The sequence below is a fragment of the Muscardinus avellanarius genome (genome assembly GCF_963383645.1).
Source record: "Muscardinus avellanarius genome assembly, chromosome: 15".
NCBI lineage: Eukaryota > Metazoa > Chordata > Mammalia > Rodentia > Gliridae > Muscardinus > Muscardinus avellanarius.
The window spans coordinates 88,821,225-88,888,002 of NC_137801.1; the positions used below are offsets into that span (position 1 = coordinate 88,821,225).

The 66,778-nt window shown below is 55.5% G+C and overlaps 2 protein-coding genes across 3 annotated transcripts; both read left to right on the forward strand.

Moving 5' to 3' along the window:
• Nucleotides 1-2,623: 2,623 nt before the first annotated feature.
• ITPRIPL1 (ITPRIP like 1) lies at nt 2,624-4,628 on the forward strand (the record flags this gene model as incomplete). Of its 2 annotated transcripts, none has more annotated exons than XM_080711520.1 (2): nt 2,624-2,690; nt 2,971-4,628. In XM_080711520.1, the coding sequence occupies one exon, from the start codon at nt 2,985-2,987 to the stop codon at nt 4,626-4,628; it is 1,644 nt and encodes a 547-aa protein (XP_080567646.1). The 2 variants fall into 2 exon arrangements, with proteins under 2 accessions (XP_080567646.1, XP_080567647.1); XM_080711521.1 differs by lacking the exon at nt 2,624-2,690 and having other exon boundaries at nt 2,985-3,199; nt 3,456-3,720.
• Nucleotides 4,629-19,412: 14,784 nt separating this feature from the next.
• On the forward strand, nt 19,413-41,887 carry NCAPH (non-SMC condensin I complex subunit H; the record flags this gene model as incomplete). Its single annotated transcript, XM_080711818.1, has 17 exons — nt 19,413-19,651; nt 19,994-20,084; nt 20,635-20,727; nt 21,006-21,144; nt 22,082-22,206; nt 24,558-24,747; nt 26,055-26,146; nt 26,776-26,981; nt 31,194-31,342; nt 31,733-31,839; nt 33,161-33,283; nt 36,434-36,544; nt 37,432-37,611; nt 38,741-38,857; nt 40,439-40,527; nt 40,823-40,898; nt 41,828-41,887. The coding sequence occupies exons 1-17, from the start codon at nt 19,416-19,418 to the stop codon at nt 41,885-41,887; spliced, it is 2,184 nt and encodes a 727-aa protein (XP_080567944.1). The 5' UTR covers nt 19,413-19,415.
• Nucleotides 41,888-66,778: the final 24,891 nt, after the last annotated feature.

The following is a 66,778-nucleotide window of genomic DNA, read 5'->3' on the forward strand; positions in this document are numbered from 1 at the left end:
GTGTAGCTCAGAGGTAGAATGTCCCTAAGTTCCATCCCCAGTACTGCAAAAAAAAAAAAAAAAAAAAAAAAAAAAAAGATAGGGTCCCACTAAGTAGCCTAGGCTGGCCTTAAACCTGCCATCCTCCTGCCTCAGTTTCCCAATAACTGGGATTTCAGGCATGTGTCATGCAGAGAGAAGTTACAGTCTTGCAGAAGTCAAACAAATAGCTGCAATTTATTTTTATTTATTTATTTTTATTTATTTATTGTGTGGTACTGGGGATTGAACCCAGGAGCATCTACCTCCGAGCTCTCTCTTCAATTACTTTGAAAAAGGACCTCACTACATTGCAGAGGGCCCCACTAGTGGCCGAGGCTGGTCAGGAACCTGCAATCCCCAAGCACTGGGATGACAAGCGTGTCTTTGAAACAGGATATTAAGTTGCTGAGTCTTGCTAAGTGGCTGAAGCTGGCCTTGATCCTGCAATCCTCCCGGCTCTGCTTCCCAAGTACTGGGATTCCAGGTCTCTGCAAGTTAAAAGGAGGTTGTGGCGAGGTGTGGCGCAGCGGCAGAGATTTTGCTTAGCACGCACAAGGTCCTGGGGTAGAGCCCCAGGTATGTGCATGAGTGTTACACACACGCACACAGCAGGATGAGGTCAGTACCACAGGGCAGTCAGAGGGGGAGGGAACCCAGGGGCACACTACCTTCCGCTACACCCCCAGCCCTGTTTTTTATTCTTTATTTTGAAACAGGGTCTCACTATGTTGTGGAGGGCCTCACTAAGTAGCTGAGGCTGGCCTTGAACCTGGGATCCTCCTGTCTCAGCCTCCCAAATACTGAGACTACAGGCATACACAGCCACACCTGGCTCTATTTTGTGTGTGTGTGTGTGGGAGGGTGTACTGAGAATGGAACCCAGGGGCATTCTACCTCTGTGCTACACTCCCAACCTTATTTTTTATTCTTTTATTTATTTATTTTTTTGGTGGTACTGGGGTGGAACCCAGAGGCTTTCTACCTCCGGGCTATACTCCCAGTCCTATTTTCTATTTTATTTGGAAACAGGGTCTCACTAAGTTGCCGAGAGCCTCACTAAGTAGCTGAGGCTGGCTTCGAACCTGCGCGATCCTCCTGTCTCAGCCTCCCAAGCGCGGGGATGCCAAGCGTGCCCACCACGCCCGGCTGCAGCTGGCTCCCGCTGGGCTGAAGAAAAACCAGCAGAGAACGGAGGAGACCCGTTTGCTGCTGAAGGGCTTTTTGTTGATTCGTCCTCTGGCCTGGCGTCTGTTTCGCGGTGGAGCAACCGACTTCATTTCCAACAGACCGGAATTAGCCAGCGTCCCAACCCGCTTTTAGAACAAAGCCTTGCACTGGGTGTGGTGCGCGTGCTCGCGGTTCCAGGCCTGGGAGGCCGAGGCAGGAGGACGTCCGCCAAACCCGCCCGCGAGTCGGGTCTGCAGAGCCCGAGCCTGCGCGGGCGGTCCCGGGCCGCGGGGGCGGGGCCTCCGCCGGGGGCGGGGCCTCCTCCGGGGGCGGGGCCTCCTCCGGGGGCGGGGCCTCCTCCGGGGGCGGGGCCTCCTCCGGGGGCGGGGCCTCCTCCGGGGGCGGGGCCGCGGTGGGCGGGGCCTCCACCGGGGGCGGGGCCGCGGTGGGCGGGGCCTCCGTCGGGGCCGGGCCGCTGCGGTGGGCGGGGCCTCCGCCGGGGGCGGGGCCGGGCCGGGCCGGGGAGCTGCTGGCGTCCGAGCCGCGGGGCGGTGGTGCAGCTGGGTCCCGCCGCACCGGCCTTCTGTGCCCCGACGAGGGCCTCCGGTGGTCCGGGACCTGAGCCGGGAGACGCCATCCCGCCTGCAGGAGGGCGGGGCCAGCGGGGCTGCACTGTCTCTTTAAGATCGCGTTCCTGCTGACACAGACGTGAGTAACCTGGCCCAGGTGCTGGGGGAACCCCAGGATGGGGCGATGCGGTCCCTCGTTCAGTGCGGACAGGCGTCGGGCCACAGATCCCCGGGCGTGGGATTTGGGGAAGTTATAGGTGGTGGAGGGACCCCTGCTTTGAGTCCAAGGCCCCCAAGTAGCCTAACAATGGCGTGCGGGTGGTGGTGGGGTGACTGGGAATTGAACCCAGCCATGCTCTACCGCTGAGCTACACCCCCAGCCCTTTTTATCTTGAGACAAGGTCTTGATAAATTGCTAAGGCTGGCCATCCTCCTGTCTCAGCCGCCCAAGTACTGGGATTGGAGGGCGGTGAGAGAGCAAGACCCAGTTCCTAGGGAGGAGAGGGCCTCACCTGGCTTCAGTCTCCACCGGGCACCGTCCTTCATGAATCTTGGTAAGCCGGGCAGCCAGGGGGCCACAGGCTTTGGTGGTGGGCAGAGGCTGGCTCTCAGAGAGCCGTGGGGGGCCTGGCTCTGGGCTACGTGGAGCTGGCAGCCCCCTGCCCCGTGGGACTTAGGGCCCACGGTAACAAGGGCCGGCAGCACCGACCTCCCTGGTGCCCAGTGGCAGAGGGGTCAGGCCGATGGTTCTGACACTGGCTGGCGGGACTGTGAGGTCACAGAGGAAGTGGGGTGCTGCGGCTGGGCCAGCTGGAGCTGGCTGCCTGGGAGAGGGAGGTGTTGCCCATGCAGACTCCGAGCTTTCTGCTTGTGGAAGGGAGCCTCTGGGACCAGCAGGGCATATTTGGTGCCCGAGGTGCGCTGATGCGACGGGTGAGGCCGCCCCATCGCAAGGGCCCCCTTTCCCATCCTACACCGGGATGAAGCGGGCCCATGTCCGCCCTCGGGAAGCCTGAGCGCCACTCACGGCATGTGGGAAGAAAGCGGCACATCCCGCCGTCCTCTCTCCTCCCAGACCTCCTCCCAGGCCGACCGGCCTTGCTCTGTCCAGGCCCGGCTCTATGAGCTCTCTGTCCCTCCTGCGTCGCTGACTTGAAGGGTTTGGGGTGCCAGCTCTGGGGACCATGTGACTTCCGTCCTCCTCCCTCTCCAGATGCAGAGGCCCCCATGGCTGTGATAAGCCTGCTGTTCTTGGCAGTGATGTACGTCGTGCACCACCCCTTGATGGTCAGTGACCGGATGGACCTGGACACGCTCGCGCGGAGCCGGCAGCTGGAGAAGCGGATGAGCGAGGAGATGCGACAGCTGGAGCTGGAGTTCGAAGACAGCCGGCGTGCGGCGGAGCAGAGGCAGAAGGTGGAGGACTTCTGGAGAGGAGGCGCGTCCAGCCATGACTCAGTGCTGGGGAAGAGAGGCAGGGGCTGGCCCCTCCGGGCCAGTGGCCGGGAGGGTCCGCTGGGCTGGGTGCTGGGGAACCTGTGGAATGCCGGGCTCTTTTGCCTCTTCCTCGTCTTTGAGCTCCTGAGGCAGAGCATGCAGCACGAGCCCGCCTTTGAGTCCAGCAGCGACGAGGAGGAGGAGGAAGTCCGCGCTGTGCCGGTCACTTCTTCCAACTGGCTGGCCGACTTCCCCTCCCAGGATGTCCTGGAATCCTTTCACAAACACTACGTCCAGGACGCCATCCGTGACCTGCCCTGCACCTGTGAGTTCGTGGAGAGCTTTGTGGATGATCTCCTGGAGGCCTGTCGGGTGCTCAGCCGCCGGGAGACCCATCCACAGCTGGAGGACTGCCTGGGCATCGGGGCTGCCTTTGAGAAGTGGGGAACCCTTCACGAGACTCAGAAATTTGAGATCCTGGTGCCCATCGTCCCCCCGCAGGGCACTGTGTTTGTCTTGGAGATGAGGGACCCGACCCTGGGCCACCGCTGTGGCTGTGTGTTGGTGGAGTCCGAGTGCGTCTGCAAGCGTGAGAAGCTGCTGGGGGACGTGCTGTGCCTGGTGCATCACCACGGGGACAACTTGGTGGTCCTGGGCAAGTGCAGCAGCTCCCTGAAGGCGGCTCTGTGCACCGGCTGCCACCTGGACGTGTGCAAGACTGTGCAGTGGTTCCGGAACATGGTGGGCAGCGCCTGGACCCTGGTGGCCCACAAGTATGACTTTAAACTCAGCCTCCCACCGTCTAGCACCTCCTGCAAGCTCAGGCTGGACTACCGCTCAGGCCGCTTTCTGTCCATCAGCTTGGTCCTGGGCGTGCAGCGGGAAGACACACTGGTCTACCTGGTGAGTCAGGCCCCCGAGCACCATCAGCTCAGCAGCGTGGATTGGCCTGAGTCCTTTGCGGCCTGTGAGCACCTGTTCCTGAAGCTGGTAGGGCGCTTTGCCCCCGAGAACACCTGTCACCTCAAGTGCCTGCAGATCCTTTTGAGTCTCCAGGACCACCAGAGCTTACCCCCGGGGGCATCCCGCCCCATCCTTACCTCCTACCACTTCAAAACAGCTCTGATGCACCTGCTACTCCAGCTGTCCCCAACAGACTGGCAGCCCAGCATGCTTTCGCAGCGGCTCCAAGACCTGCTCTGGTTCTTGGGCCGCGGTCTCCAGCAGAGGTCCCTCCATCATTTTCTCATTGGTAACTCCTTCCTGCCCCTGACCATCCCGATTCCTAAGACGTTTCGGAATGCCGAACCCGTCAATCTCTTCCAACACCTGGTGCTAAACCCTACGGCACACACGCAGGCTCTGGAGGAGTTCCACAACCTTCTGGATCAGGTGAAAACTCTACCCTGTGCCCCATTGGCGGGGGCACCTTAATATAAAGGCCATTAAAAAACCAAACAAACCCTGGGGAAGCTATTTCCAATTCCTCCGGCTGCAGAAGAGGTTTTTTTTTTTTTTTCCCCACATGTACCAGTGGTGTCCATGTGACCCTCACCTTGTTGGTGGGGGCTCTGGCAGAGGACACCGGAAGTGCATGCTTGTCCACCAGGATGCCTGCAGCCTGCGGGGCTCGCTCTAGGGTGGGGCTGAGGTTTTCTTCTCCTGACTTACCTTTCATCATGACCCAAAGAAGGTCCAGGGAAACGGCTGCTGTGAAAGGAGCTTGCTGCTAAGGAGATGAGACCCTGCGAAGGTGCGTTTCTGGATCGACAATGGAAGGGAAAGAGAAGCAGAGAATACCTCCCAGCTTACTCCGTTTTTGTGAACGGTCCCCAGCGTGTTCCTTGGGAACTGGTTTCCTGATTAAACGGTTAGCTTAATTCCCATCCAAGTGGATGGCGCTGCTCCGCCTTGTCCCAAATACTGTGACAGCAGTTTCTTATACTTCAGGACCAAATTGTTTAGACCTTTACTACTTTGAAAATAGAGCCGAGATGTTTATTTGCTGTTTTCTTAATTGGCCCTCTTTTTATGTGACATTCTAGCTGTTCTGTATGCGGTGCAGAAAACTCCAGTACTACGTAAACGATTTAACATTGATTCACATTGCCCATAGCTGAGGCAATGTGTTTCCTATACTTCATGATGTAGCCATCATCTGAGGACTTTTCCAGCTCCTGGAAGCACCCTCAGAAAGTCCTTATTGCAAGCAATCTCTCTGGGGTCGGGCTCTGGGATGAGCGGTCACTTTGTTTCCGAGGGGAGCCCCCAGTTTAAGTGGAAAGAAAGTTTCCCTACTATGTGTAGCTGTTAGTTTTCTGGCCAGGCCTTTATGTTCTCCCCAGAGAGAACAAAAAGGAATGCTTGAAGACCCATTTGTGGTTTCGAAAAGGGTTCATCACAATCTAGGCCCTCGGCCAGGGCTGGACAGGACGGGATTATGAAGTAGTTCAGTTTCAATAAAGTCCTAATTCTTTCCTTTCCTCCTCCTCCTTCTTCTTCTTTTTTTTTTCTTTTTTGTACTTGGGATTGGGGGGATTGAACACAGGGCGTTCTACCTCTGAACTGTATCCCAGCCTTTTTTATTTTGAAACAAGTTCTCACTAGGTTGCTGAGTCTCCCTACATTGCTGAGGCTGGCCTTGAACCTGTGACCCTCCTGTCTTAGCCTCCCAAGTACTAGAATTACAGGCGGGGCCATGCCGCTTCAGAGTCCTAACTAAGAGACATGATTGGTGTATTGTTCCCTTCTTTCAAACCTCCCCATCCCGAGAAGGAGTGCCAAGAGATAGTTGTGGGTGTGCTTGTTTTGAACATATGAATGCTGTGCCTATTGCCAGAAGGACCTGTTGGAAAGAAGAGCCAGTACCCACATTCGATGTACCCACATTTAGTGCACCCACATTTGACTGGACCTCAGGGGGATCAGATGCAGGCTTTTAGGGCTTTTGGGGGGAATCTACACCCCCTCATGCCCAGCAAAAATAAAAATGTCCCAGCAGCTAATGCCAGACGGTACTGGGGACTCCTGCTACACAGTAGCTACTATGCGGCCGTGTCACCTGCTGGTACCTGCCAGGTACTGTTTTCAAGGTAAAATACAGTGATGGTTGGTTCTATGCTAGTGGAATTTCAGTGTTTTAAAAACATCTGAAGCCGGGGCTGGTGGCGCACGCTTGTAATCCCCGCGCTTGGGAGGCAGAGACAGGAGGATCGCGCAGGTTCGAAGCCAGCCGCGCTTTCTGGCTTAGGAGACCCTGTTTCCAAATAAAAATGTAAAAATAGGTCTGGGAGTGTAGCCTGGAGGTAGAAGGGCTACCAGGAACCCCAGTACCACCAAAAAATAAAAAAATAAAAATAAATTAAAATAAATAAATAAAAACATCTGAAGCCGGGCCTGGTGGCGCACACTTGTAATCCCAGCATTTGGGAGGCTGAGACCAGAGGATCGCGGTTTGCGGACAGCCTCAGCTACTTAGGCCCTCCGCAACTCAGTGAGACCCGGTTTCAAAATAAAGAAAAAAAATAGGGCAGGAGATGTAGTTTGGAGGTCAAATGCCCCTGGGTTCCATCCCCAGACCCACACACACACAAAAAAAGAATAAAAAATAGGGCTGTAATTAGGAAGTAGAATGCTCCTGGGTTCTAGCCCCAGTACCACAAAATAAATAACATCTGAGCCAGAGGTGGTGGCACATGGTTGTAATCCCAGTACTTGAGAGGCTGAGACAGGAGGATCACAGGTTCGCAGCCAGCCTCAGCTACTTAGTGAGGCCCTTTGGAAGTTAATGAGACCCTGTTTCCAAATAAATAATAAAAATAGGGCTGGGGGTGTAACTCGGAGGTAGAATGCCCCTGGTTCCACCCCAGTACTGCAAAATAAATAAAAAATAAAACCATCTGAGCCAGGTATGGTAGCACACGCTTATAATCCCAGTACTTGGGAGGCTGAAACAGAAGGATTGCAGGCTGATGGCAAGCTTCAGAAATTGGCGAGGCCCTCTGCAACTTAGTGAGAGCTCGTTTCAAAAAAGCCATAAAATAGAGCTGGGGGTGCAGTTTAGAGGCAGAATGCCTTTTAGTTCAATCTTCAATACCAAAACAAATTTTTTTCTTTTTGTTGTTGTTGTTTAGGAAGTCATTTGCTGGTGTTGTAATTCCCAAACAGTAAAGGACGTTATTTTCTGTACATACTGGGTTCTACAGTAACACACTCAGGAGCTCAGTATTCTCACTTGACTGTTCCCAAGAAGCTCATGTTACCTGCCAGCTCTGTTGTACATCCTGGTATTTCTCAACGTATCTTAAACCAGTCTGCCCTGCGGTTTCCCAGTGGTATGGCCGGTAGCCAGGAAGGAATAATTCAGAATGTTGAGGAACATCTAAATAAAAAATAATGGTTGAAACCAATATATCAGCCAAATTAAAAGATTTTAGCGAGCCAGGTGTGGTGGCACACACCTGTAATCTCAGTACCTGAGAGGCCGAGATGGGAAGGCCACAGGTTCAAAACCAGACTCAGAAACTTAGTCCTCAGCAACTTAGTGAGATCTGTTTCAAAATAAAAAATAAAATAGAAAGCTAGACTTGGAGGCACACATTTGTAATCCCAGTACTTGGGAGGCTGAGACAGGAGGATCGGAGGTTTGAGGACAGCCTCAGCAAGCAGACTCTGATCAACCTAGCAAGGCCCTGTTTCAAAATAAAAATAAACCGGGCGTGGTGGTGCAAGTTTGTAATCCCAGCATTCGGGAGGCAGAGACCAGAGGATCCAGTTTGCAGGACAGCCTCAGCTACTTAGCAAGGCCCTTCACAACTGGGGAAATTTTAAAAAAAGACAAAAAAATAGGGCTGGAGGTGTAGCTCGGAAATACGTTGCCCCTGTGTTCCATCCCCAGTAATGAAAAAAAAAAAAAAAATGACAGCGCTGGAGTCACTTGGAGGCAGAATGTCTTTGGGTTCAATTCCTACCACCTAAAGAAAGTCTTAGTGGCTACAAACATAAGCTCTAGCACTGCTCAGGTAAAAAGGTGGCTTGATTTCTAGGTTGACAAAGTTGTTTCTAGTTTAATTGGACACAAGAAAGAAAACAGTAGGTTATGTGTTGGGAAGATTACAAAAGGAAGAGTCAGCAAAGCTTGGGTGGGGCAGAAGGTACAAGAAAGAGTACAGAAAAAAACACAAACAATCACCAGCAAGTGGTAATGGAAAAAACAGCCCCACCGTGCTGTGGGAACACGCTCACAATTAAAGGGGAAGCCTCTTCAGATAGTTAGGAAGCTAAGCTTTGTTCTGAAACAAAACCTGGCAAGCCCCCAAGCAGTCCCAGTGATGGGAAGGGTTGCATCCCCTGAGCCTGCAGGTGCAGGTGCTGCTCTGAGTGCCAGATCCCCGGTCATTCGCTTAATCCTCACGCTACAATTCCGTTAAGCAAGCCCCTTAATCCCCTTGTTCGCGTGTTTGTTTGTTTGGGTTTTTTTGTGGGTCTGGAGGTGGAACCCAGGGCATTCTACCTCTGAGCTACACCCCCAGCCCTATTTTTTATTCTTTACTTAGAAACAGGGTCTCACTGAGTTGCAGAGGGCCTCACTAAGTAGCTGGGGCTGTCAGCGAACCAAGATCCTCCGTCTCAGCCTCCCGAATGCTGGGATTACAAGCGTGCGCCACCACACCTGGCTCTTGTGTGTGTGTGTGTGTGTGTGTGTGTGCACGTGCACACGCGCATGCCAGGCATGATACCTCCGAGATACCAACACTTTTATTTTTATTTTTATTTTTTGCAGTACCAGGGGTGGAGCCCAGGGGTATTGTACCTCCAGCCCTATATTTTAGTCTTTTTTTTAAAACAGGTCTCACCTGAGTTGCAGAGGGCTCACCAAGTAGCTGAGGCTGTCCGCGAACTAGATCCTCCACTGGGATTACAAGCACGAGCCGCCACGCCTGGCTTTATCTTGATTTTGAAACAAGGTCTAGATAGGTTGTTGAGAGTCTTCCTACTTGTTACAGCGTGCACCTGTGATCCTAGGAAGCGCTTGTCTACTATTAGTAAGGAAATAGGGCTGGCAGTGTAGCTTGGGTCTAGACTGCTCCTGGGTTCAAATCCCAGCACCACACACACACGCGCGCATAGAGGCTGGTCTCTAACCTGCAGTCCTCTTGCCTCAGTCTCCCTGCGGCACCACTGCACCAGCTGGTCAGGGCAAATTCAAAGCCCAAAGGTAGTTTGTTCAGGTAGCAAATGGATAATTGCGTTGCTCCTCACCCGAGAATGGGGGAGGGAGGGAGTCTGTCTCCCCGGGAGTAGGGAGGGCCTCAGTAAACCTTTGCACAAATAGAGGAGTGGAGCTTTGCGTACCACTGATAATAAATCTTTCAATCTTTTGGCATCCTCCTTAGCCCTGGCTCCAAAACAAAGACAGCATTCAGAAGCAGAGGTGGAAGACCGGCTTGCAGGTGGGGCCTGCCCCGCCAAGAGCTGCGGAGGCACTGGCTCTGCCCCCCTGCACGCAAAGCCTCAAGCAGGGCAGGCTCGGGGGCTCCATTACTGCCGAGAACAGCCTCAAACCTCCCTCAGTGGCCACTTCTGCCAGGGTTTCCAACTCAGTTCTTCAGGGGCGCCCAAGTCGGCGCCTCCGCCTCCTCCCCACCCTTGGTGCTCCTAAAGCACACCTGGGTGTGATTTCGGCTTGTGGGTGGCTGGCGGTGCCGCTCACTGAGGTGCAGAACACTGGAAACGCCCTTCTGTCTCACGCAGCCTTACACTGAAGATTTCAAAGTGCCCACTGGGAGCGCAAAGGCATGCCAAAGCAAACAGGCCAGGCCACGGTGGCCACGCTCGTCATCCCAGCACTGGGAGGCTGGGACCGGAGGATCGCGGTTCGCGGACAGCCTCAGCTACTTAGTGAGGCCTCTGCAACTCAGTGAGACCCTGTTTCAAAATAAAGAATAAAAATAATAGGACTAGGGTATAACTTGGAGGTAGAATGCCCCTGGAGTCCATCCTCAGTACCACACACAACACACACACACACACACACACACACACACACACACACACACAGGGCTGGGGGTGTAACCTAGAGGTAGAACGCCCCTGGGTTCAATCTTCAGTACTGGGGGGAACAAAAAAGCAAATAGATTAAGAAGTGGCTTCTGGTTGCCAAAATTACCGTGGGGCACCGGTAGCGTTTAGTGTGGGCAGGGGGTGTCAGGACGCTCAACAGCCATACCAAGAGGGCCGGGGCCTCCCACGGCAGGGACGGTTGCGTTTTGAAGCTGAGCACGGTACTGCGCACCTGTCATCCCCATACTTGGGAGGCTGGGACAGGACCACAGGTTCCAGGACAGCTGCAGTGATGCAGTGAGACTCAGTGACCTAGAGAGACTGTGCTTCAAAATAAAGCAGGGCTGGGGGTGTAGCTCAGAGGTAGAATGCGTCTGGGTTCCATCCTCAGTCACACACACACACACACACACGCGCGGATGGACTCAGTGGTGAAGCAGGGTCCAGGTTGGTGTGTGTAAAGGAAGGCCATCCTTTAAGTATGTATGTATGTATGTATGTGTGCGTGTTATGTACTTGCAGTACCGGGGATTGAACCCAGGGGTATTCTACCTCCCAGCTACATCCCTAGCTCCATTATTATTTTTTGCAATACTGGGGATGGAGCCAGGGGCATGCTATACTTTCTTTTCTTTCTTTTTTGCGGTACTGGGGATGGAACTCAGGGGCACTGTACCTCCGAGCCATACCCTCAGCCCTATTTTTTTTTTTTTTTTTATTCCTTATTCTGAAACTGGGTAGCCACACAGGGTCTGGCTGAGCTGCAGAGGGCCTCGGTAGCTGAGGCTGCCCGCGACCCCCATGCCCCTGCGTCAGCCTGCGGAACGCTGGCACGACAGGCGCGCCCCGCCCGCGAACACGCTCGACTTCCCCTACGCACCCCGGGCACCTTTCCTCGCTCTCCCCGGGCGGCGCGCTCCGGCACGGGTCTCCCGGGGAAGCGAGCCTGCTCTCAGCCCTGCGGCTCCGACTCGCGGCTAAGGTCCTCGGAGGCCGCCCCGCCCCGCCCCGCCCGCCCCGGCCCCGCCCACAGCCCCGCCCACAGCCCCGGCCCCGCCCACCGGACTCGCCGCCGCGGGGCCGGAGTGCGCATGCGCGGCCCCTGACGTCACGCGGCCGTTACGGCGGCGTCTGGGCGCGCAGTTTAAAGGCCGCTCGGGCGCGCGGCGGGCGCCGTGGGACCTCCGGGCCAGGTGAGCGGGGCGGCGGGCGCGGGGCGCGGCTGCGGGGCCCGGTCTGCGTCTCCCCGCCCGCGCGGGCCGGGCGGCCGGGGGCGGGAGGCCGGGGCGGCGGCGCGCGCAGGCCGCTCGGGAGCGCGCCCGGCCAGGGGTCCCCTGCCGTCCGCGCGCCCCGACACCCGGCTCGGTGCCTTTCCATCACAAAAGTGTTTTTCCAGGCGGACACGGTGGCACGCACTTGTAATCTCAGTACTCGGGAGGCTGAGACACAAGGATCGCAGGTTGGAGGCCAGCCTCAGCTACTCAGTGAGGCCCTCTGCAACTCAGACCCTGTTTATTTATTTATTATTATTATTATTTTTTTTATTTTTGGTGGTACTGGGGTTCCTGGAAGCCCGTCTATTTCCGGGCTACACTTCCAGACCTATTTTATTTTATTTTATTTTATTTATTTATTTATTTTGATGGTACTGCGGTTCCTGGAAGCCCTTCTACCTCCGGGCTACACTCCCAGACCTATTTTATATATATATATATTTTTTTTTTTTTGGTGGTACTGGGGTTCCTGGAAGCCCTTCTACCTCCGGGATACACTCCCACGGGCTACACTCCCAAACCTATTTTTTAATATTTTTATGTGGAAACAGAGTCTCTTAAGCCAGCGAGGCTGGCTTCGAACCTGCGCCATCCTCCTGTCTCCGCCTCCCAAGCGCGGGGATGACAAGCGTGCGCCACCACGCCCGGCCCTCAGACCCTGTTTCAAAATAAAGAATAAAAAATAGGGCTGGAGGTGTCAGAGGTAGAATGCCCCTGGGTTCAATCCCCAGTCCCGTAATAATAATAATAATAATAGATAACAGTTACAAAATGTGGCTTTCCAGCCTGGTGCAGTGGCACACACCTGTAATCCCGGCCCTTCTGAGGCTGAGACAGGAGGATCACGGGTTTGCAGCCAGCCTTGGCACCTTAGCGAGGCCCTCTGCAACTTAGTAAGAGCCTGTTTCAAAATAAAATAAGGCTGGAGGTGTAGCTCAGAGGTAGAATGCCCCTGGGTTCAGTCCTCCGTGAACCCGCGCCCTCCCCCTCAGAGAAGAGTGGCTTTCCACGGACTGGACTATGAGTTTTGGGTGGTGGAAGCTCGTGGTCACCGCCCCAGGCTTCGTGCGCGTGCATTAGTTTTGTATTCATTCCACACCGTCGACCTCTCCCTGGGCAGACCTTCTGTCGGGCTGGGATACGGAGCAAAGCTGACAGGAACCTCCCGTCCTGGAGCCTTTGCTGTGGCCGGGGAGGCGGACAGTAGCCAAGTTCTGACGGGCGGGCTCCGTGCCTGACGAGCAGCAGAGCTGGGGCTCCCTTTTCTCTGCCCACCGGTGCGTGGCGATCATACCTCGCACCGAGGTGTAGCGAGATGGGACTGCCCGAGCACACGCTTGGCCCATTGCCTCGGACCCCACTCGCTGCGGTCCCTTCACCGCAGGCGTCGTGGAGTCGGCACCGGCGACTTCATGTGCTGCCTAGCTGAACCTGAAGCTGCCGCCTTCTCTACCTCTGTCTCCCCTCCCCAGATTCCCGCCGTCACTGCAGTCGCTGCTCCGTCCCAGGTGTGCTAGCTTCCACCTATGAGGAAACATACAACTCTTCGCTCTCTGAGACTAGCTGATCTCACTTAGCTTAATATCTTAATATTCTCCCGTTCCACCCATTTTCCTGCAGAGACAATTTTCTCCTTCTTTATGGCTAAGTAAAATTCCATTGCGTGTGTATACCACATCACAGTCTTGTCTATTCATCTATATGAGCTACTTTTCTTTTCTTTTGGTACTGGGTATTGAATCCGGGGGCATTCTACCTCCAAGTTATACCCCCAGCCAGGTTTTATTTTTATTTGGAAACAGGGTCTCACTAAGTTGCGGAGAGCCTTGCTAAGCTGCCAACACTGGCTTCAAACCTTTGTCCTTCTGTCTCAGCTTCCCCGGTGCTGGGATTACAAGTGTGCACCACCATGCTTGGCTTTAAAAACTATTTGATTAGGGACTCAGGTACATTTGTGTGTGTGGGGGGTGCTAAGCATTGAACTCAGGGGCTTTCTACCTCTGATCTACACTCCTAGCCCTAATTAATTAATTTTACTTTTTTGTGGTACTAGGGATTGAACCCAGAGGCATTCTACCTCTGAGCTACACTCCAGCTCTATTTTATTTTTTGTTTTGAAACAGGGTCTTTGGGCTGGGTGTGGTGGCGCACGCTTGTGATCCCAGCATTCGGGAGGCAGAGACCAGAAGATTGCGGTTTGTGGACAGCCTCAACGACTTAGCGATGCCCGTCACAAGTCAGTGAGACCCTGTTTCAAAAAATAAAAACACAAGCTGGGCATGGTGGTGTATGCTTATAATCCCAGCATTTGGGAGGCTGAGACAGTAGAATCTGGGTTCATGGACAGCCTCAGCTACTTAGTGAGGCCCTTTGCAACTCAGTGAGACCTTGTTTCAAAGTAAAGAATAAAAATAGGACTGGGAGTATAGCTCAGAGGTAGAATGCCCCTGGGTTCCATCCCCGGTACTGCAAAATAGAAAAAAACAAGGTCTCACTAGATTTCTGAGGGTCTCATTATATTGCTGAGGCTTTGAATATGTGGTCTTATCTCAGCCTCCAAAGTCCTGGGATTACAAGCATGCACCACTGCACCTGGCTTATTTTTTATTTTGAAACAGGGTCTAACTAAATTGCAGAGAGCCTCACTAAGTAGCTGAGGCTGGCTTCGAACCTGTGTGATCCTCCTGTCTCAGCCTTCCGAGCGCGGGGATTACCAGCGTGCCCACCACGCCCAGCCAGGAAGATTTTTGAGGAGGCTGGGCACGCTCTCCAGGCAGAGAAAAGGAGGAGGCAGGGAAGAGCCTGGCTTGGGCCGGAAAGTGACCAGGGCTTTGTGCCTGAGCCCAGCGAGTGAGAGGCCTTGGGGGAAGGTTCAGGGCTGGGGTAACACTTTGAACCTGGTGAGTGTGATGTGCCTGAGACACACTTGGGAAGAGATAGTGTGTGGCCAAGAGTAGTGACACGTGCTCGGTAGTATGTGGCTAAGAGTTTGACACTCAGGAGCCACCGTGAGCCGAGAAGTACGTTTCTTCACGGCTCAGAAGCCATAGGAGGCGCGAGCACCGGAAGCCTTGTAGAGAGCGCCAGGACCAGCATTCAGAGGCTGGTCACCACAAGGGAGCCCTGGGAGAGCTCGCTCTGAGCGAAGCCAGGCCGAGAGCAGGGCAGCTCAGACACGGAGCCGGAGCTCCGCCGAGCTTTTCACATGCCCTTCAGTCTCGAGAGCTGAGCCCTGAGGAATGACGCGGTGTCTGGCCGCATGGAAGTCGAGGTTGACTGTGACGAGGCTTTTCATGAAGTTAAATGAGTGGGAGATGAGGAAGTGGCGCAGGAAGCAGCCGTGGTCACGAGCTCAGTGCCGCGCTGGAATGGATGGGTGCGTAACACCACAGGCAAGGGGCATTCGGGGAAGACCATCGGAGAATCAGCACGGGTCTGACGCGCAGCTGGCTCTCCTTCGACGGCTTTCTCCTTCAATGGGTTTCTCCTTCCACGCTTCCTGTTTCTGCTAAGGTCTGCCCCCCCACCCACTCGTGCCCTGTCCAGTCGCAGCTACTCTGGATTTTGTCCCTAAGATGTCTCTTTCTCCTTTGTTTCTGTTCTGGCTTTCTTTTTGTCCATTTGACTCTGGTGAGAGGTATGTTAATGGTCGCTTCAAGGAGTGGGAGCCGGCAGGGAGCTGAGGCTCTCGGGTTCCCTCTGCTTTCGCTCCAGCTCCTCTCTCCCCCCTTCGCAGCCGTTTAGTGTATATGACTTGAACACGGACGTGTCTTCGTATCGCCGCTTCTGAGCCAGCTCAGGAGAGAGTGCTCGTGGTGCGGAGGATGGGCCAGGGCCTCTGCGTGCCGGGCGGGCGCCTGCCACGGCTGCTCCCCATCCAGGTGTGCTTACTCCTTCGCGGGGAGGTGCAGAAGCGAATGTGAGATCGAATGCGTGCTTACGACCTCGCCAGCTGGCGAGTGACGGGCTTGAAAGCAAGGTGTTCTCACTCTTCATCTGGAAACGCTCCCAGGCGAGCGCTCTGGGCTCCTCTCCTCTCCCCAGGGCTCTGTCTCCCTGCCCCGGTCGGTCATGGCCACTCACCGCCACAGTTACTCCTGAGCATTGCCATTGACGGCAGCCGCACCGGCCCGCCACCTCAGTCAAGGACGCGCTCTTCAAGCCGCCCATCTTGCCAGCTCTCTTCCCGTGTTCTTTGACTCCAACAACTTCCGGTCCGGCAGCCCTGTGTTTTACCCCTTTTCGCCACCCTCGCCTCTCCCGTCCTCGTTCCCTCTTAGGATCCATCCCACGCGCAGTCGTGGGATCAGCCTCTCCCCTTGGCCGCCTTTGGCTTAGACCTGCCTGGCAAAAATCACAGTGCCGATCCATGCAGACTCACCTACGAGAGGAAGACACGGGTGTGCCTTGGTCTGAGGGGCCCGGAGCCGCCCGGCAGGCACCCGCAAGTCTGGTCTGTTCCCTCTCCCACTCCCAGAGGACTGTCCCAGGCCTGCTCCTCTCCAGAAACCGCCAGGACTTCCTCCCCACCCCCGCTAGCTGTGGACTTGTTCGTGTTTCTTGTCCCTATTTCATAGTGAAGGTAAAAGCAAGTGCGGCAGCCGTGCGGGCGTGTCTGCGCCCTGCCTGCCCTCCTGTTCTGGGACGGGCTCTACAAAGGCCCTCTTACCTTCCTGTGTTCAGTAGCTGTTACCCTTTCATTTGCACAACCCCCGTGCTGGGCTGGATAGTCCTCTGCCACGGGGTCCAGACCTGTGGACATGTTATCTTCCAGGGTGGGAGGGGCTGCACATGTGAGGAAGTTACAGGTCTGGAGGAGGAGTCCTGGGTCATCTGGGTGGACCCAGTGTACTCAAGATGGTTCTTGTAAGAAGAGGTGGGAGAGCCGGGCAGGTGGCGCACGCTTGTAATCCCAGCATTCGTGAGGCTGAGCCCTGAGGATCCGAGTTCAAGGCCTACCTCAGCTACTTAGTGAGGCCCTGTTTCCAAATAAGGAATAAAAAAAATGGGGCTGGGGGTGTAGCTCAGAGGTAGAATGCCCCTGGGTTCCATCCCCAGGACCTCAAGAAAAGAAGAAGAGGTAGGAGGGTCAGAGTCAGAGATGTGATGAGAGAAATGGGCGACCAGAGTGATGAGAGGGAGGGCCAGGCCCCAGGGGTGCAGGTAGCCTCTAGGGGCTTTTTGAAAATGGAAAAACACTGTCTCCTAAGGCTCTAGAAGGTATGCTGCTCTGCTAATCACCTGGATTTTATTTATTTTTATTTGCGGTACTGGGGATTGAACCCAGGGGCATTTGACCTCCGAGCTATACCCCAGCCCTGTTTTTAACTCTTTATTTGGAAACAGGGTCTCACCAGTTTGCAGAGGGTTTCACCAAGTAGCTGAGTCTGGCCGCGAACCTGCCTAAGCTTCTCAAGTACTGGGATTACAAGTGTGCGCCACCGCGCCTGGCTAAGGCCTGGATTTTAGACTTCTGACTTTCAGATCTACAACACAGGACGGTGCGTTGTAAACCACTGTAGTAATTTGTCACAGCAGTGAGTAAAACAAACACAATCTTTTGTATAATCTCTGCTGCTTTCTTTCTTTTTTTTTTTTTTTTTTTTTGGTGGTACTGGGGGTGGAACCCAGAGGCTTTCTACCTCCAGGCTATATTCCCAGACCCATTTTATGTTTTATTTGGAAACAGGGTCTAAGTTGCTGAGAGCCTCGCTCGGTAGCTGAGGCTGGCTGTGAACCTGCGCGATCTCCTGTCTCCGCCTCCCCAGCGCGGGGATGACAAGCGTGCCCACCACGCCCGGCTCTGCTGCTTTCCACCATGCTGAGTGTGGTTGTGTTTCGTGTTGCAGATTGCTTTCTTGGAGCGGGTGGGGTGGCACAAACCTATAATTCCAGTACTTGGGAGACTGAGACAGGAGAATCGCAGGTTCAAGGACAGCCTCAGCAATTTAGTGAGGCCCTCAGCATCCTCCTGAGACCCTGTTTCAAAATAAAGCCAGTCTGGGGATGTAGCTTGGAGATAGAATGCCTCTGGACTCAATCCCCAGTACTACAGGAAAAAAAGAAAGATTGCTTTTTAAAAAATGTTTAAGCCGGGCGTGGTGGCGCACACTTGTAATCCCCGCGCTTGGGAGGCGGAGACAGGAGGATCACGCTGGTTCAAAGCCAGCCTCACTGGCTTAAGAGACCCTGTTTCCAAATAAAGATATAAAATAGGTCTGGGAGTGTAGCCCGGAGATGGAAAGTTCCCAGGAGCCCCAGTACCCAAAAAAGTTTAACTTTTTGCTGTAGTTTGCTGCTCCTCTTCTTCACTGTCCTTGCCAGCTTCCAGGTGCGACCTCCCGGCTCCCTTTTTTTTGCAGTACTGGGGTGGAACCCAGGGGCTTTCTACCTCCAAGCTACACCCCCAGGCCTATTTTTTATTCTCTATTTTGAAACAGGGTGTCACTGAGTTGCAGAGGGCCTCACTAAGCAGATGAGGCTGGCCGCCATCCTCCTGCCCGAGCCTCCCCGATGCTGGGATGACAAGCGTGCGCCCCGCGCCCCGCTCTCCCCTCCTCTTTGCTGCCCCGACATCTCGTGCTATTGCTCTGAGTGAGCTCTCCAATCTGGTGGCCCCGCCCGCACGTCCAGCTTGGAACCTTCCCTGGGTTACAGGGCTCGCTGTCCAGCTGTCTTGACTCTAACCGTGCCTTCCTAGTGCATCCTGATTCTTAAGATTTCTTTTTAATGGCAAGGATTGGTTGGAACCTCATGTGTATTTGTATTGGACACGTGTTTTGGATGTTAACGTTTTTTAAGACTGAGCCAAGCTGGGCAGTGTGTGCACACCTGTAATCCCAGTACTTGGGAGGATCGCGGGGTCATAGCCAGCCTCAGTAGTAGTGAGAACCTCGGCAAGTTAGCGATACTCTGTTCCCAGATAAATAGTAGAATAGGACGAGGGGGAGGCTCAGAGGTAGAATGCCCGTGGGCTCGGTCTCCAGTGCCCCTCTCACCTATAAGGCAGCGGGGCCGGGGTTGGAGGTTAGAGGTAGAGCACCCCTGTAGAGCACCCCTGGGTTTAGCCCCAGCGCCACCAAAGAAAAGAGACTGAACCAGCTGTGTTGTAAGTGCCCATTCTGGGTTTATCTAAATGTCCCTCGGTAGGGCATCGTTCAGCTTCTTCCTCGAGCCCTGTATTTCTTGCAAACTGGACGTTAAGGTGTTGGTTAAATTCGGGCTAAACATCTCCGGTGGACACGTTTCCTATATAATGCCGCGACCTTCATGTTGAACCCCACGAGGAGGTGAACAGCTTCAGGCTGGCTGGTTTGTAGTGAGGCCATATTTGGCTGCTTCACTAGCAGTGACTGCTAGATCTTTTACTGAGAAAAACGTTTTTCTTTGCAGTTAGCAAGTGATCTGTGGGTGGTTCTTGGAACACTCTAATCACTTCCCAAATCTAGGGAGTTCATTCTGTCTCCCACCAAGACCTCAAGGGCCGGATTAGAGCCAGCCTGGGTGACTCAGTTTATGCCTCTCCCTTGCTCAGCGCCCTGGCTCCCTTGTCTGGTGTCCTGTTGGGCAGCAACTTTGTCTTCTCGTGTGTTGGGGGTGCTAGAGGACAAACGCACGGCCTGGGACATGCTGGGCAGGTGCTCTGCACCGCCCACCCTCTTACTCGCTGGGTGGTGCTTGCACTCAGTAGCTGCAGAGAGGACACTTGTCCTGTCGCCCTCCACCAGAAACCCAAACGTTGGCGGTCCTAGCATCGCCCTTCGAGTTGGAGATCTGGGCGGGGATGGCCGGGGGCTTCCAGCTGAGAGGGCCAGGCCTCCGTAGGGCCAGAGCGTGTTCTGTGGAAGGTTCCCTGAGTAAATGCTTGTCCCCACCGCCAGCCACGATGACCAAGTCTTCAGAGAACGGCGGACACCCCTGCGGCGCCTCATCACCCGCAGAACGCGCGTTTGCGATGCCACTGCCCAGGAAGGCCCCGCTCAGTACTCCTGGCACCCCGGTCCTGGAGGACTTCCCTCAGAATGACGACGAGAAGGAGCGGCTGCAGCGGAGGCGGTCCCGGGTCCTCAACCTGCAGCTCAGCACAGACTCGCCTCGCCTGCTGGCCTCCCCCTCCGGCAGGTGAGCTGGGCGGGGCTGGTCCTCGGGCTGCTTGGCGGTGGGCTGTGGCTCGGGGATTCTGGGTGTTGGGTTTTGAAGAGGCACGGTACGTGCACGTTGTTAGAGCTTGAGCTGAGGCGGTGGCTGGCCGGTGCACTCGCAGGTACTGAGGCCGTGGCTGGCCGGTGCACTCGCAGGTGTAGGTAGTGTGCTCGTGAAGAGGGGCGGGCCTTCGCTGGCACTCCACTCTGCCCCGGTGAGGAGACACCGATGTAGGCCTCGATACACGTGTTAAAAAAGGCCAGGCACGGCATGGTGCTGTGGTGTGGGTCTGTCAGGCTTTTGTCTTTCCTCCCCATTTAGGCATATTGATGTTTCGGCTTCAGCCCCTAAGTTCACGAACACACAGATCACAGAGCATTACTCCACCTGTATCAAGCTGTCCACTGAAAACGTGAGCATCTGCCGGCTCGGGAGGGATGGTGGTGCGCGGGCTAGCACGCTCGTTCTGTGGAGAACGCAGGGCAGCCGCCGAGTCAGTGCTGGTCACTGTTGCCTCTGACCTCTGGTCCTCCTCCCGGCAGTCTCTAGGGCTGCAGCGTGGCCCAGGGCTAACGCTGTGGCCCTGGAGCTAATCGTGGGTGTGGGGGGCCAGCCTGAGTGGAGCCCTTTCTGCTTCCTCTCACCTATGTGCCTGGGGCGGCCAGCCGCTCAGCTGTGGCCCCTCTAGGTGAGGTGAGGCTCGTGCCTGCCTGCCCGGTACAGCGGTTCCCAGCCTGCCTGCGCCCCTTTCTGTGCAGTGCCGGGCGGGCCTGTGCAGTGAGTGCCCCTCCAGGCCTGGGGGGAGGGCCACCTGTGGGTTTGACTCTCACCCCTCCTTGTGGGAATGGAGATCGGGGTGAGATGGAGTCGCCCTGTATAAAAACTGAGTTTCCTCTGTTTAGAGTGGCATCATGTACATGAGCCTAGCTAAAATAAACCTTTCTGCAACTTCCTGTTTTCAGAAAATTACTACCAAGAATGCTTTTGGCTTGCACTTGATTGACTTCATGTCAGAGATCCTTAAACAGAAGGACACCGAGCCAACCAACTTCAAAGTAAGAAGATGCGCGCTTTCTCTTACATCTGAATTCATGATGGTTTCTCCACGGCTGAGCGTAACACAGTCGCACCCTGCAAGAGCACCAGCGCCTTCCCAGCCAGACGTGCTGCGTTACCTTCCTTTCCCACTTGACGAAATACAGAGAAAACGTGTTGTGTTTCTTCCCCATCAGTATTGGGGGCTTGCTTTCGCGTTTTCCTTGGGGCAAGTAAATATTTTTTGCAGGAACTTTTCTCTGCACCTTTATGAATGCAGCTCTGCTCACTTGACTAGGTGGCTGCGGGTACCCTGGATGCCAGCACCAAGATCTATGCTGTGCGTGTAGATGCCGTCCACGCTGATGTGTACAAAGTCCTGGGGGGACTTGGCAAAGACGCACCGTCTCCAGAAGATACGGAGGGCCATGCTGCAGGTGCGAGGACTGGGACCTGGGTCCACGGGCTTCTTACAGGGTGTGCCAGGAAGGAAGTCACAGGAAATAAGTTATCTCATTTTACTGAAGATAAAGCCCTTGTTACCGGGAACAGGGTCTAACTAAGTTGTGGAGGGTCTTGTTAAGTAGCTGAGGCTGGCCACAGATCTTTGATCCTCCAGTCTCAGCCTCCCAAGTACCGGGATTACAAGTGTGTGCCACAACACCTAGCTAAATTTTAGGTCCTATTAAGCAAGTTGAGTCAACATTACCAGTGAGGGAGCCTCTGGCTGGGGGAGGGGGCCTTTGGAGGTTGACTTGTGTTAGACGCCAAATACTTAGTCTGGTAATTCAGTTTATCTGTCAGCCAGACATGCCCATTGTTTTGAGGGAATTTCATGTTTAAATTATGAGTGCTCAGGCCGGGCATGGTGGCGCACGCTTGTAATCCCTGCACTTGGGAGGCAGAGACAGGAGGATCGCGCAGGTTCAAAGCCAGCCGCGCTGGTTTAAGAGACCCTGTCTCAAAAATATAAAATAGGTCTGGGAGTGTAGCCCGGAGGTAGAAGGGCTTCCAGAAACCCCAGTACCACCAAAAAAAAAAAAACCAAAAACATTATGAGTGCTAAAGCTGGGCGTGGTGACGCACGCTTGTAATCCCCACACTTGAGACTGAGACAGGAGGATTGAGCAGGTTTGAAGCTAGCCTTAGCTACTTAGTGAGGCTCTCAGCAACTTAGTGAGACCCTGTTTCCAAATAAAGTATAAAATAGGTCTGGGAGTATAGCCTGGAGGTAGAAAGCCCCTGGGTTCCACCCCCAGTACCACCAAGAAAAAAAAATTATGAGTGTTCTTCAGGGTTTTGAGGAACTGAATAAGCTGAGTGGCGTGCCTCAGAGCAGTCTTTGCAGGACATGATCTTACTCCTCTTCTTTAGATGGAAGTGGTACTGAAGCAGGAACTAGCAAAAAAGCTCCGAGGCCGAAGAAGAAGCAGTCGCACAAGACCATCGAGCAGAACGTAAACAACCTCAACGTGTCCGAGGCGGAGCGCAAGTGTGAGGTGGGAAGCCACAGGAGTGTGTGCCCGCACTGCTTCAGAGCCTTGGCTGGCCCGCCCGCCGTGCGGCGCCTCTGTGGTCTCAGTACTTGGGAGGCTGAGACAGGAGGATCTGGGTCCGCAAGTAACAGGATGCTTGGAAATATAGCAGGGCCCTGCTTCCAACAGGAAATAAAAGGCTAGGGTGTGGAGGTGGACGGCCCTGGGCCAGCCCCTAGCACCACACACACACACGCGCGCGCACAGGAAGCTCGGGCTGAGATTTGGCACGGCTCAGCCGCCTTTGGTTTGTGCTTGTTTAGTCTTTAAGGGAGTAAAATATATAGCTGTTTCTCTTCATCATCATTCCCTAGCTTTATAATGAAGACTGAAGGTGGTGAGCCCCTTCGTATTTCAGGATAGTTGAGTAGAAAGAAATTGCCAACACAGAGAAATTGGATTGATTAAAAAAATTTAATTCTAAGCCGGGCGTGGTAGCGCACGCTTGTAATCCCCGCGCTTGGGAGGCTGAGACAGGAGGATCGCGCAGGTTCGAAGCCAGCCTCAGCTAGTTTAAGAGACCCTGTTTCCAAATAAAATATAAAAAAATAGGTCTGGGAGTGTAGCCCAGAGGTAGAAGGCCCCTGGGTTCCATTCCTAGTACCACCCCCCAAAAAAAAAAAATTTAGCCGGGCGTAGTGGCGCACGCTTGTCATCCCCGCGCTTGGGAGGCAGAGACAGGAGGATCGCGCAGGTTCGAAGCCAGCCGCGCGCGCTGGCTTAGGAGACCCTGTTTCCAAATATAAAATGTAAAAAGAGGTCTGGGAGTGTAGCCCGGAGGTAGAAGGGTTTCCAGGAACCCCAGTACCACCAAAAATAAAATAAAATAAAATAAAATAAAATGGTAAGCTCTTAAAAAAAAATGAACTAAAAAAAAAATTAATTCTAAATTGGCCATGATGGTACATACCTGTAATCCCAGTACTTGGGAGGCTGAGACAGGAGGATCCCAAGTTCCAGGCCAGCCTCAGCAAGTAGTGAGACTCTCACCAACCTAGTGAGACCTTGTTTCCAAATAACTGATAGAATTGGGCTGGAGGTGTAGGTCAGAGGTAGTCTCCTGTGTTTAGTCCTGAGTACCACACGCACAGGCTCAGTGGTGCGCCACGAGAGCGGGTGTGCAGAGTGCCACCCACTGGGGAGTTGGGGTAGAAGGGAGGCGCCCCACGCCTCTGCCCTCACATTGCCGTGGGCTTGCCATTTTCACAGTGAGTGGGAGGAGGGCGAGCGCGCGGGCCGGAGGTGGTCTGGAGTGGCAGGTTGAGCGGAGCAGTGGTGGCCGCGAGGGAAGCAAGGGCAGGAAGTTTGTGCTAAGTGGAGGGCTGGCGGCCTGCTTCGTTGGTGGCAGCGGGCTGCGAGAGGAGGCGCTGCTGAGAGCTGCTGCCAGTGGCCGGGACCTCTGGAGAGTATGCCGGCAGCGGGAAGCCTTGCGGAAAGAGCGGGCGACTGCCAGGCTCTCACCCGGGAGAACCAGCTGCGGGGCGGAGGGGCGGTCAGAGCCAGATGGAGTGCAGTCTGGGCAGCGTGGGGTCTTCTGTGGGTCGGCCGCACAGCCGGTCGGGGTACACGGCCCGTGGTGTGGCAGCACAGGGCAGCGGTGAGGTCGGGTGTGCAGGGCCGGGAGTGGGGCCCGGCTTCACTCTGAGTGGTAGCTCAGAGGTAGAATGCCCCTGTGTTCAATCCCCAGCATTAAAATAAATAAATAAATAAATTCTGTCCAAAGAGACAACTTTGTGACTTAGCCCCACCATGCAGGGTTTTTTTTTTTTTTTTTTAATATGTGTGTGGTGCTGGGGATAGAACCCAGAGGCACTCTACCTCCAAGCTACACCCTGAACACTATTTTTTATTTTTATTTATTTGAAAACAGGGTCTTTCTAAATTGCTGAGCTTTTGATTCTCCTGTCTCAGCCTCCCTTGTACTGGGATTCCAGGTGTCCACCACCACACCTGGCTACACAGGTTTTTTTGAGCTGCTGCGCTGGGCATTTTGGAGACAGCCCTTAGAAATGGACTTGTGGGCTGCTCCTTGAGGGAGGGGCCTGTGTGTCCAGGGCCCCGGAAGACAGGTGGCACTGCACAGGCGCGCAGCCACACACTGGCCTCTTGAGTGGGGTGCCTTTAAGCACCTGGCCACACACTGCCTTTCTTTCCCGTTGGGATTCTACCTGATCAGTTGGCCCCTTCCCACGCTCAGTCAGCTGCGGACATTTCCATCCCATGCACCCCTGCAGGGGAGCAGGACCCCGCACATGGGAGCTTGCCTTTCCTCTGGCTGTGTCCCTAATTCTCGGGTGTCTCCGGTCCTGCTTCAGGTGGACCCCATGTTTCAGAAGACCGCAGCCTCATTCGATGAGTGCAGCACGGCGGGGGTGTTCCTCTCCACCCTTCGCTGCAGCGACTACAGGAGCGAGCTGCTCTTCCCTGCCGACGTCCAGGCCCTCTCCACAGGAGAGCCTCTCGCGCTGCCGGACCTGGGCTTGGTAGAGATGACAGACTTGAAAGGTAGTACAAAGTGCGCCATCGCCAGGGCTCTTGAGCCGTGGCTACAATAGCCCATTGTTTTATGAAGCTTTTTTTTTATCCAGTACTGGGGATTGAACCCAGGGGCATTCTATCTGCAAGCTACAAACCCAGCCCTATACTTTAATTTTTGTTTTGAAATAAGGTCTCACTGAGTGGTGGAGGAACTCACTAAGTAGCCGAGGCTGGCTGCAACCTGCCATCCTCCTGTTTTCAGCCTCCCAAGTACTGGGATCGCAGGTGTGTGCCGCCATGTCCAGCTTGTATCTTTCATTTTTTATTTTTATTTTTTGGTGGTACTGGAGATGGAACCCAGGGGCCTTCTACCTCCAGGCTATACTCTCAGACCTATTTTTTATTTTATTTGGAAACAGGGTCTCTTAAGCCAGCTGAGGCTGGCTTCGAACCTGCGCGATCCTCCTGCCTCAGCCTCCCAAGCGCAGGGATTACGAGCGTGCCCCACCACGCCCGGCTCTATTTTTCATTTTGAAATTGGGTTTCACTGAGTTGCTGAGGCTGGCCGGTGTCGAACTGTGATTCCCCGTCTTAGTGTCGAGTACTGGGAGCACAGGCGTGTTCCAGCGCCCTGGCTGTTCTGTGCTGAGTGAGGTTGGTCCTCCCCGTGGCCAGGGCCGTGCAGCTGGTACAGCACCTGTTCTCATTCTTTCTGTTCTTGCCTACATTTTGCTTAATAAATTTTTTTTGTTCTAATCTATTTTCCACATTTATGCTCCCAGCTGGGGCTCTGATCCCCTGAGGTCAGTCATGTGTGGCTAGCTTAGTTTGGGATTAAAAATAAGTACCAGGATACGATGCTTACATGCTTAGCGCGCTTTTTCGTCTGTTTGGGTGGGTTACTAGGTATTGACCAGGGCATTGCACCTTCAAGCTTTGCTCCCAGCCCTTATCTTGTCATTATTCTGAAACAGTCTCGCTAGGTTGCGGAGGCTGGCCTCACACCTGCGCTCCTTCTGTCCCAGCCATCCAGGTGCTGGGATCACAGGTGTGCTGCACCATGCTCGGCTCTTGATGTGCTTTTAGGAGGGAGTGTTGTAGTTTTCCATCTATGGCCTAGGGCACCGAGTTCACTTTGGAACCAGTGCCTGTGCTCTGGGTTTCTCTTGCGGTCCCTTCTCTGCGGTGTGGCCTGGCCCGATGTGCCCGTTTCTGCTCACTGCCAGGACGCAGCCTGGCGGAGAGCAGCGAGGAGGTTTGGCCCCCCGCTGTGCCGTCATCCTGAGGGCCTGGGCCGGGCCACCCTCACCTCTGCGGCCTTGCCGCCTCTCCAGCTCCCTTGCAGCAGTGTGTGGAGGACCGCCCGCTCTGCCCTGCCCTGGCTGGCTTCCAGTTCACGCAGTGGGACAGTGAGACACATAATGAGGTACGGCGGCTTTGGGCTTGGAAGGGCGCCAGGCACCTCTGGGCGCGCGGTCTCGGCTGGGTGGCCTGAAATTTGTTCTGGCCCGTGGGAACCAAAACCACTCATCATTCCCGCTCGGCCAGGGGTATAGAAAACACTTCCCTCGGCACTTCCTTGGGGATAAAAATGCGGAACCAGCAGGCCTGTTCGTTCTACAGCCGAGCGTGTGCCGAAGCAGCCTTGTGACCCAGAGCAGGGTAGCCCCGCCGTGCCCAAGCCAGCACTTCTGTCGCTGGGCACTGGGCTGCTGCCGGGCTGGGGCAGCCCCGCTCGCTGGGGTTGAGTGCCTTGGCACAGGTCCCTGGGGAGCACTTGTATGTAAAGCTCACTCTGTATTTTTAGCACAGCCCCCTTTAGCCTACTTACTACACTTCCAAAATAAATGGTCTCCATGGAAAACCTCTCCAAACGGGCAGTTAATGGTGCGGATCCCGATTCGTTTCACACAATGCCTGACAGCAGTGCGGCCTCATCCCAAGCCGCTGCGGCTTCCTCTGCTGGCTTGGGAGGGAAGGGCGTGATGCGGGGCTGGGGAGGCTGAGGGAGGTGCTCCTCCCGGGTGGAGCTGACCATCCTCTCTTATTGCCCAGTCTGTGTCAGCTCTGGTGGACAAGTTTAAGAAGAACGAGCAGGTGTTTGACATCAACGCTGAGTTGGAGGAGAGCGATGGCGGGGACTTCCTGGATGGGCCCCTGGAGGACAACTTCAGTGCCAGCGACCAGCCTGACTGCAGCGCCGCTGGGGATCCCGGCGAGCTCCGGAGCTGGGAGGAGGCCTGCCAGGTGCAGGGCAGGCAGTAAGCTCCTGGGCCACGCTTCCTCACAGCGGGCGGGTGGGCAGGTGCCTGTCCTCGTGTGTGTCCAGCCCGTGGGTTGTAAAGCCGACTCGTGCAGTCAGGAAAGCTCAGCACTGCCTCGGGCTAGCAAAGCTCCCCAGCACAGGCGCCACTGCGCCCTGCACGGCAGGGCGCTTCCGCCTGCCCATGGCTCGATCGCTGCTGGTGACAGGCAGGGGCAGCGTAGGTGCTGCTTCCAGAGGAAAGCCTCGCCTGCCTGAGGGACAAAGAAGCCGAGAGGAGGCTGTGCAGGCCGGGGAGTGAGCGCCACCGCACAGCTGCAACCCAGGGAGGCCAGGGGCAGGGGTCTCAGCAGTTTCAGGTTTTGATTACCCGAGCGAGTGGCATAAAACACTGAGCTAGCCAGGCGTGGTGGGCGTGGTGGCACACGCTTGTAATCTCAGTACTTGGGAAGCTGAGATGGGAGGGTTGTGAGTTCAAGGACAGCCTCAGCCACATAGCAAGACTTTGAGAAACCTAGTAACTAGACCCTGTTTCAATACAATAAAAAGGATGCTGGGCGTAACAGAGGTAGAATGCCCTGAGTTCAAGCCCCAGCAAGAAAACCAGACAGCAGCCTAAACACTGAGGCCTGGTTCCCTTTGCTATATGTATGTGCTTAATGGATAAGAATTGTTTTTGTTCTTGGGCTACTGAAGATTGAATCCAGGGCATACTATGTGTGAGCTACACCCCGACCCTTTTTTTTTTTTTTGCAGGTCTGGGGTTGGAACTTTGGGGCATCTGACCTCCGAGCTATACCCCCTGCCCTATTTTATTCTTTATTCTGAAACAGGGTCTCACTAAGTTGCGGAGTGCTTCACTAAATAGCTGAGGCTGTCTGCGAACTGCGATCCTCCAGTCTCAGCCTCCCAAATACTGGGATTACAAGCGTGCGCCACCACACCCGGCTCCCCCACCCTATTTTTAATTCTTTATCCTAAACAGGGTCTCACTAAGTTGCAGAGGGCCTCACTGAGTAGCTGAGGCTGGCTGAAAGCCTGCCATCCTCCTGTCTCAGCCTCCCAAGGACTGGGCTAACACGGGTGTGCCACTGCGCCTGGCATAAGAATTGTAATCGTGAGTGTGACTGGGAGGCGGGTCTTACAGCCCTTGCTCAAGTGTCTAGGGCCACCAGGGGTCTCGTGTGGATCTGGGTAGATTGGTTCCATGAGATCTGTGACTGCAGCTCTGTGAGCTTGGGGCTGGGACTGCCAAGCTGATGTAGTTTGGATAAAGCCTTAGGCGCTGTTCAGTTTAGTTCCCACTCAGCAAACCCCCTTCAGGAGTGTCTAAGACGGAGATTCTCGCTTGTGCTCCATTGTCTGTCCACGTGGCAAGAGGTTAAACCGCTCACGTCTCTTAGAATCCAAGCAGGGATCTTGGGCACTCCGGGTGAAAGTGCCTACCGGGCCGGCAGCCCCGCTGGGACATGGCGGCTTAGCTCGCCGTGGTTCTTCCAAGAGGCGGCAGCATGGCGGGGCGCTCTGGGCGGCGTCTCCTGGGTGGAGAGGAGCTGCCCGTCCACAGTGAGTGCTCAGCAGCTGCTTCTGCTGCGGACGTGTCTTGTGCTGGTGCCATAGCGCGTCTTTCTGTCCTTGCTGTGCGCCCAGCCTTGGGCTCTGTCCCACCCTGGGTCAGGGCAGGAAGCCGCGGCTTGCTCTGGAGTTTTGTTTACCCTGAAGTCTCCTTCCTCTGCACGAGACTGGCTGTTCCCAGATCAGTCGTGTTTGGACTGGACCAGCCCTGGGCCAGCCAGGGACTGTGGCCAGTGTCCTTGCCCTGCTGGGTCTTGTTTTTATCTTATCCATAAAATGAAGGTTTGGGCTTAGGTGACATTAGAATAACTCCTACGTATTTAGCAACTTGTGCCTGGCACGTGTTATTTTACATTATTTGTATAATGTATAAAACACGATCACCCAACCCTTGCTCAGCCTTTGACCCAGGCCCTGTCATTCTCGTGTGATGTATGAGGGAGCAGCCCCAGAGCTGAGCCGGTGGGCAGGCTGTCCTGGCTGCACACAGTGGGTGCTGCACACAGTGGGTGCTGCGCAGCTGGGAGATCGGTGCTGGGTGGACGGCATGGCCAGCAACACAGCAGTGGTGCTGAGCACTGGTGCCGCCCCGGCCGCCCCTGAGGGTACCTCTGCAGGGGCTGCGCCACCTAGCGGACCCTCCCTTGAGGGCTGTGTGCCGAGCGGGTGCTACAGAGCCAGCTGGGCAGCACCCTTTAGCTTGCTTATGTAGGCACAGCAGGACTCAGCCAAGCCAGGGCAGGAGGGCCTGTGATAGTGGGCAGGGAATAGAGAAGGCGCCCTGGAGGGCTGGAGACGCTAGGAGGGGCAGACTTGAGGACAGGTGGGCTGGACGGGTCAGCCTTTGAGTGGCATAGTGGGCGCAGACGCCTGCTGCACAGCGTGTGTGAAGGCTTTGTTGGTGCCTGGAGTTGAAGAAGCCCGAGGGGCGCGCCTGTCGATGCCCAGCTGCCGTGACTCCGGGCGCGCATGCGCATGCTGGGTGGGGCGCTCCTGAAGCCCTCTCCCTTCCTTGAGGTTCAAAGAGTAGCAGGTTTGCTGCTTCACAGCACAGGAGAGGAGAGACATTGGGTTTTGTGACAGCACAAGTCTTAGAAACTTTTTTTTTCTTTAGTGGATTGTGTGTGGGGGGGGGGGGTACTGGGGATGGTACCTAGGACATTCTACCTTTGAGCTACGTCCCTAGCCCTATTTTTTTATTCTTTATTTTGAAACAGGGTCTCATTGAGTCGCAGAGGGCCTCACTAAGTAACTGAGGCTGGCCACTAACCGCGATCCTCCTGTCTCAGCCTCCCAAGTGCTGGGATGACAAGCGTGCGCCACCGTGCCCGGCGTTTTTAGTGTATTTTAATTTCTGTGTGTGTTTTACTGGGGATTGAACCCAGTAACATTCTAACTCCGAGCTACACCCCCAGACTGATTTTATTTCTTATTTGGAAAGAGTCTCACTAGGTTGATGAGTCTCACTCCTTGCTGAGGCTGTCCTTGAACTTAGAGTCCTCCTGTCTCAGCCTCCCAGTTACTAGGATTACAAGTGTGCACCACCATGCCCGGCTTCCCATTTTAGTTTTATACTGAAACAGTCTCACTAGGTTGATGAGAATCTCACTTGCTGAGGTTGTCCTCAAAACCTATAATCCTGTCTCAGCCTCCCAAGTACTGGGATTACAAGCATGTGCCAATACACCAGTGTCTGTTTTAATTTCTTTCTTCTCTTTTCCTTCTTTTCTTTTTTCTTCCTTCCTTTCTTTCTTTCTTTCTTTTTTTTTTTTTTTGTGGAACTGGGAGTGGAACCCAGGGGCTTTTCTACCTCCAGGCTATACTCCCAGACCTATTTTATATTTTATTTGGAAACAGGGTCTCACTAAGTTGCTGAGAGCCTCACTAAGTAGCTGAGGCTGGCTTTGAACCTTTGCGATCCTCCTGTCTCAGCCTCCCAAGCGCGGGGCTTACAAGTGTGCGTCACCACACCCGGCTGGTGTCTGTTTTAATTTCTAAAATTAAGATTTTATGACTACACAGTCAGATTCCTTTTGTGTGTGTGTGTGATGGCGATGGCGATGTCACAGATAAGTTCCATAGATAGAAAGCCCTTTTTAGACTTTTTCATCTTGCTCTGTTGGGCTTGTTCTAAAGGGGCTCAGCACAGGCATAGAGCCCAGGTCTCCTGGCCCCTGTGCCCAGGGCAGTCCAGCGGCACCGACCCTAGCAGAGGCAGCGCCGTCCGCGCTGCTGCTTCTGAAGAGACTGGAGCCCAGCCCAGGCTGCCCTCACGGCAGCTGAGAAGGCTGGGCGACCTAACAGACTGTGAGGGCCCAAAACTTTGGGGGAGTAAGTGGAATAGCAGTCATCGTCTGAGTCCCCGAGCAGTGTCTGCTGGCGCCCTCCCAGTGGGCGGCTGGCAAAGGTAGGGCAGAACTCGCGCAGCTGAGGCCGTGGGGGGAGCCCAGGCCAGGGTTTAGGGAGCGCTGTCCCGTACTGGCGGTGCGGTTTTCTAGAGAAACAGTCTTAGAAACGCTGCTCTTTGTGGAGGAATGGGTCAGCAGCGTCGCCAACAGCAAGCTTCCTTTGCGTGCAAACACAGGGTTGTGTTATGTGTAAGACACAGGTGAAGCGTGGCTTCCTGCGATTACAGGGAAGAAGTGATCTCCCTCGGGGACGGAGACATCCGGACCATGTGCCCTCTTCTTTCCATGAAACCTGGCGAATATTCCTATTTTAGTCCCCGGACCATGAAGATGTGGGCCGGCCCAGATCACTGGCGCTTTAGGCCGCGCCACAAACGTACGTACTCGTAGATGGAACTTAGCACGGGGCGCAGCCTGTCAGTAGCTGGCCGAGGCCGAGGGCTGGGCTCAGCACTGACAGGCTTGCCAGCACCGCACAAAGTGGCTTCAAACTGCCGGTGTGGGTGGCCTGGCTGGGAGGCTGCCCTGGGTTACTGTGCCAGGCGGCCTCCGAGGCTCTGCCAGCCTATGTGTTTGGCCTTCTGGCTTTGAAAGGAAAGACGTGGCGTACACTTTTGATGTGATTCTTTGAAGGGTAGGGCGGGAACGAGGTGTGGTCTGGCCGTCTTGTCAGCCGCAGATGTGGTCAGAGAACCTTGAGAGGCGGGTGGGGAGGCCACCGGGGCGAGTGGTGGTGACTTCCTCCTCCCCTGGCTTGTTTTTGCAGAAGACACTGTCTCCCAGTCGGAGAACAGGAAGAAGAGTGCCAAGAAAGATTTCCAAATCGACTTTGATGAAGATACTGATTTTGATGTATATTTTCGAAACACAAAGGTCTGTGCAGGGTTTATTAGCATTTGTGCTTTCTTAACTTTTTTTTTCTTTTTGTACTGGAGGTTGAATTCCTGTTCTACCACTAAGCTACATCCTCAGGCCTTGTTATTTTTTAGTTTGAACACAGGGAAACAGGGTCTTGCTAAGTTTCTGAGGCTAGCCTCAAACTCACTGCCCTCCTGTCTGTCTCAGCCTCCTAAGGACTGGGATTACAGATGTGTGCCACCTGTCCGGCTCTGCACTCTTGTTTTATTCTTTGCACTCCTTTCCTTTTCAGGTGTGATTTTGAAAAAATTGTTGTCACTGTAGCTGTTAGAGAAATGGATGGTTTCGTTCTCTCTTGTTCCCTAAAGAACTGTTGAGAAATAGTCCCAGACTCAGTGGTAGGAAGAAATAAGGTCAGCGGGCATGGTGGCGCATGCCTGTAACCTCAGCACTTGGGAGACTGGGGCGGGAGGGTGCAGGTTTGAGGACAGCCTCAGCAATTTACTGAGACCTCGTTTCAAAATAAAAAGGACTGGGCATGCAACTTGGAGGTGGAATACCTCAGGGTTCAACCTTCAGTACCTGAGAGAGAGAGAGAGAGAGAGAGAGAGAGAGAGAGAGAGAGAGAGAGAGAGAGAGAGTGTGTGTGTGTGTGTGTGTGTCTCAGGTTAGCAGGCAGGTGGTACACACCTGTAATCCCAATATCTGGGAGGTTGATACAGGAGGATTGTAGGTTCAAGGCCTGCCTCTGCAACTTAGCAAGGCTTTCAGCCACTTAGACCCTGCCTCCAAATAAGAAATATAAGTGTCTGGAGGTATAGCTGGGAGACAGAATGCCCCTGGGTTCAATACCACAAAAGAAAAAAGAATTTAGTTTAGAGCAAGGAGGATATTGATATCTAGCAAACTCACTGTAGGGTCTCTAATGGTAGTCTGATGCTATGCTAACCCTTCCTAAGATCCATTTGACCAAGATTAATAAAAATGCCTACCCGGGCATGGTGGCGCCTGCCTGTAATCTCAGCACATGGGAGGCTGAGGCAAGAGAACTTTGTGAGGCCAGCCTCAGCAACTTATTGGGGCCCTATTTTAAAATAAAAGATAAGAAGGGTTGGGTGTGATGGCCCACACTTGTAATCCCAGTACTTAGGAGGCTAAGACAGGAGGATCCCTGGTTCGCGGCTAGCTTCAGCTACTTAGTGAGACCCTGTTCCAAAATAATGAATAAAAAATAGGCCTGGGGGTGTAGCTTGGAGGTAGAATGTCCCTGGATTTAATCCCTAGTGCTACATACACAAGAAAAGAACCCTAACGAGTGCTGTTTATTTAACAATAGGCTGCTACAACGCTGAGCAAATCTACTCTGGAGAACCAGCACTGGAGAGCTACCACCCTGCCTCCAGACTTCCACTATGATGTCGATGCCCTCGTCCAGCTTCATCTCAAACCAGGCCTCGGGGTAAGGCCAGTCCCAGGCTGCCCTGGAGCCTGAAGGCGGCACACGTGGCACCTGGGCACTAGCAGCAGGACTGTTGGGCAGCACCTAGGTGGGGGAGGCACGAGGAGGGATATGTTAGCTGGGGGATTGTGGGGCGAAGAGAGGGGCAAGGCAGGGCCAGAGGGGCACGTGCAGGGTGGATGCACCCCAAAGTCTCGGGGCTCGAGACTCCTGGCTCTAAGCACAGGAGAAGCCTCGGGCGATTTCAGCAAATTTTAGTTGCTTCTTGATTCTCACACTTTTTCGTTGAGTTGTGGATTCACCAGCAGGTGCCTTAGACAGTCCACATGGCCGCTCAGACCTTGGTTTAGAAACAAGGCCGTCATGCCACCCGGGCCGCTCCGCAGGAAGCTCCCGGTGCTGTGCAGCCGCCCAGCTCCCGGGGAGACGTCTGAGGAGCACTCGGGCCGCCTGTGGCCCCGCACCAAGTCCACTGCGCCCTTCGCCTGTGACTCCTGTGGTTGGCACGCCTGCGCTTCTGCTGGCCTGCTCTGGGGTCACTCACACAAACTGTCTGTCATCCCCTCGTCTCTGTTTCTTGATAGATATGTCCCCGATACACTGATATCTCATTCCAGTTTTATAAGTCAACCACAAAGCCGGGCGTGGTGGCGCACACTTGTAATTCCAGCATTCGGGAGGCTGAGACCAGAGGATCACGGTTCAAGGACAGCCTCAGCTACTTAGGCCCTCTGCAACTCAGTGAGACCCGGTTTCAAGAATAAAGAATAAAAAATAGGGCAGGGGGTGTAGCTCAGAGGTCAAATGCCCCTGGGTTCCATCCCCAAACCCGCAAAAAAAAAACAACAACCACAAAGCTGGGCATGGTGACACAGGCCTATAATTCCAGTGCTTAGGCCACTGAGACAGGAGGATTGCAGCCTGCCTCGGCAACTCTGTCTCAAAATAAAAGCTAGCAAGGGCTAAGGGTGAAGCTTGGAGGTAGAGTGCCCCTGGGTTCCGTCCCCAGTACCACAGAATAGCAGACACCAGAGCGACCAGCTGTCTTTCTTGCTGATCGCTCACTTAATAGATGCTCTTGTAACCCAGGCGGAGCCGCAGAGTCCAAGCGGTGGTGGACGGTGGCTGTGTTGACCCTGGCTAGGGCCCAGCCGCAGCTTGCTGTGCTCAGAGCATGGGCGGGGCCTGTGGACCAAGCCAGCCAGGCTGGAGCGGGCGGGTGGCTGCGCACGCCCCTAGTAACACGGCCACGTGGTAATGGCGTATTCAGAGGGAAGGTGTAGAAGGTCATTGCGGTCCAGGGCCTTGTTTGTTGGTCTCAGTTTTCTCCGTAATTGTTCCTGATGGAGGAAAGAACTTGTGCTCCTGCTTATCCTCAGGAGTCAACAGCGCTGTGTGTTGCAGAGCTGCCAGGCAGCTGAGCCGCAGGGCTCTCAGAGTCCAGCAGGACTGTACGGGAAAAGCACACACTGGAGTCCAGCGAGGCCGGCCAGCCTGTGCCCGCAGCCAGCCTGTGCCCGCAGGAGTGCTAAGAATGCGGAGGGACTTAGAAGGCTTCTCGTGCAGGGCGCAGTAGAAGGCAGCAGGCCATTCCTCTGTGTCTGTCTTCTCTCTGTCACTGGGGAGTGAATGCAGGGCATTCAGCCCCTGAGCTACACTCCTACCCCTTTTTGTTTTGTTTTGAAACAGCTAAGTTGCCGAGATCTCACTACATTGCTGAAATTCCCCTTGAACCTGTGGTCTTCCTGTCTCAATGTCCCAATTACAGGGTGGGAGGGGATTTCTTAACTCAGGAAGTGTTTACTTTTTTTTTTTTTTTTTTGGTGGTACTGGGGTTCCTGGAAGCCCTTCTACCTCCGGGCTACACTCCCAGACCTATTTTTGCATTTTTTATTTGGAAACAGGGTCTCCTAAGCCAGCGCGCGGGGCTAGCTTCGAACCTGCGCGATCCTCCTGTCTCTGCCTCCCAAGCGCGGGGATTACAAGCGTGCGCCACCACGCCCGGCTAGGAAGTGTTTACTTTTAATGTTATTTTTGGGCTTAGATTACAAGAACATGGTAAATTTTGAAGGGTGTTTTGAAGTATAGACTCGTATTAAAATATTCAATGTGCGCTTGTACACTGAACATACCTCTAACAATTTTCTAACATCAGGGTTACATATCCCAGGTAAAAACCACAGGTAAAGAACTAGCAAAGGCTGGGAAGGATATGGTCAACGGGTATTCTCAAAAGAGGAGACACAGCTGGGCATGGTGGCACATGCCTGTAACACCAGTACTTGGAAGGCTAAGACAGGATCAAGGGCTCCTGGCCAGCCTCAGTAACAGTGAGACCTCAGCATCTCAGCAAAGCCCTGTTTCAAAGTAAAGAATAGGGCGGGGGATAGCCTGGAGGTGGAATGCTCCTAGGTTCAACCTCTATTATTTAAAAAAAGGGCATAGTTCTGTGAGGTTCTGGAAGACTGAGCCAGGAGCCGTGGGCATAAGTAGGGGAGAGAGCTGGACGCTTCTCCCTGATCCGTGTAGGGAGCAGTGGCTGGCCTCCAGGAGCAAGCCACGTTGCCTGTAAGCTAAGGGAGTGGATTTCTGTCAGAATTGTTTGAGCGCAGCAAGTTCACTTCTCGGAAGGTTGCCGGCCGGGGTTTCCAGCTTTGTTCTGTAGGGTCGCAGGCTGGGGTTGAGCCTGGAGCAGTCTACCCGAGCCGCACCCTCTACCTTGCGTTGGCTTGCTGTGAATGGTCTTGCTTGGTTGCTGGGAGACTGCTTGCTGAGGCTGTCCTCTAACCTGCAATCCTGATCCTCCCATCTCAGCCTCAAGTACTGTGATCACAGTCGTGCACCACCATGTCTGGCTTCAGCTTTGATATTACTGTAGAGCACTTTTCAAATTAAACTGTGCAAGAGACATAATTGCAAATGAGAAATGGAGCTGTTCCGGCTGACTGGGGAGGAGGGGAGCTCTGAGCTCTGCTCCCCGCCTGGCTTGCGCAGCTGGTCGTGGGTTGGCCAGGGTGGTGTGTCAGGGCCCGTCCAACCTAACACTGCAGAATTCCAGGAGATGGATGGAACCAGCTTTGTGTCCCAAACCTAGTTCATTAGCTGCTTTTCAACAGACTGTGTTTTGATTTGTTCTCGCTTTTATTTTAGCTCCTTAAGATGGCCCAGGGTCAGAAGGTGGAGACTGAGCATTACGAGGAAATCGGAGACTATGATTACAACAACCCTAATGACACCTCCGACTTTTGCCCTGGACTGCAGGTGGGCCTGGGCCCTTGCTCCCGAGTTCTCAGCAAGGCTGCCTTCTTCCCTCCGCCCCCCTCAGTACGGGTGCTGGAGAGCCAGCACAGGGTGTGCCGCCAGGCCCTCGCGTGGAGCCACACTGTCCCTCTCCTGTGCTGTTGGGGATGCAGGTCATGTCCCCAGTATTGCAGAAATGGTTTTTGTAAAATGAAACCCTAGCCGGGCGTGGTGGGCACGCTTGTGATCACAGCACTGGGAGGCTGAGAGAGGATCACAGGTTCGAGGCCAGCCTCAGCAACTTAGCCCTCTGCAACTCAGTTAGGCCCTGCTTCAAAATAAAAAATAGTGCTGGGGTGTAGCCTGGAGGTAGAATGCCCCTGGGTTCCATTTCCAGCACTGTAGACGTGTGTGCGCGCGCGTGCGCGCACACACACACACAATATGAAATCCTAAGTTTAAAAGCCAAAGGGGCCGGGCGTGGTGGCACACACTTGTAATCCCCACACTTGGGAGGCAGAGACAGGAGGATCGCGCAGGTTCGAAGCCAGCTGTGCTGGCTTAAGAGACCCTGTTTCCAAATAAAATATAAAAAGATAGGTCTGGGAGTGTAGCCTGGAGGTAGAAGGGCTTCCAGGAACCCCAGTACCAATAAATAAATAAATAAATAAATAAATAAATAAATAAATGCCAAAGGGGACACCGTGGCTGCCACGATGATCAAATTCCTTTCACTTCTGATTTGGAGGCCTTAGGGGGGATAACAAAACGCCCTAGTCGGGTCTGTCCTGGTATGACTCAGCCAAGTCTGGGCCTCCCCCTCTTGCTCTGCCCACGTGGACGCTGTTTGGAGGTGTGTTTTAACCCCCGACAGCTACCCCCAAACCTGAAGAGCTTTCCTCACACAGGCTGCAGACAGCGATTATGAAGAGTCGGGCGACTTGTTTGTGGGACCAACTGGGACATTTGACCTCACATCTCTTCCTTGTCACACGCCTAAGACAGCACAGAACGGCGACGCTTCTGAGGGCCAGGGAGCAGACATCACGACCTACGGGGAGTCGGAGCTGGTGGCCGAGCCTCAGAAGGTGAGGAGCGGCGGGCCGTGGCTTAATGTTATTTTTGTTGCTATTTTCAACTTTAACCCTGTTCTCAAAATGGTTTAGGCTTAAATAGGGTTGTAGAAGTGAGTTGATGCTAATTAGATTTGTGTAGAACTGAAATCTTTTTCCAAAGATATTTTTTTTTCCTTTTGGTACTGAGCTACACCCCCAGCCTGGTTTTGGTTTTTAATTAATTAATTAATTTATTTATTTATTTTATTTGGTGGTGGTACTGAGGTTGGAACCCAGGGGCTTTTCTACCTCCGGGTTATACTCCCAGACCTATTTTATACTTTATTTGGAAACGGTCTCACTAAGTTGCTGAGAGCCTCACTAAGCAGCTGAGGCTGGCCTCGAACCTGTGTGATCCTCCTGTCTCAGCCTCTTAAGTACTGAGATTACAAACGTGGGCCACCACACCTGGTTCCAATTTTATATTTTGAAACAGTCTCACTAAGTTGCAGAGGGCCTCACTAAGTTTCTGAGACGAGCCGTGAACCTGCGATCCTCCTGTGTCAGCCTCAAGTACTTGGATTACAAGCCTATACCATCACACTCGGTCTGTTTTTTATTTTTATTTATTTATTTATTTATTTTATTTATTTTTGCAGTACTAGGAATGGAACCTAGGGGCATTCTATCTCTGAGCTATGCCCCCAGCCCTATTTTTTAAATTATTTTTTGAAATAGGGTCTCACTGATTTGCAAAGGGCCTACGTAGTTGAGGCTGGCCGTGAACCCGGATCCTCCTGTCTCAGCCTCCCAAGTGCTGGGATTATAAGTGCCATCACATTCGGCTGCCTGTTTTTTTATTTTGAAACAGGATTTTGCTAAGTTGCTGAGACTGGCCTTGAGCCTTCAGTCCTCCTGTCCCAGCCTCCCAAGTACTGGGATTCCAGGTGTGTGCCGCCCTGCCGGCAGGTTCCTTCTTTATTCAAACATCAGACTTGTTTTTCCAGGGCTTTGCTGGTAAAGCGTGTTTTCTTGTTTTTGTTTGGAGACAGGGTCTTACTATGTCACCCGGCTGGCCTTGAGCTTGTGGTCCTCCTGCCGCAGCCTCGTTGTAAACGTGTTTTCTTCTGCTTAGTTTTACATTGTCGTATGTCTACTGTAGGTAAATAAGATCGAAATCCACTATGCCAAGACTGCCAAAAGGATGGACATGAAAAGGCTGAAGCAGAGCATGTGGAGTTTGCTGACGGAGTTCTCCAGAAAGGAAGCAGGCGCAGAGGTGCGGGGGGGGGGGGCGGCTCCCAGACGCTACACGTTCAGAGCACAGGAGGCGCCGGGGCGCGGATGGCCAGGTCACCGCCGGCCTGCGGGTGATCACGCCTGCAGGCCAGACGTCTCCCTGCCACTTGCTTCGAGGACTTAGGAAAACCTGGAGTACTTAGTCACTGCTGGTGGTTGAGGTGGAAAAACGCCCTCTCGGGAAAGCTGAAGTTTTTGTTATTTTTGCTGCTTTGTTTTTTATTTTTGGTGCTGAAGGTTGAACCCAGAGGCATTCTACCTCTGAGCTGCACCCCCAGCCCTCATTTTTATTCTTTATTTGGAAACAGGGTCTCTGAGTTGCAAAGGACCTCACTAAGTAATCACGTGCTGGGATTACAATTGTGCGCCATCATGCCTGGCTTATTTTGTTATTTTAAAATAGGGTCAGCTGGGTGTGGTGGCGCACACTGGTAATCCTAGTACTTGGGAGGCTGGGACAGGAGATCGATCGTGGTTCTTGGCCATCCTCAGCTACTTAGTGAAGTCCTTTGCAACTTAGACCATCCTCAGTACCACAAGAAGTCCTTTGCAACTGGGTCCCATCCTCAGTACCACAAGAAATAAAACAGGGCCAGACTAACTTGCTGAGGCTGGCCTCAACCCTGCAGTCCTCCCAAGTACTGGGATTGTAAGTGTGCGCCACCACTCCTGGCTTGAGCTAACACTTCTGCTTAGGGGATGCCTTCACGCTGAGCGAGCAGTAGAAACGTGAGTATTCTGCCTGTCTCTCTCTCCTTGGACTGTTAGTTTCAGGTTCGAGACCAGCCTCAGCAAGTTAGTGAGGCTGTTTTAAAATAGAGAGAAAACTGTTTTAAGGGGCTGGGAATCCGGGCATAGTAGCACATTTGTGAGACCCTTCTCAACATAAAAATTAAAAGGATTGGGAAGCTGGGCGTGCTGGCACATGCTTGTAATCCCTGTACTTGGGAAACTAAGACAGGAGGATCGCAGGCTTGCAGCCAGTTAGGCCCTCTGAAACTTAGTAAGACCTTGTTTCAAAATAAAGAATAAAAAATAGGGCTGGGGGTGTATCTCAGAGGTAGAATACCCCTGGGTTCCATCCCCGGTACCACAGTAAAAAAGGGGGAGGGTTGAGCCGGGCGTGGTGGCACACACTTGTCATCTCAGCACTCGGGAGGCTGAGACCAGAGGACCGCGGTTCACGGACAGCCTCAGCTACTTAGTGAGGCCCTCCCCAACTCAGTGAGACCCTGTTTCAAAATAAAGAATAAAAGGGCAGGGGGTGTAGCTCAGAGGTCGAATGCTCCTGGGTTCCATCTCCAAACCTGCAACAAAAGGGGGGAGGTGCTGAGAGTATGGCTTAGAGGCAGGACCCCCCCCCCCCCCCCCGGGTTCAAACCCCCGTACCAAAATAAAGAAACAAAATTGGAAAATTAAAATAAAAACGGTTGGGTACATAATGTAGCTCAGTAGTAGAATGTTTGTCTAGCATGTGCAAGTTAGATTTGATCCCCACTACTTAAAAAAAAAAGTGAACCGCCCTTACCCACCTGACCTTTGCACACGGTTTTTCTGTTAGGCAGACCACAGTGATGCTGGAAAAGAAGGGGTCGCCACCAAAGTGGCTGAGAAGATGCTCAGCGGCCTCTCGAAGGACCTGCAGAAAAGGTGTGTGCTGGCGGCCGCGGGCAGCAGGGGGCGCTGTCTCCCAGGGGCCGCGGGGAGTGCTTGGTGGCTGCTTGCGGGAAGCCTCAGGGCCTGCTTCCCGTGACCAGGTGGCTGGAGTGGAGTAGGAGGTGTGTTGCTTCTACATAGGAACCTGGAACGCCCTGCCACTCGATGCAGCCCAAGCATTTGTTCTCGTTAGTGTAGATAGACCTTGCTTCTACTGCTCACGCTTGATGCAAGAGCCTTTGTTCTTGGGGTTGCGGGGCCTTCTAAATACTCGCCCCTCTCTTTCCAGCCTGCCCCCTGTCATGGCCCAGAACCTCTCTATACCTCTGGCTTTCGCCTGTCTCCTGCATTTAGCCAATGAAAAGGTAGGTAATTGGGGTCAACACGGGCACGCCTTGCCCCCCTCCTGCGGCTTAGGGCCTCCCGCCAGGTCCTCGGGCGTGAGAGATCTTGAATGCAGTGACTCGCACAGTGCCGCACACTTTAGCCTTCACCCAGGCTCTTGACGTACCTGAGCAGCCGCTGGCGTTGACTAGCCGTGGGAATACCAAAGACTGTAGACAGTGGAATGGCGCTGGGTCCCGGCTCCGCAGCCGGGGAACAGGAGGTGCTTTTACTTTGGGGGAGCTGGAGCCCCCAGTGCCAGAGCCAAGGCCCTTAGGCGGGGATGGGGGGTGGGGGCTGGAATGGGTGAGCGTGGGGGCGGGACGGGGGCACCATGAACAGGGAACAAAGCCCAGGAGTCAGAAGGGCAGGCTCCTCAGCTAGGCGGCTGGGGGGTTACTAAAGGAGCAGAGAGCCCCCACCTCCGGAGCCTGGTGATCTCAGCAAGGGCCGCACAGCAAGCCCAGGCCCTGGTGCTTGTAGCAGGGGACAGTGTGCGGGGCCGCTGCAGGACACGTGTGCAGGCCTGGCGCCGGGCAGGAGGCGGGAGGGCGCAGCTGTCAGGATGTGACTGTGGGGTGGGCTTGCGCCCCGGAGGTGCCGGAGGGGATGTGTGTGGACGTGTCAGGACACATGTGCCGTGGCTCCTGCTGGCCTCGCCCGCCCCCAGCCCCCACAGGGCGGTGGCCAGCTCAGGCCCCATGGAGGGCCACTGTGGCCGGAACCAGAGCCGGGGAGACTGCTTTGTTCATGCAGCTGGCAAGGGCTGGGAGCCAGCCTTGGCATCAAACCCTACTGTTCTTTACAGGGTACTCGGTCGTGGCGCCCTCATTCCTGGTGGCCACTCGCTGGCCACCTCGCTTATCTTCTGGCTCTTCTCAGTCACCATGTCTGTCTCGATTTCCCTTAGAATCTGAAGCTGGAAGGAACCGACGATCTTTCCGACGTCCTGGTGAGGCAAGGAGAGTGAGCCCGGGCGGAGGGCGGCAGAGGCCCGCCTCCTCGTGGCCCGCTGTGTGCCGGCCTCCCCGTCCCCAGCGCAGCCTGCGAGCCGGCACCGGGCTCCGCGGGGCGGAGAGCCAGCCCCATCTTTGCGTCTGTGTGTAGTTTTAGTCTCCCACACTGATCTGTTATTTCCACACTTTACTCAGAAGAAGAAAGTGTTTCACCATGGACTTGATGTTCTTAGAGAGCTGCCTGATCCATGTGCCTCGGGGATGTCACTGCGCCTGTGCCTGTGTATATAGTGTAAAGATAAACCACTCTGGCAAGCGTCTGCCGGGTGTTTGGCATCAGCATTAGAGCCGGCTCGTCTCTGGGGGCGTGGTGTGTCCGTGGCCAGCGCGCCACGTGTGGGAGGCGGATGCTTACGGTGAGACCACGGGCCTCAGGAGAGAGCGCACGAGGTCCAGGTTTCTGGATCAGGTCTGCCTTAAAGATCTGTGAGGTGGCACGCGCCTGTCATCCCAGTGCTTGGGAGGCTAAAACAGGAGGGTCAGGTTGGAGGACAGCCTCATCAGTTTAACAGAACCTTGACTCAAAGAATAAAACAGCGATGTGAGTGTGGCTCAGAGGCGAGTGCCCCTGGCTCTGTCCCCAGAACCACAAAAAGAGTCTGAAGCCCCGAGTCCCGCTAGAAGGGGGGTTAGGAACCGCCAAGCGCACCTGCCCGCTGGCCCCGGCGGCGCAGCCTCCTCGGATCAGTGAGCAGCGTTCCCCCCACGTCGCTGAGGCAGAGGGGGCGCAGGGGCTACGGCCGCTGGTGGTGGCTGTCGGCCACCTTGCGCCCAGGCAAGGGCGAGAGCTTGGCCAGCCGCTCTGCTCGCCGCTCACAACAAGGCTGCGGTGCTGGGCCAAGTTGCTCCGTCCTGACCGGGCCTGCCCGCATCTGCCTCTCACGGCTGAGTCTCGTCTCCAAAGCATTTCCCTCTGCTGCATCCAGAGGGCGAGGGGCAGCAGTGTCCGAGGAAGCCTGTGGGGACGGAGCCGCACCTGCCCACTGCCAGCCGTGAGCTCACTCCCACCACATGGTCGCCGTGCCCTTAATAGTTTGGATGGCCAGGCGTGGTGGTGCACACTTGTAATCCCTGTGCTTGGGAGGCTGAGACAAGAGGATCGCAGATTCAAGGCCAGCCTCAGCAACTTAGTGAGCCCCTCTGCAACTTAGTGAGACCCTGTTTTAAAATAAAGAGAAAAGGCCGGGTGTGGTGGCGCACACTTGTAATCCCTGCGCTTGGGAGGCAGAGACAGGAGGATCGCGCAGGTTCGAAGTCAGGCTTTGCTGGCTTAAGAGCCCCTGTTTCCAAATAAAATATAAAAAATAGATCTGGTACTGTAGCCTGTAGGTAGAAGGGTTTCCAGAAACCCCAGTACCACCAGTAAAAAAATAAAAAAATAAAAAAAAGGACTGTATATGTGACTAGGAGGTAGAATGCCCCTGGGTTCAGTCCCCAGTACCACAAAAGAATGAAAATAAATAAAAGATAGATAGGTAGGTAGGTAGAAAAGAAAGAGAAAGGGAGGGAGGGGCTGGTGGTATAGTTCGGAGGTAGAACGCCCTTGGATTCCATCCCCAGCACCACAAAGAAATTCACTGAACTTTGTTTATCTCTGTGTTTTACTGGGGATTGGATCAAAGGCCATCCTACCTCTGGGTTACACCCCAGTCCTATTTGATTTTTTATTTATTATGTTATTTGTTTTTATTTTTGTAGAACCTAGGCGTGTTCTACTTCTGACCTATATCCCCAGCCCTATTTGACTGGGGTTTTTTGGGGGGAGGGGGGCTGGGGATGGAACCCAGGGGCATTCTACCTCTGAGCTACACCCCCAGCCCTATTTTTTAGTCTTTGTTTTGGGGGAAAAAAAAAAGGTCTCACTGAGTTGCATAAGCCCTCACTAAGTAGTTGAAGCTGTCCATGAACCACGATCCTCATGTCTCAGCCTCCCAAATGCTGGGATTACAAGCGTGCGCCATCACACCTGGCATTGACTGCTTATTTTGAAACAGGGTTTCACTAAGTTTCAGAGGCCATCTGTGAACCTATGATTCTCCTATCTCCCAAGCACTAGAATTACAGGCATGTGCCACCACACCTGGCTAATTTTTTTAAACTTTAAAATAGGGTCTCACAAGCTGGGCATGGCGGCACATACCTGTGGTCCCAGTATTTGGGAGGCTGAGATAGGAGGACATAGGTGTCCAGCCAGCAACTCAGTGAGACCCTGTTTAAAAATAAGAATAAAATAGGGCTGGGGGTGCAGCTCAGAGGTAGAGTGCCCTGGGTTCCATTCCCAGTCCCACACACACAGACTGTAAAAGATGAGCATTTTTATCACATATTCAAGAGTACCATTTCCTGCAATAAACACAATTTACTATCAGGTTAAGGGTTACATATGGTATGAGATTAGTAAGTAAATTTTTATTGACTGATTTATCATTACTGCTCCATGCAAGGCCATCTCCTGTTGCATTGATATATTTATACACAGTTGGCCTCAGCTCCCCTTCCCGTTCCCTACCGGGCAACCGCCGTGTTTAATGTGTTTCACTCAAAGTGTTCTGTGCGTGTATGTGCTGCTTCAGGACTGAACACTCGGCGACTCTACCTCTGAGCTGTACCCCGTCTCTGCGGAGGGCTTGTTCCTCACGCTGAATCTCCCTCTCCGTGGTCTGGCAGGAAGCGGGTCTGGAAGTCATGCGGACCAAGGAGTCCTGGCCCTGGAAAGCCCCACGCAGCTCCGCAGCCGGCTGGCTTCCTGCTCCCAGCAGACACCAGACACGGCCGGTCCTGGGCACAGTTTCACTTTCCTTTACCTTGCATTATCCTGACACTGAGTCCACACTCGCTGTTTGCTCTGGCCTGACCGTCTCAGCAGCCTGGAAATCGCAGGCTTCTAGGAAAGCAAAACTTGCCCTGGCCAGCCTTGGAGCAGGTGCACAGCGGTGACTCGCTGAGCGCCAGGGAGCACCGGCGCCTGACACCTCCGTCAGTGCCTGGCCAGCCCCCCCACAGCCTGGTCTCAGGGTTCCCCACACAGACTGCCATTTGGCCCTGGAGGCCCCTAACTTACTTTTCACAGTGCTGGGGATGAGACCCAGGGGCATTCTACTTCTGAGCTACACCCCCAGCCCTGTTTTTTATTCTTTATTTTGAAACAGGGTCTCACTGAGTTGCAGAGGGCCTCACTAGCTGTGGCTGTCCAAGAACTGTGATCTTCCTGTCTCAGCCTCTCAAATGCTGGGATCACAAGCATGCGCCACCATGCTCGGCTAATTCAGCCCTTTTAAAAAGAAAATTTAAAGCCAGGCGTGGTGGCCACGCTTGTAATCCCAGCATTCAGGAGGCTGAGACGAGGATCATGGTTCATGGACAGCCTCAGCTACTTAGGCCCTCTGCAACTCAGTGAGACCCTGTTTCTAAATAAAGAATAAAAAATAGGGCAGGGGGTGTAGCAAGGAGGTTGAATGCCCCTGGGTTCCAGCCCTAAAACCACACAAAATTTATTTTGAAACAGAGTCTCACTAAGTTGTTGAGGCTGGCCTTGAATATTCAATCCTTCTGTCTCAACCATCAAGATGTTGCAGAAAAGAGCCAGGCGTGGTGGGCACGCTTGTAATCCCAGCCTTCAGGAGGCTGAGACGGGAGGATTGCAGTTTATGGCCAGCCTCAGCTACTTAGTGAGGCCCTTTGCAACTCAGTGAGACCCTGTTTCAAAATAAAGAATAAAAAATAGGGCTGGGGGTGTCTCTCGGAGGTAGAATGGCCCTGGGTTCCATCCCCAGTACCGCAAAAAAAAAAAAAAAATGTTGCAGAAATTCTCTGGAACACTGACCCAACCCCAATTAGGAGTAGGATGGAGAAGAGGACTTTGTTACGCTGGCAGCTGGTGTTAGGAAAGGCTGCCTGAGCTCCCCTTTTAGACTTGTGACAGACGGCCGCAGCAGGCGGGCAGACCTACAGACGTCAAGACGTGGCAGGCGGTGGGTGCAGGATCATTAGGAAGCTGAGTACAGAGAGGGCAGGGGTCCTGAGCAGGTCGCTGGCTGACCTCTGCGCGGCGGGGCTGACTGCCCACAGTGGCTGCCCGGTGCCCGCCCCTGAAGGCCCCTCATCTGTAGCTATACTCTGCAGACTTCAGAGGAGTCAGTTTCAGTTTTCCTTCATAGTGACGTACGCTCCCACACAACAGATGACAGGCGCGTATAACACACCCAGCTTCCTTGGGCTCTTTGTGTGCAGGGGCAGAGGGTACTGGGTGTTGAACCCAGAGTGTTCTACCTTCGAGTTATATGCCCAGCCTCGGGGTGTTTGTGGGCGGGGGGGCACTGGGGGTGGAACCCAGAGGCTTTCTACCTCCAGGCTACACTCCCAGACCTATTTTATACTTTATTTGGAAACAGGGTCTCACTAAGTTGCTGAGAGCCTCACTAAGCAGCTGAGGCTGGCTTCGAACCTGTGTGATCCTCCTGTCTCTGCCTCCCAAGCGCGGGGATTACAAGCGTGCGCCACCACGCCCGGCCCTTTTGTAAAATTTTGAACCGGTTTCACTGAGTTGCTGAGGTTCTGGAGTAATTACTGGGGCTGACCTTGAGCCTACAGCCCTCCAGTCTCAGCCTTTCAAGTACTGAGATTACAGGCACTGGCCATCTTACCCACACTGATTTATGTGTTTATTATTTTTTGCCATGCTGAGGATGGAACGCAGGGGCATTCTACCTCCGAGCTACACCCCCAGCCCTATTTTATTTTGAGACAGGATCTCACTGAGTTGCAGAGGGCCTCGCTAAGTAGTAGCTGAGGCTGTCTGTGAACCACGATCCTCCTGTCTCAGCCTCCCGAATCCTGAGATTACAAGTGTGCGCCACTACACCCAGCTTCATTAGAAATTTTTGAGCACAATAGGTTTTGAATCCTCCTAAAGCCCTCTCCCCAGGAAGCGCCCCCTAGAGGCGGTCACAGAGCAGAGAACTACTGCAGAGTAACAGGTGGCTTCCCTGCGCTGGCCACCGCTGGCAGGCGTGGGCTCTTGGGTGTAAGGACCAGAGCTCAGGCAGTCCCCCAGCCCAGCGTGGCAGGGGGGCGTGACGGGGCGGAGGTTAGGGTTAGTGCACCCAGCTCCCTGCAAGCCCACGGTGACCCGTGGCGGGCAGAGCCTGGGCACCCTGACACCCCACAGGTCTGCCGCCTCCTGCCTGGTGCAACTGAGGACACTCAGCCATCGTGAAGACGGTCAGACGAGACAAACTTTATTTTGACCTCTCAGAAACTGGCAAAGAAACACCCACTGCCAGGGCAGTTTACTCCCCCCCACCCCAGGTCTGGGGATGGAACCCAGAGGCATTCGACCTCTGAGCTACACCCCTTGCCCAATTTTTTTTAATTTTTTACTTTGAAACAGGGCCTCACTGAGCTGCAAGGGGCCTCACTCAGTAGCTGAGGCTGTCCACGAACCGCGATCCTCCGGTCTCAGCCTCCCGAGTGCTGGGATGACGAGCGTGCCCACTGCGCCGGGCTAACAGTTTACTTCTGTGCACTGAATCTTCAGGTGCGCAGTCGCGTCACAGTCTGTGGGAAGGCCAGCTCCAGGGCGCCTCCGGGGGAGGTGACCCAGGGTGTTCCACAGACACGCTGGCCGCCCCAACGCCGCGGGGACGCGGGGGTCACGCGGCGCCCCACGGGCGGGTCCTGATGCACAGAGCGAGGTTCTGCCACCGGCCCGGCGTCCCCAGGACGGCAGCAGCCAGTGAGCCTCTGGGCCCCTCAGGAGCCTCCTCTAGTCCTCAGCGGGCGCGCCTGGCCACCCCCTCGATCTGCCAGCGACACAGTGGGCACTTGGCCGTGTCTCTGAAGACCCGCCGGGCGCAGGAGCCGCAGAAGTGCGAGTGTCCGCAGGGCACTAGGCAGGTGTCGGCGGGGCAGTGGAAACAGATGGCGCACTCCTCCCCCGGCGCGGCTGCGAGGGGAGACACGGGTTGGGCTTGCGCAGGGTGTGCGTGATCAAGGGACACCACGATACGCCACACCCAGTCAAGGGTAACTTCCCACCATGTCACTTACCCAGGGGCTGGAAAGAACGAATGGAAAATTCCAGAAAAAAGTCATCCATGGGTGGGTGGGTGTGTGGGTTTGCTGTACTCAGGAGGAACCCAGGGGCATTCTACCTCCAAGCTGCACCTCCTGCCCGATTTTTTATTCTTAATTTTGAAACAGGGTCTCACAGAGTTGCAAAGGGCCTCACTGAGTAGCTGAGGCTGGCCTTGAACTGCGATCCTCCTGTCTCAGCCTCCCAATGCTGGGATTACAGGTGTGCACCACCACGCCCCGCTCAAGTTCAAACAGCGTTTGCTTAGGAATGTGCTCTTGAAATGTGCCGAGTTAGCCAATGGACTGTAGATTGCTGGGAGTATCCCACAGGCAGACTCCAGTCTTCGGGCTCAAAGCCTGTGGGACGCCTGGCTGAGGACTCAGGGGCCACCCGGCCCGGGCTTCCCCCACGGACCCCACTCCAGCTGCGGGGCCCCGGGAGCCCCTCACCTTCCAGCTGGGGATCAGCCTCCTCGGCCAGGATGTCCAGCAGGGCTGTGGGGCACGGACTGGCTGTGGGGTCTAAGCAGAGAGAGAGGCTCAGAGCCCAGCACGGCCCAGGCTGCCCCTTCCGCGCCCCCCCCCCCCCAGCCAGTGCCCGCCCCTTCCCCTGGGTTCCACGCTGGGCTCCCTGGAGAATTTTTTTTTTTTTTTTTTTTGGTGGTACTGGGGGTAGAACCCAGGGACATTGTACTTCTGAGCCACACCCCAGTGTTATCTTATTTTTTTATTACTTATTTATTTATTTATTTAGCAGTACTGGGGATTGAACCCAGGGCACTCTCCTTCCAAGATACCAAGATATACCTCCAGTCCTATTTTTACTTTCTTTCTTCCTTTCTTTTTTTCTTATTTATTTATTATTCTTGTGGTACTGGGGGTGGAACCTAGGGGCATTTGACCTCTGAGCTACACCTCCAGCCCTATTTTTTATTCTTTATTTTGAAACAGGGTCTCGCTGAGTTGCAAAGGGCCTCACAGGTTTGAGGACCACCTCAGCAAGTAGTGAGACTCTCATCAACCTAGAAAGACCCTGTTTCTAAATAAAAATAAAATCGGGCTGGGGGATGTAGCGCAGAGGTAAATGCCCCTGGGTTCAGTCCCCAGTACTACCAAAAATTTTTTTAAAAATTGCTGCTGGGAGTAGTGGAGAGAGCTCAGCAACTCAGACTGAGACAGGAGGCTCGCAGTTCAAGGCCAGCCTGGGCCACTTGAGAAAGAATGGGATGCCTCTCAGTGGTAGAGCCTCCCTTGGTTCAAACCCCAGTACCGCAAAAACACAAGAGTTTGCGGGGGTGCGAGGCGGCCGTCCGCCCAGGAGGGCTGGGTTCCTTGTCTGGGTGCCCCTGCCTCGCTGTGCCCCTGGAACCCATGCTCCGCTGGCATGCCACCTGGTGACTTCGCAGTGCCCCAGGGAGCCCCTCGCCCTGACGCTTATGCCCCTTTGCTTCTTTTATTTCTAGTGAACTCCTACTTAGACTCCAAAGCCCAGCTCAAATGTTCCTTTGTGAAATGTGGTCAGCCTTTGAACAGATGTCGAGTGCTGGTCAGACGCCCTGATCCTTCAGGGACAGGGCTGTTATCCTCTGGCTGGGCTTGGCACTGGGCAGGCGCCAATGGCTGATGTGAACACGCTGGGCGTGCCGGGCCCTGCTTGTATCCCAGTGCCGGGGCTGAGACTGGAGGGTCACAGGTTCACAGCCAGCCTCCGCTACTTACTGACACCCTGTTTTAAAATAAAGACCGAACGCGTGCCCTTTGGCGGGGGGCGGGGGTCGCCGGCTCTCACCCAGCAGCTGGATGGCCTTGGTGGTCCCGTACACGTCCATCACGGCCCAGAGCGGGGCGCCGCGGGGCAGGCCGGTGCGCAGCAGCAGGCGTCGGCCGGCGCCCTGGGCCAGCAGGCGGCCGCGGCCGTCCACCCAGAAGCCGAGCTCGGCGCCGGCGCGCACGCAGCGCTCGGGCAGCACGGCCGCCCAGGTCGGGCTCTGGCGCTCCAGGTCGGGGCACAGGAAGGGCGGCAGGCCGGGCGCCAGGCGGGCCGGGTCGAGGCGCGTGAAGCCCACGCGGAGGCCGCCGCGCCAGCCGCGCTCCTCCCGCAGCACCCGCAGCCGCACGCGCTCGCCGGGCCGCACGGGCCGCCGGCTGAACACCAGCGCGCCGTGGAAGGACGCGCCGCGCAGCGCCAGGCCGCCCCGAGCGTCCAGCCGCGCCCGCGGGCCCTTGGCCTCGGCGTGGAAGCGCAGCGCCTCCGGGGCCGCCTCGCTGCCTGTGGGCGAGGGCACGTGTCAGCGAGGGCACGTGTCAGCCCGGGCAGCCCGCCGCCTGGACCGCCCCGGCCCTGTCCACCCGCCCCGGCCCGCACCCCGGGGCCCCTTGGCCTCCCCGGCCCTGTCCACCCGCCCCGGCCCGCACCCCGGGGCCCCTCGGCCTCCCCGGCCCTGTCCACCCGCCCCGGCCCGCACCAAGGGGCCCCTCGGCCTCCTCGGCCCATGTCCACCCACCCTGGCCCCTCAACCTCCTCTGGCCCCTCGACCTCCCTGGCCCCTCGACCTCCCCGGCCCTGTCCACCCGCCCCGGCCCGCACCCCGGGGCCCCTCGGCCTCCCCGGCCCTGCCACCCGCCCCAGCCTGCACCCCGGGGCCCCTCGGCCTCCCTGGCCCATGTCCACCTGCCCCGGCCCTGTCCACCTGCCCTGGCCCACACCCTGGGGCCACCTCGACCTCCCCCCGCCCTGTCCACCCACCCCGACCCCTACCCCGGGGCCCCTCAGCCTCCCCGGCCCATGTCCACCCACCCTGGCCCCTCGACCTCCCTGGCCCCTCAACCTCCCCGGCCCTGTCCACCCGCCCCGGCCTGCATCCCGGGGCCCCTCGGCCTCCCCGGCCCATGTCCACCCGCCTCAGCCCACACCCCGGGGCCACCTCGGCCTCCCTGGCCCATGTCCACCCGCCCCGGCCCCTCAACCTCCTCTGGCCCCTCGACCTTCCCCGCCCCTCGACCTCCCCTGGCCCTGTCCACCCGCCCCCGCCCCTCGACCTCCCACCCGTGTCAACCCGCCCCTGCCCCTTGACCTCCCGCTTGTGTCCACCTGCCCGGGCCCCTCGACCTCCCCCAGCCCTGTCCACCTGACCTGGCCCCCACCCCGGGGCCACCTCGACCTCCCGCCCGTGTCCACCCGCCCCGGCCCCTCGACCTCCCGCCCGTGTCCACCTGCCCCCGCCCCTCAACCTCCTCCTACCCTGTCCACCCGCCCCGGCCCCTCGACCTCCCGCCCGTGTCCACCCACCCCGGCCCCTCGACCTCCCGCCCGTGTCCACCCGCCCCCGCCCCTCGACCTCCCCCGGTCCTGTCCACCTGCCCTGGCCCCTCGACCTCCCGGGGCCTGTGTCCACCTGTCCCACCCCCACCACTGTCCACCTCGACCTCCCCCTAGGCTGTGTCCACCTGCCCCCACCACCACCTCAACCTCCCTGGGCCCTGTCCACCTTCCCTCAGCCCCTAGGCCAACTCGACCTCCCCCCAGCCCATGTCCACATGCCCGGCCCCCTGGGCCACCTTGGCCTCCCCCCGGCCGTGTCCACCTGCCAGGCCCCCTGAGCTGCTCAAGACAGGTGGGGAACCCTCGCCTGCCTTGAGTCTGATTTCCATTGCCGGCCTCCTGGAGCCCTGGGTCTGATCTCCGCTGCCAGCCTCCCCAGCCTCTGTCCCAAGGATGGTATGTGAAGGACCAGAGGCGTTCCTGGCCTGTCGGACTTGATCCTGGTAGTGGTCATGTCTACATTAAACAGAAACAGCAGGGCCCGGAGTGGTGGCGCACGCCTGTACTCCCAGTACTCGGGAGGCTGAGACAGAAGGATCTTGTTCATGGCCAGCCTCAACTACTTAGTAAGTCCCTCTGCAACTTAGCAAGGCCCTGTTTCAAAATAAAGAATAAAAAAATAGGGCCAGGGGTGTAGCTCAGAGGTAGAATGTCCCTGGGTTCCATCCCCAGTACCAAAAAATCCCAACCATATATATAGCTGGGGTGTAGCCCAGAAGTAGAAGTTCCCTGGGTTCTGTCCCCAGTACCACCACCAAAACAAACAAAAACCAAAACCCAGCAGATTTAGTTGGGCGTGTATATAATTTATGCTGTTTATTTTATTTATTTTGGTGGTACTGGGGGCTGAACCCAGGGGCATTCTACCTCCAAGATATACCCCTATCTCTATTATTGTATTCTTTGTCTTGAAACAGGGTCTCACTAAGTTGCAGAGGCCTCACTAAGTAGTTGAGGCTGTCCTGGAACCTGCAATCCTCCTGTCTCAGCCTCCCAGGTGCTAGGATTACAAACCTGCACTACCACGCCCAGCTACTTATTATTGTTGTTGTTGTTGTTTATTATACTAGGGAGTGAACCCATGGGCACTCTACCTCCACGCCACACCTCCAGCCCTTTTTATTTTGAGCTGAGTTGCTGAGGTTGTCCCAGAACCTGCGATCCTCCCTTCTCCGCCTCCCAAGTACTGGGGTGACAGGCATGCGCCCCACGCCCGGTTCCCACGTCTATTGCTTGTATGTGTCCTCATGTATCTAGAAGGCGCTGGCCCTGGCAGGTGGCCCTGGCTGGTGACAGGCTTTCTGACCATATTTTCCCACGGGGAACCTTCATCACTCGTCCTGGGAGAGAAAGAAGTTCGTCAGCTGCCCCCACGGGCCAGGGCTACGGCTGGAGAGCCCGGCGTGGTGCAGCCCAGGCCTGGAGCAGCGGCCTGAAACCGGGGACTTCCCGCCTGACTCCACCTGGCAGCCAGGGCGAGAAAATTCCCTGCGGGACCCTCCTCTGAGCCCTGAGCTGGAGGAAGCGGGTGGAGCTTCCTGCGGGCGCTCCCTCAGGGCCGCGGGAGGGCAGCTGGCTGGCAGGCTGCTGGAACTGAGCTCCACTGGAACTTGAGCCAGACCCCAGCCAAGACCCCCACCCCATCTGGACCACACCAGGCCTGCTGCACCCCAGGGGGACCAGGCAGAGGAGACTATATGGGGTGGGCCAGGGACGCCTCCGAGGTCACAGGGAATGTATCCCTGACCTATCTAGGGTGCTAGGGACTAGTGACTTAGGTCCTCCCGGAGCCCTTGGGTCCCTTGCCCACTCCTTTTTAAAAAAATTCTTTCTTTCTTTCTTTTTTTTCTTTCTTCTTTCTTTTTTTTTTTTTTGTGGTACTGGGGATGGAACCCAGGGGCATTCTACCTCCGAGCTACACACCCAACCCTATTTTTTATTCTTTATTTTGAAACTAGGTCTCACTGAGTTGCAGAGGGCCTCACTAAGTAGCTGAGGCTGTCCGCGAACTGCGATCCTCCTGTCTCAGCCTCCCGAATGCTGGGATGACAAGCGCGCCCCACCACGCCTGGCTTTTTTTTTTTTTTAAACTGGGGATTGAACCTCCAACTGACACGCCCAGCCCTATTGTTTAGTGTTTATTTTGAAAGAGGGTTTTGCTAGGTTGATGAGTCTCACCACTGCTGAGGCTGTCCTTGAACCTGTGGCCCTCCTCTCAGCCTCCAAGTACTGGAATTATAAGTGTTCGTCAGCTGGGCATGATGGCACACGCTTGTAATCCCAGCATCTCCAGTTCCAGTGAGGCCCTCTGCAACTCAGTGAGACCCTGTTTCTAAGTAAAGAATAAAAAATAGGGCTGGGGGTGTAGCTCAGAGGTAGAATGCCCTGGGTTCCCTCCCCAGAACTGCAAAGAAAGTGTCTGCCTCCACGCCTGGCCCCTGCTGGTCTTTTCTGCAGTGTCCTCGTCTCTCCTTCCCTTCCAACAAGTGAGCCAGACGCTGCCCCTCAGTGCTGGCTCCAAGCGAAGGGCGTCCCCGGGCTGCCCTTGTTCAGCCTCTGGGAGAGAGGTCGGCTCCAGGCTCAGGGGTCAGGCCTAGTGCTCAGCTTCTTGGGCTTTCGTGGTGACCACAGAGGTGAGCCCTCCCTGGCTGGGGGAGAAGTTACCCCCTCTCCAGAGCCCCATCCCCATCTCCTGAGCAGCTGGGAGGAGGGAGACTCCAGTCGCCCTGACCCCGCAGGACCTGCTCTGGGGTCAGGAAGGGCCTGGAAGGAGGCAGGCTCGCTGCTCGCACACTTCCTGGAGAGAAGCCAGGCCGGGCGGCCGGGAGGCATCAGAGAGGAGGGACTCCCCAGCAATGGGCCCTGGGTCCCTGAGAAGCAGGCCTTGATTTGGACAGGGGCATGATTTGTGCTGTCTGCTGAGGAGGCATCCTGGCCTCAGAGCTCTGGGGTTTGAGTGGTGCAGGGTCAGCTGCCCGCTGCCCGGGAGCCTCCAGATCGTCATCTTCATCGCTGCCCCCAGCAAGGCTTTGGGGGCCGGTTGCCCACTAAGCCACTGGCACCCATTGCAGGAAAGCACCCGGATATTCAAGGCTGGGTGACACCCAGAGCGGGGCCGGGACCCAGATCCCCGCCCAGCCCGGCGCCTTATGCCACCTCCACCTTGTGGCCCCCCTGGGGTCACACAGCGGCTGCACAGGCCCGCCCTGGGCACAGTCGCGGCTGGCGTGAGCATTCGGTGCCCACCAGGGAGCCCTGAGCAAGGACTCTGGCCTTGCGGAGGAGAGGGCAGGTCCAGAGGTGCACAGTGCCAACCCCGGAGCTAAAGACTTGGTTCCCATCTCCCGCCCAGGCCCCCCCTCTAAGAGGCCCTGTGGCTTCAGGTGGGGCTCTGGGAGCGACTTGGTGCTGGCCACTTCTTTAGTTTTTGTAGTACTGGGGATTGGACCCAGGGCATTCTACTTCTGAGTTATACCCCCCTCCCCTTTTTTTAGGTACTGGGGATGGAACCCAGGGCCTTCTACCTCCGAGCTACACCCCCAGCCCTATCTTTTATTTTTTATTTTGAAACAGGGTCTCACTGAGTTGCAGAGCCTCACTAAGTAGCTGAGGCTGTCTGTGAACCACAGTCCTCCTGTCCCAGCCTCCCAAATGCTGGGATTACAAGCGTGCGCCAGCACGCCCGGCCCCCAGCCCTTTTTTGTTTGTTTGTTTGCTTTGAAACGGGGTCTCGCCAGGCTGCTGAGACTCTTGTTACATGGCTGAGACTGGCCTTGAACCTGCAATTCCAAGTCCTGGAATGTACCATACCCAGTACAGGGTCACCTTTCAGTTTTGTGCCTTTAGTAGCCCTGTAATCCAGCGAGGAGCTGGGAGTGCACCGTCCAGCCTCAGATGAGGGAAATGGGGTTCCGCGACAAAGTCACCTGCTCAAGATTCCACAGCCCCACCTGGCAGAGCTGGGACCTCGGTTCTCTGGCAGGACCCTAAAACTACACTGGTGCCCAACCCAGTCCCCGCTCTCTCCGCACAAGGAGACTGGAGCATCGGACAGGTGATGGGAGTCCCCGCGGAGATCCTGGACCAGCGTCGTTCCGCCTCCTCCCCAGACTTTAAGACGGACAGGAAACTCACTACTTCCCAGGGAGCTGAGCAGCCAGAGTCTTTTCTGAGCCCCGCTGACACTTACGGTGCCTCTACCTTGTGGGGCTTCTGCCACACCCATGACGCAGAGCCCCCTCTGCGTCCTGGACCCCTGGCCCAGCACTGAGCTCCGGGCGCACGGGTGTGTACTTACTGGTCTTGGAGCCGAGGTGGGCACCCATCAGACTGGGGTCCTCTGGCACAGTCCTTGGGTCTGGAGAGAACTGTCTGGTGAGGGCTAGTGGTCAGCTTTCCAAAGACTCACCCGTCCCCTTTTTATGGACCTGAGATCCTATTACAGGGTTGATGATTAATTAGATGTTGCTGTCATGTGTTACAATACTCAGGGAATTTCCTGGTGATTTCTCCTGGCTATCAGCAGACTCCCTGCAGCTGGCTGGCCTGCGAGGAGGAAACGGGACGGAGGCAGCCTGGAAGGTTTAGGCGGCCGCCTCTCTGGCCACTAACCAATCTCAACCTGGCTGTGTGCTATTATTGCCTGAGGCATGTCAATAAACACCTCTGCTCCCCAAAGCCAGCCTGGTTCCACTGGGAACCCGGCAGCAGGAGTTTTTAAAGTTATCTATGAAGCTGGGCTACTTAGTGAGGCAGTCTTTGTGTGTGTGTGTGTGTGTGTGTGTGTGTGTGTGTGTGTGTGTGTGGTACTAGGGTGGGACCCAGAGGGTTTCTACCTCCGGGCTATACTCCCAGACCTATTTATTTTATATTTTATTTGGAAACAGGGTCTCACTAAGTTGCTGAGAGCCTAAGTAGCTGAGGCTGGTTTCGAGCCTGCGCGATCCTCCTGTCTCAGCCTCCCAAGCGCGGGGATTACAAGCCTGCGCCACCACGCCCCGCTTCACGGCAGTCGGTGTGATGCCCAGTCCAAGAAGGGAGGGGCTGGGACGGGATGGCGGCCCCTGCTGGCTGCAGTCGGTATTGCAGGATGAGCTGAGGTCTGAGTCCCCAAAGCTGGGGGTGGGGTTGGGGTCCGGAGGGCCTGAAGGTTTTGAGGCCGCTGACCTTCATATCTGACCTGCAGCTCCCCAGGCCCCCTCCCCACCTGGGCGGCTTGTCACCTCACTAGGAAGCCCAGTGGCAGTTACCCTAGGACCCTGACTATATTACCCTGGCCAGGACTCATCCCCCGCCCACTGCTGAAATCACAGCAGGTGCTTCCACGCCTGGAAACCAGCCCCCGAATGACCAGGGTGTGGGCACAAAAAGTGGTCAGGACCAAAGAGGGCAGCGTCACAGCTTCCTTAAAAGTTGTCCATCAGCCAGGCATAATCCCTGCGCTTGGGAGGCTGAGACAGGAGGATCGCACAGGTTCAAAGCCAGCCTCAGCTACTTAGTGAGGCTCTCAGCAACTTAGTGAGACCCTGTTTCAGAATAAAAATATAAAGGGCAGGGGTATAGCTCGGAGGTAGAACGGCCCTGGGTTCAATCCCAGTAAGAGAGAGAGATGGGGGGAGGAACCCCAAGAGCACCCACTCCACGTTCCCATCAAAAGAAGCTCAGCCCAAACCAGTCTCTTTTGGGGAGGTACTGACTGGGAGAAGTCTCTGGAGTGCTGGAAACATCCTACATCTTAATCACGTGTTTGTTCACTGGTGTGTCTGTCTACCTACGGAAAAATCCATTCAGGCCTACCCTCAAATGGGACAGATATTGCGTCTACCTGGATAAATTCCCTTCCTGCCCTCGGCATTCCAACCCAGCTGAGCCCTGAAGGAGCATCCGCGGTGGGGCTTGGGCAGCACTGCCCCCTGGTGGAGAGGAGAGGGTGGACCGTGGGTCCCCACCTGGAGGGACCCACTCACGCAAAATCCCTGACAGCCCTGCAGCCTGGCTCCTGGGCACTGGCTGTCACCCAGTCTGCTGCCCGTGGGCGTTCCAGCAACTCCAGGGGCCTACCCAATCCTCTGGGTCAATAGAGGGGCCCCACCAGGGTCCTGGGGGCCAGGAGAGGGAGGCCAGTGCAGTGAGGTCTTGCAGGGACTCTGCTAGCCAGGCCTGTCGGGATCTTCCTGGGTCGATTTTTGTTCTTTTTTGTGGTACCGGGGGTGGAATCCAGGGGCTTTTCTGTCTCTGGGCTATACTCCCAGACCTATTTTATTTTTATGTATGTATGTATGTTTGTATTTATTTTTTGCGGGTCTGGGGATGGAACCCAAGGGCATTCGACCTCTGAGCTATACCCCTGCTCTATTTTTTTATTCTTTCTTTTGAAACCAGGTCTCACTGAGTTGCAGAGGGCCTCACTAAGTAGCTGAGGCTGTCTGCAAACTGTGATCCTCTGGTCTCAGCCTCCCGAATGCTGGGATTACAAGCAGGCGCCACCATCCCCGGCTTTCCCAGATCTATTTTATACTTTATTTAGAAACAGGGTCTTACTAAGTTGCTGAGAGCCTCACTAAGTAGCTGAGGCTGGCTTCGAACCTGTGCGATCCTCCTGTCTCAGCCTCCCAATTGCTAAGATTACAAGCATGCGCCACCACACCTGCTCTGAGTCCTGATTCTGCCGCGTGCCTCCACTGTCCTGGGCCTCCTGGCTCAGTGCCTGCTATCAAGAATGGCCCCCGAATGCCCGGCGTGGTGGCGCACGCTTGTAATCCCCGCGCTTGGGAGGCAGACAGGAGGATCACGCAGGGTCAAAGCCAGCCGCGCGCACTGGCTTAGGAGACCCTGTTTCCAAATAAAAATGTAAAAATAGGTCTGGGAGTGTAGCCCGGAGGTAGAAGGGCTTCCAGGAACCCCAGTACGGCCAAAAAAAAAAAAAAAAGTAAACACAAAAGGGTTGGGGTGTGGCTCAGGGACAGGGTGCCCCGGGGTTCCATCCTCCTACTACAGAAGAAAAAAGCGAAGTGTGTACAGGAGAATGTGCAGGCGCGAGGCAGATGCTCTGTGCTTGTGTCTGAGGGGCTGGAGCAGCCCCGGCCCTGCGGGGCCCTGGGGTCGAGCCGCTGTGTGCCCAGACAACACTACCTCCCATTTTGTAGACGAGGGGTCCGGAGTTCAGCCGCATGCCTCCGGCCGCCTCAGGGGCAGGGCTGGGGGTTGGTCTGACTGGGAGGAGAGGGACTGCTCCTAGGGGCCCTGGGGCACAGGGCAGGGGCCTGCGGGTGGGCGTGCCTGCCTCCTCCACTTTCCCAGCCCGCAGGAGGCCGCAGGGCGGCCCTGCAGCTCCTCAGTCTGGGCCCATCCAGAGGCCACTCAGAGAGAGTCCCGAGCCTGGTGCACTGGCTAGCCTGTAGTTCCGCTACTCGGGAAGCTGAGGCAGGAGGGGCCCTTGGGTCCAGAGGCTAAGGGCCAGCCTGAGCAACGCAGTGAGGTCCTGGAGAAGAGATAAAAAAAAAGCAGAGGCAGGCGTGGTGACGCACACCTGTGATCCCCGTACTTGGGAGGCTGAGACAGGAGGCTTGCAGGTTAGAGGCCAGCCTGAGCAATTAGCAAGACCCTGTTTCAAAATTAAAAGGTTCAAGGCTCGGCGTGGGGCACATGCTTGCTACTTAATGAGGCCCTCTGCAACTTAGTGAGACCCTGTTTCAAAATAAAGAATAAAGAACAGGGCTGGGAGTGTAGCTCGGAGGTAGAATGGCCCTGGGTTCCATCCCCAGCACTGCAAAAGAGAAAAAAAGAGAGAGAGAAAAAAAAAAAAGCAGCAGCAGCTGCTCAGGGGCCCCGCTGCTGTGGACCAGCGGGGTCAAGCCACGAGCAGAGCGGGTCGGCTGCAGGCTGCTCCGGCCCTGGGCCAGCGCCCCGCCGAGCACATCTTCCAGCTAAGGAGCGGAGGTCCCTGAGGTTTAGGTAACCTGACCGACATCACGTATTTAGAAAGCGGCCGCGCTTCTCAGAGCACTGAGTCGGGAAATGCTCATCATATGTAGAGAAGTGCTCAAAGGGCAGAAGACGGGCTTCCAGTTAACCCTCAGTTCCCCGGAAAAAGCGGCTTCCAGAACGCCCCGGCGCGGCGCTCCTGCCTGCACCTCCCACCTGATGCCCTAACAGGGCTGCGGGAACAGGGACCACAGGACGGAGGAAAGTACGGGAACCAGCCCGCGTTCTCTGAACTCTGAGTCCCCGGGCAGAAGGGAGCGCGATGGGCTTGGCTTAGAGACCAGGCGGGGCTGGGGCTCAGGCGGCCGCACGCCCCCTCCCCAGCGTGGGCAGGCCAGCCCCCGGCCGCCCGCGGACGTGCAGGCAGGAGCGGGCACCGGGAGCGCTGGGCGGGCCTCTTGCCCTCCCTGCCCTGTCGTTCCCTCTCTGTGCAATCCGGGGCTAGTGGATGGCGGGGGTCTCGGAGCGGGGTCTCATGGGGTTCGCCGGGGGTCCCCAGAACCGCAGCCCCTGGAAGGCTCCTCCCTCCCAAGCTGGACGCACGGGAGGCAGAAGGCGAGCCTCCAGCGGCGCACGGCAGCCTGGCATTCTGAGCCAACCTTTGTTTTCCTCCTTCCCTTTAAAAGGTTAGAATTATCCAGGCGCGGTGGCGCACGCTTGTCATCCCAGCATTGAAGACGCTGAGACAGGAGGATCTCGGTTCAGGCCAGCCTCAGCTACTTAGTGAGGCCCTCTGCAACTGGTCTTTTTGTTTGTTGGTTTTTTTTTTTTTTTTTTTTTTTTTTTTTTTGCGGGTCTGGGGATGGAATCCAGGGGCATTCGACCTCCAAGCTACACCCCCTGCCCTATTTTTTTTTTCTTTATTTTGAAACAGGGTCTCACTAAGTTGCGGAGGGCCTCACTAAGTAGTAGCTGAGGCTGTCTGCGAATCTCCAGAATGCTGGAATTACAAGCTCGTGCCACCACACCCGGCGCCTCTGCAACTGTTTTAAAAATAAAGAAGCCGGCGTGGTGGCGCATTCTTGTAATCCCTGAGTTTGGGAGGCTGAGACAGGAGGATCGCACAGGTTCGAAGCCAGCCTCAGCTACTTACTTAGTGAGGCTCTCAGCAACTTAGTGAGACCCTGTTTCTAAATAAAAAAGTATAAAATAGGTCTGGGAGTATAGCCCGGAGGTAGAAAGCCCCTGGGTTCCAAACCCAGAGCCTAAAAAAAAAAAGTTAGAACTAATTTGAGGCAGAGCAGCCCAACTCAGGGGCACGTTGTGTGCGCCCAGACCCCGCACACTCCTGGCACAGTGCTCGGGGGAACTGAGGGACCCCTGGGCACGAGCCTGTGAGGCCAGGTCAAGGGCAGCCCTGGCCAACTCTCAGTTTCAGACTCAGTTTCTGGGCACCAGGCCAGGGGCTTCCCAGAATGTGCCAGAAAAAGACAGAAACACTTCTGCCCAGTCCTGCCTCCGGGTTCTCAATCAGCATCTCAGAAGGGAGAGGTTGCCGGGCATGGTGGCATGTGCCTACAACCCCAGGACTTGGGAGGCTGAGACAGGAGGATCGCAGGCTCGAGGTCAGCCTCAGCCACTTAGCAATACCTTCAGCAACTTAGCAAGGCCATTTCAAAATAGGAAATAAAGAACGCTGTAGGTGTAGCTTGGTAAAATACCCGTGGGGTATTTTGGTATTCCTAGTACCAAAAAATGGGGAAAATATTTCTGGCTGTCCCGAGGACCCCTTAAGATTGACACTGCCACTTCCAAACCACTTACCATTAAAACCCAACAGAATTTTTTTTTATGGTACTGGGTATGGAACCCTTCTATCTCTGGGCTACACTTCCAGACCAAATATATATATATATATATATATATATATATATATATATATATATATTTTTTTTTTTTTTTTTGGTGGTACTGGGGTTCCTGGAAGACCTTCTACCTCCAGGCTACAATCCCAGACCTATTTTATACTTCTTATTTGGAAACAGGGTCCCTTAAGCCAGCGAGGCTGGCTCTGAACCAGCGCAATCTTCCTGTCTCTGCCTCCCAAGCGCGGGGATTACAAGCGTGTGCCACCACGCCCGGCCATTTTTATATTTTTATTTGGAAACAAGGTCTCTTAAGCCAGCGAGGCTGGCTTTGAACCTGCGCGATCCTCCTGTCTCCGCCTCCCAAGCTTGCGGGGGATTACAAGCGTGCGCCACCATGCCCGGCGCTGTTCTTTTTTTTTTTTTTTTGGTACTGGGGATTGAATACTACTTTTTGTGGTACTGGGGATGGGACCCAGGAGCATTTTATCTCTAAGCTACACCCCCAGCCCTATTTTTTATTCTTTAATTTTTGAAACAATGTCTTATTAAGTTGTGGAGACCTCAAGTAAGTAGTTGAGGCTGGCCGTGAACCTGCGATCCTCCCGTCTCAGCCTCCCAAGTACTGGTGAGGAGGTAGAAAGGAAATAGGCAGATAGGGAAAAGGCCTTGGTAGAAAAAAGCTAATTTCCTGAGTTCCCTGAGGGGCAACAAATGCCTGAAACTCCAAAGGCTCAGAGATAAGAAGGCCAGGGCTTCACAAAGTCATTCTGAGTTTTTCTAACCAACAAACCCACCGAGCAAGTCTGGAAAGGAGACCCTTCAAGGACTTGCAAATGTCCTATGCAAATTCTCCTTGGAATCCCAAAAGTCACCCTAACCACAAACGGACTTGCAAGTGGTCAGGCATCGGCCAGTTGGATGGCAAAGGGGGGACTTTCCCGCTCGGGACCCCCTCCCCTTTTGGGGAGCTGTTCTCTCTCTCACAGGTCGTGTTGGCCCTGAGAGAAGGCAGAGTGCATCTGAGGGCACGTGGCTCGGGCGACTCTCGAGTAGTGACCTGAAGGCCTCTGCTGGACATCATGGCTGACCAGGCCCCTAGGGGTGACCTGCACCTCTTTTCTGGCAGATCGCATGGACTGACACTCGGGTAGTGACCCTGAAGGCAGCTACTGGACCCTGGAGTTCCGACCGCCCCTATGGGGTGTTTGGCCACTTTTCTCTATTCCCTTCTGGCAGATTGCATGGACTCCGGAAGAAAGCAGCCTGCACCTGAAGGCAATTCGGCTTGGGCTACTCTCAAGTATTGTCCTGAAGGCAGCTGCTGGACCCCGAGTCCCAGCCCCTTTGGGGGTGTTCAGCCACCCTTGCCCCATTCCCTGCTGCTTCCAATAAACCTTTTACTCCCCTTCCTGAGGCCTGCGGGTGTCATTCTTCACTCTCCGTAGACAAGAACTCGCCGGGTTTTCTCTCAAGAAACCCCCGTTTCACTGGGATGACAAGCGTGTGCCACCACGCCCAGCGGATCATGTACTATTTCTGGAAAAGCTCCGTACCGGTACCCCAGGCAGCATGTGGGGCTTGAGGCTCCTGAGAAGTCCTGTAGAGTGGCCTGGGAGGGCAGGAGGGCTGGCCTGTGGACTGCGCCCACTCCTCGCTCTGGGGACCATACCTTCGCCCTCCCCGGCCCCCTTGGCGGTGGAAAGAGGAACTGCGGGGCTGGGGCTTTCGGCGAAGCCCGAGGGGCCAGTGCTGCCTGGCCCTGCTGCTTCTGCCCGGCAGTCCTTTGAGCCTCCGAGAAATGTTTGCGGCCTTGGCTAACCGAATTATTCTTTCGGTCTGAGCCAGCACCCTGTTTGACTCAGATCCGGCTGGGCACGGAAATGCCCCCTGGACCCCGGGCCGGGTGGGCTGGCCGCGTGCTGGGCAGGAGGAGGCGGCCAGGAGCCCTGGCCTGGGCTCGGCCGGGTGCCCTCCCGCTGCGGGGACCCTGTGGGGCCTGGTCTTAAGACACCAAAATAGAATGAGAAAAATCTTCGGAAAGTATGTGATGTCTCCCCGCGAGCATAGAATTACCCCGACAGGAAAAGTCAGGCCCTTGGGGGACTTCCTCCACTGTCCCGTTGTGTTTTATTTCTAACTACATGGGGGGGGGCGCCCTGCCCCGCTGTCTCTGGGGCCCTTAGACCTTGGCGCCGCCCCAGCGAGTCCCCGCTTCACATCCCTGGGGCCACAGGCCGCCCGCTGTGACCGCGCAGATCTTCTTGCGGCCCCCCAGTTCTGCTTCGCACACCTCCAACAGACTCACGGGGGAGTGGGGATTTCTGAGCTGTTTCAAAACCTACCCAGAACATTAGGGGTTTCATGCCACCCTGGTTTATTTTAAAAAGAAGAAAGAAAAGCCCCCAAACCAACAAAATATGAAACATAGGTGGGGAAGGAAGGAGGGAGGGCGGTGGGCAGAGGCCTTCCAGGACCTCCTGGTAACGGAGGGGAAAGCGGGCTTCCTGGCCCGCTCTGCCCGGGCTGTGCATGGCAGCTAACCTGGTGGCTTTCTTCCGGTGGGCAGTTCTTTTGTCCTTTTTGCTAGTGGGGATGGAACCCAGAGGCACTCTACCTCCAAGCGACACCCCAGCTCCATTTTACTTCTTATTTGGAAACAGGGTCTCACTTGGTGGCTGAGAGCTAAGCTGCTGAGGCTGGCTTTGAACCAGGGAGTAGAGGCGCTCTGCTCTGCAAAATCCCAAATCCCCAGAGCCCCCCTTCTGCCGGGGGCACCCAGGGAGGGGCTCTGACCCCAGGGCACTCGCGGGGATGGGATGATGGCAGGCCTGCCACTACACCTCAGCTCTATTATTTTTTTTAAATTTTGAAACAGGCCGGGTGTGGTGGCGCACGCTTGTCATCCCCGCACTTGGGAGGCGGAGACAGGAGGATCACGCAGGTTTCAAAGCCAGCCGCGCTGGCTTAAGAGACCCTGTTTCCAAATAAAAATATAAAATTGGTCTGGGAGTGTAGCCCGGAGGTAGAAAGGTTTCCAGGAACCCCAGTACCACCTAAATAAATAAATATAAATTTTGAAACAGGATCTGGCTAAGTTGCTAAGGGTGTCTCTGAGTTGCTGAGGGTCCCACTAAGTTGCTGAGGCTGGCCTCAGACCTGTGATCCTCCTGTCTCCGCCTCCCAAATGCTGGGATTTCAGCTGTTAGCCTCCAAGCCAGCTCCAGCGGCTTCCTGACCAGCCTGCCCTCCCTGTTCATCCCAGTGTGCCTGTCAGCAGCGTGAGCAGCCACCCTCCGCCCCAAAACCCCTCCCGCCCACCAAGCTGCCCTAACCAACGTCCTCCTAATAAGGGCAGCTTAAGAAAGAGGGCAACAAACGGAAATTAAGGCTCCCCACGACTTTCCTGGAAGTCGAGTGGGAAATTGGAAGCTCGGTGGAGGAGAAGACCGCTTCCCCTCCCAGGGCCCTGGCCTGGTGGGACTTCTCCCCGGGGCCTGGGGTGTGGGCACTAAGGAGAAGCGGCCCCGCTCCTTCGGTCCCTTGGCTTCTCCATGCACTCACTCCCTCTACCCCAAACTAAGCCGGGGGTCTTAACAGCAGGGTAAACTGAGGCCTGGCCGGCCCTGCCCCCGCCAGCTGCCGCCCTCCCCGGTTGATGTAAACTGATATTTTAATTCTCTTACAAGGCACAGTGTTTAGAGAAGTGACTTAAGCGCTTACTCATGGTCTCTAACGGCCTGGCCCAGCGCCAGGCCTATTCCTGGACGTGACGTGGCCTCTGCGTCTCTTTTTGCTTTTGCTCCTCGCCCCCCCTCCAGGCTTTTTTTTCCTTCATCTTTTTTTTTTAATAACAAGAAATGACACTCTGACAGTGGCGGCCCCACCCCTGCAACACCCCAGCTCAGCACCCTGGGAGTTGTAGTTCTCCCTGCTCAGGTGCCGCAGAGCCCCCGCCCACCTTTACCTAACTGCTCCATGCCTCAGTCTACCCATCTGACAAATGGGAGAGGCAGACACACCGCAGAAGGCTGGGCTGAGATCCTACTGTAAGCCAAAGTACTACACAGCCCCTATTTTATTAAAAATGGAGTGTCCAGTGTGCTTGGTACCCACCTCCACAAAGCGACACAGAGAGCTTCCTCTAGTCGCCCGACCCTGCGCTTGGCACACGATCAGCCCCTCCTGATCACCCTGCTGGTGGTGGGGCCTCCGAGCCTGCGTAGCACTTACTCTCTGGTCCTCACTGGCAAGGGTACACTGGGGCAAATAGAGCGGCCAAACAGCCCAGGCTGGGCGTGGTGGGCACGCTTGCAATCCCAGCACTCAGGAGGCTGAGACAGGAGGATTGCGGTTCGCGGACAGCCTCGGCTACTTAGTGAGGTCCTCTGCAACTCAGTGAGACCCTGTTCCAAAATAAAGAATAAAAATAGGGCTGAAGGTGTAGCTTAGAGGTAGAATGCCCCTGGGTTCCATTCCCAGTATTGGGGGGAACAAAATAGCCCAGGCACTGTGTCAGAGAAGTTCCAGACCCTCGGCACCACCCGGGGTCAGGACCCGCCCGGGGTCAGGAAGAGGTTCCTGGGTCACACAAGGACAGGTGCTTTGTTCTGCTGTCCTGTGTTTAGCTCTGGGCCGGCACATAGTAGGGCCACACAGCACGTGTTGGAGAAATGGGTGGATGGACCCATCCTCTCTGCCTCCAAGGAGACGCCTGAGTGCTGAGAGGCCGGTCACTTGCCCAAGTGGCACGAGAGGTAGCCGTCTAGCAGCAGTCTCTCTGAGGCCAGGCCTCACACCCCATGAGCTTCCCCGGCTCCCTCCGGAGGCCCAGGACCCCTGGGGTGGCTCGGAGGGACCCAGCAGGCGCCGGCCCCCGACAGCGCCCAGGGCTGTCAGGCAGAAGTCCTGGCCCTGTGCTCAGACCAGCCCGACCCAGCACGGCCAGCGCTACCCCAGGGGCCAAAGCTATTCTTGTCTTTTTCTAAAAGAGGCGTTTGAAACCACAAGCCAATTCTTTCCATTCCTGAGCTTGGGTATCATCTATTTCGGGCGATTGTTGTTTTCCATGAGTTGCGAGAAGGCCTCGGTGAAGCTGCCCTTTCCTGGAGAGCTAGAATGGCGGGGCAGGGGCAGGGCCAGCGTTAAAAATACTTCCCGTTTCATCTCTCCTTTGAAAACAAAGCCCTAGGGGCTTCTGCTGAGCCTGGGAACTGAGCTGCTCCCGGGCAGAAAGCTGACTGCCCGTGTGTCCTGTTTTCTGAGCGCACTGAGGCTTTGCAGGTCCTGGCAGAGAACAGTAGCACCCACTTTGCTGTGCAACCTCGGGCACTTGGCTGAACCCTCCTGGGCCTGGTGGCCAGGTGATCGCAAATCCTCTCTGCGGTCCTGAGCGCTCCAGGGCTAGGTTCTCTTCTAGACGCGGACCAGTGAGAGAGGTGTTAGAGGGCAGCCTGAGCTCAGTCTCGGGGTCCGCCCCCCAGTTCCTGAGCCTGGAAAGTGTTCTAAGGGGGTCTAGAATGTTCTCATGTAATTAAAAAAAAAAGATTAAGGGCCATTAGGAGATTAAACAAGGTCTCTGTGGTAGATCCCTGCTGAGGCGCACAGCCCAGCAGTTACGGGGGAGAAGTAAATCTGCGTTCTAAGTGGGAGGACCCCTG